Source organism: Urtica dioica, chromosome 7, assembly GCF_054948205.1.
Source record: "Urtica dioica subsp. dioica isolate 48M chromosome 7, U.dioica_male_clone48M_v1_H2, whole genome shotgun sequence".
In the NCBI taxonomy this organism is placed as follows: domain Eukaryota; kingdom Viridiplantae; phylum Streptophyta; class Magnoliopsida; order Rosales; family Urticaceae; genus Urtica; species Urtica dioica.
This window is the reverse complement of record NC_142762.1, coordinates 34,240,605-34,299,692: the sequence shown is the minus strand read 5'-3', so window position 1 is coordinate 34,299,692 and position 59,088 is coordinate 34,240,605. Positions and strand designations below refer to the sequence as shown.

General features: G+C 37.0%; 9 protein-coding genes across 10 annotated transcripts; 5 read left to right on the top strand and 4 right to left on the bottom strand.

Annotated features, from left to right (window-relative positions):
* Positions 1-3,618: 3,618 nt before the first annotated feature.
* LOC149391005 (endonuclease V family protein) lies at positions 3,619-7,142 on the top strand. Of its 2 annotated transcripts, XM_089619488.1 has the most exons (9): positions 3,619-3,831; positions 3,954-4,206; positions 4,366-4,428; positions 4,613-4,652; positions 5,106-5,170; positions 5,573-5,689; positions 6,238-6,366; positions 6,551-6,643; positions 6,734-7,142. In XM_089619488.1, exons 1-8 carry the CDS (start codon positions 3,692-3,694, stop codon positions 6,593-6,595), a joined length of 852 nt encoding a protein of 283 aa, XP_089475614.1. In that variant the 5' UTR covers positions 3,619-3,691; the 3' UTR covers positions 6,596-6,643; positions 6,734-7,142. The 2 variants fall into 2 exon arrangements, with proteins under 2 accessions (XP_089475614.1, XP_089475613.1); XM_089619487.1 differs by having other exon boundaries at positions 6,551-7,142.
* On the bottom strand, positions 6,915-9,250 carry LOC149391004 (O-Glycosyl hydrolases family 17 protein). Its single transcript, XM_089619486.1, has 2 exons — positions 8,512-9,250; positions 6,915-8,340 (listed from the first exon to the last, which is right to left on the bottom strand). Exons 1-2 carry the CDS (start codon positions 8,841-8,843, stop codon positions 7,179-7,181), a joined length of 1,494 nt encoding a protein of 497 aa, XP_089475612.1. The 5' UTR covers positions 8,844-9,250; the 3' UTR covers positions 6,915-7,178.
* A 1,490-nt stretch (positions 9,251-10,740) lies between these two features.
* Positions 10,741-12,880, top strand: LOC149391003 (uncharacterized). The gene is made up of 5 exons (XM_089619911.1): positions 10,741-10,920; positions 10,963-11,748; positions 11,848-12,340; positions 12,638-12,795; positions 12,860-12,880. The coding sequence occupies exons 1-5, from the start codon at positions 10,741-10,743 to the stop codon at positions 12,878-12,880; spliced, it is 1,638 nt and encodes a 545-aa protein (XP_089476037.1).
* Positions 12,881-13,986: 1,106 nt separating this feature from the next.
* On the top strand, positions 13,987-14,436 carry LOC149391002 (uncharacterized). Its single transcript, XM_089619910.1, has one exon. The coding sequence runs from the start codon at positions 13,987-13,989 to the stop codon at positions 14,434-14,436; it is 450 nt and encodes a 149-aa protein (XP_089476036.1).
* A 177-nt stretch (positions 14,437-14,613) lies between these two features.
* LOC149391001 (uncharacterized) lies at positions 14,614-15,902 on the top strand. Its single transcript, XM_089619909.1, has 4 exons — positions 14,614-14,715; positions 14,806-14,914; positions 15,011-15,105; positions 15,822-15,902. The coding sequence occupies exons 1-4, from the start codon at positions 14,614-14,616 to the stop codon at positions 15,900-15,902; spliced, it is 387 nt and encodes a 128-aa protein (XP_089476035.1).
* Positions 15,903-23,329: 7,427 nt separating this feature from the next.
* LOC149391000 (uncharacterized) lies at positions 23,330-26,152 on the bottom strand. The gene is made up of 4 exons (XM_089618528.1): positions 26,068-26,152; positions 25,636-25,748; positions 24,808-25,022; positions 23,330-23,869 (listed from the first exon to the last, which is right to left on the bottom strand). Exons 2-4 carry the CDS (start codon positions 25,723-25,725, stop codon positions 23,581-23,583), a joined length of 594 nt encoding a protein of 197 aa, XP_089474654.1. The 5' UTR covers positions 25,726-25,748; positions 26,068-26,152; the 3' UTR covers positions 23,330-23,580.
* A 3,086-nt stretch (positions 26,153-29,238) lies between these two features.
* Positions 29,239-31,115, bottom strand: LOC149390999 (uncharacterized). The gene is made up of 4 exons (XM_089621035.1): positions 31,055-31,115; positions 30,694-30,831; positions 30,262-30,476; positions 29,239-29,740 (listed from the first exon to the last, which is right to left on the bottom strand). Exons 2-4 carry the CDS (start codon positions 30,781-30,783, stop codon positions 29,470-29,472), a joined length of 576 nt encoding a protein of 191 aa, XP_089477161.1. The 5' UTR covers positions 30,784-30,831; positions 31,055-31,115; the 3' UTR covers positions 29,239-29,469.
* Positions 31,116-34,664: 3,549 nt separating this feature from the next.
* On the bottom strand, positions 34,665-43,607 carry SKB1 (SHK1 binding protein 1). Its single transcript, XM_089620529.1, has 23 exons — positions 43,311-43,607; positions 42,354-42,471; positions 40,896-41,005; positions 40,329-40,418; positions 40,160-40,243; positions 39,749-39,828; positions 39,540-39,615; positions 39,354-39,440; positions 38,638-38,722; positions 38,293-38,384; positions 38,154-38,189; positions 37,954-38,022; positions 37,747-37,815; positions 37,557-37,610; positions 37,389-37,463; positions 37,158-37,250; positions 36,945-37,048; positions 36,602-36,650; positions 36,399-36,485; positions 35,872-35,977; positions 35,590-35,677; positions 35,253-35,346; positions 34,665-35,063 (listed from the first exon to the last, which is right to left on the bottom strand). The coding sequence occupies exons 1-23, from the start codon at positions 43,446-43,448 to the stop codon at positions 34,980-34,982; spliced, it is 1,968 nt and encodes a 655-aa protein (XP_089476655.1). The 5' UTR covers positions 43,449-43,607; the 3' UTR covers positions 34,665-34,979.
* A 2,562-nt stretch (positions 43,608-46,169) lies between these two features.
* Positions 46,170-48,187, top strand: LOC149390997 (uncharacterized). The gene is made up of 4 exons (XM_089619908.1): positions 46,170-46,569; positions 46,676-47,294; positions 47,609-47,701; positions 47,779-48,187. The coding sequence occupies exons 1-4, from the start codon at positions 46,170-46,172 to the stop codon at positions 48,185-48,187; spliced, it is 1,521 nt and encodes a 506-aa protein (XP_089476034.1).
* The last annotated feature ends 10,901 nt before the right edge of the window (positions 48,188-59,088 follow it).

The window sequence follows — 59,088 nt, the reverse complement described above, 5'->3', positions numbered from 1 at the left end:
GTTAATGCTACAGAACATGAATAATTATTATAAATATTGTTTATTACATATGATTAAGTATTAATTTGAAATAGTAAAATTATTACATTATTTTTCAAAGCCAATCATTTCATTAAGAACGAGTTTTGATAGATATTTTTATGTTTTATAATCATTTCAAATATATATATATTTACCGCGTTTGGCGTAACTTTGTTTTTAAAAAAAGTGATTTTAAAATAGCTGTACAAAAAACTGTTTTGTGTATGGTAAACTATTGTAAAATAGTTGTAGCTGTTAGCAAAAGCTGATTTAATGTTTGGTAAAATACATTTTAATATTTATAAGTAATAATTATTTATATAAAATGTAATTAATAATAATATGATAATTTTTGGTATATAAAAAATATATCAAAGTGGGTGTCTATAGATTGTAAAAAATAAATTATAACTTTTGGTGATTTCAAAAAAATTATTTGATTAAAAGCATATAAAGATAATTAGAATTAAAAGTTAGTGTAAGAGAAAAAAAAAAGTTAAGAGAGAGAAACTAAAAACTAAAGCTACGTACAAAAGCTTCAAATTGTAGCTTTTAATTTTTAAGTTAAAATATAAACGCCAGTTCAATTTTAATTTTTTTCACAAAAATACAAAACAAATAACAAAAATTAATGTCAAAGCACATTATATATATATATATATATATATATAAAGCAAAACCCCTAATTCACTATTCATAATACAGTAACCAGATTTTTTCTTAAAATTTCCAAAAATACATAATTAAGTTTTAAAATGACATAAATAACCATATAACAAAATTCCAAAAACAACTTTAAAAAACGAAAATTCCAAAAACAACTCTAAAAAACGAAAAATTCTAAAAATAACTCTAAAAATGAAAATTTTTGTGAGATCATAATCAAGATGTTGGTTAATCATAATTTTTGTGTTGCTAAAAAAAAATTGTGTTCATAATTGCAACTTACTATTTTTTATTTTTTTTATATCTGAGTTATTATTTAATTAAAATGGTTTAAATATATATTAAAATGTGGTAAACAATACTAATTTTTATGTATGACACGTGATAATCAACAATTACAAACCGTTCACATTATTATCTAAATTAAAATTTATCAAGCCTCCCGGGCAACGCCGGGGTCTATTTCTTGTATATATATAAATAAAAATTTTTAAAAAAAAAGCCAAAACCACAAAAAAGACATTACCTAGACTCTTGAGTTTCAAAGAGCGAAGCCAGGGCGTGAATGAGGACGGGATTAGGGTTTTCCGGCGAGGTAGTTATCTTCTCGATGATCCTATGGGCCCTTGCAACCAGTTCGTCGTCCTCGTTCTTCGCCTCGTCTTCATCTTCGTCGTCCTCTTCTTCGTCATCCTCCTCCTCCGGCTCCTCCCCCGGCACCAGCTCCTCCTCTGGCGGCGGCGGAAGGAAATCTTCCTCGGCTCGCGCTGGCTCGTCCTCCATGGTGGCCACACGCACCGAAATTAAATTGCGATTCGCTAATCAAAGAATTGTCTTGCTAGGGCTTGATATCGCTAAAAGCTTCAAATTGTAGTTTTTAAGCTTCAAAAGTTTTTGGCTATTTACGCTTATGTTTAAGTGGCTTATATCGCTAAATTTTGTAATATGAGACAATAAAGAGAAGCAACACGAAAAATATCAAAGAAAACAAAAGAAATGTGAAGAATTTCGATTAAAAAAAATGACCAATTCCCCAATACGAGTTTTAAAAAAAAGTTACAATGATAATCATTGACGAATTTGACCAAATACTAAATATTAGGGACCTCTTTTTATTCTCTAGAAAATATTAACCTTCGTCTTCGTGATATTTAGTGTTTGGTCAAATTCATCAATGATTTTCATTGCAACTTCACATTTCTTTTGTTTTCTTTGATCTTTTACGTGTTGCATCTCTTTATTGTCTCATTTTACAAAATTTAGCGATATAAGTCACTTAAACATAAGCGTAAATAGCCAAAAACTTTTGTAAATATTTCGTAAATAGCCAAAAACTTTTGTAAATATTTCGTAAATAACCATATTTACTCTTACTTTTTTTATTATTTTGATATCGTAAATAGATTTACATGGCTATTTAGAAAAAATTAACGAAACGTTGGCTATTTCAAAATTTCTAACGTTTCATATTACTAGATAGCCACTGGACCCTATTTTTATGTCTCTATGGCCATTTTAATGTCTACTATAGTAAGTTGGGCATTATTGTTGTGTAAGACTTCGTCCCCATGAATTGGATCTTACATATAAATCAACGACTTTAGGCCCAATGACGCATTGACTAATTTGGGCATCAGAGACTCGGAGACTAGTCCTTATTAGTGGATTCTTGTTTGGGTTTCTCAAAGACCACATCAAAAAACGCGTGATGAGGACTTAATCCAGGGCAAAACCATGTTCCAGGGAGTAACAGACGAGATCCACTGATGGATCACCTCATATAGGGCAAGATCGGACGACGATGACAAGCCTCTCGGTCCAAACGAAGTACAGTTCTTACGGAGCACAAAGCTGAAACGCGTGGACGAATCAAGGCGTCATGATGCCAAAATTCGTAGAAGGCGTGTATCTTTGAGGCACTTATAAATAGGATTTCATTTGTCGACAAATGGATAGTTTATTCTCCATTCCAAGCATACAAGTTCATAAGCTTTCAATCTTGCTCGCCAATTGCAAAAATATTATATCCTTTTTTTTATATTTATATACATTTTAATTTCCACATTTTTATATAAAAGACAATTTCACGTGTTCTTGATTGTTCGTATCTTATTTCTCAATCCTGTTATTTATTCGTACTCATCTCCAGGAGAGACCTAACTTTTCATATTTTAAATTCATGTCATCATCTTTAGAGAATGGTGGTAGATGGGCATACGAAAAATTAGCTTAGGTCCACTATCGAGGATAAACAAATAACTAGACTATTTTTGCTAATGTGATTGTTGTGTCGTATCTATTTGAGTAATTATTGACTTGTTTACTCGAATGCTTATTGTTATGTGCTTATTTATTCATTTGTGGTCCTCGCGACCTGTTACAATATTATTCGATGGTTGATCACTTTTTTTTTGTCTTACAAGTAATTAAAAGCTGACTTGCGAGCGAAGTGGTGTGCAAGTTCCGCCTAAGAATAAAGTTAAATTATTCGGCCCGTGACACTAGAACATGGCGGTGCCAAATAATATTAAAGTTGTAAAAGTGACCGACTCACCGAAAGAAAAACAAAAACAAAACAAAACAAGCAAACAATATTTGGGATATTAAAGTTGAAAAGTGGTATGAAAAGTAATTTCTTACTTGGAAAATCACACGTGGTAGGCGCAACCCGCACTAGAGCATCTTTAATAGTAAGCAAATACCATATTTGCTTAACTTAAACACATAAACAATTTAAGCTACAACTAATATAAGCAAATTTGCTCTCTATTAGTAAGCTAAATCACTCTCATAATTTAACTTTATCTTACATGTCAATAATTAATATTTTATTATTATTTTCTATTCAATTTCCACTTATTAAATAAAAAAAATAAAAAATAGATCCATTTAATTTGCTAAGTTAGTTAGTTTAGTTAAGTAAAGTAGCTTAATTAAGCTAATAGGTAAAATAAAAAAATAATGCTAATGTAACTTTTGATCAAAGTCGAATACTTTCGGTATCATGGATAACCCGAACCCGGACTCGGACAACTCCTCGGGGGCCGGGAAATCTCCGTCGCCGCCGCTAACTACGCCTAAACAACCACCATTGTCATCATCATCATCATCTTCTTCCACACAGCAACACGAGGCCTGGAAAGAGTAATTCACGACAGCACCCAGAATTGCACTCGTTTCAGACCGAGATCACCATAACACCATCGACAAGCGCAAAATTAGGGTTTTCATCAAGTTCGGTAACTCTTACGTTTTTATTTTTTCAGAGCCCAGGACTCACTGAAGAAGAGTTTGATCACGGAGGACGATTTCGAATGGAAGCCAGCGATCGGCGAGAGTGGGTTCGAGGCCCTGAAGTACGTCGGAGGCGTCGATATCAGCTTCTCGGAGGAGGACGAAACGTTGGCTTGTGGAACCATCGTCGTGTTGGAGCTTCACAGTCTCCAAGTGGTGTACGAGGATTTCTCAGTCGTCAAGCTTCGCGTGCCTTACATCCCTGGCTTCCTTGCCTTCAGAGAGGTATTAGGTATTTTTTTTTCTTTGCAGAATCAGTTTTGTGATGTTTTGATGATGGAATTTTCATATGCTACTCGATCAACGTTCGCTTGGCTCTCAAGTCTTCTCGTGATAGTGAGATTTTTTTTCGTTTTTTTTTTTTCTGGTTTCCATTTCTTGTAGGCACCGGTACTATTGGAGCTTTTGGAGAGAATGAAAAACAATGGCAGCCCTTTTTACCCACAGGTGAGTAAATCCTACAATGTGGCTTAAGGAAATTCATGATTCTCGGTTAATGGGTCGAATTAAAGTGAGAGACCGACGATTTGAATGTCTGTATTGAATCATGTCCTTGAAGCTGTCTTCTTTCGTTGGGGGTTTTCGATAGAAAATGAGATGAAGATGGTTTATAGTTTTTCCATGATTGCAGGTGCTAATGGTTGACGGAAATGGATTGCTTCATCCTCGAGGTGCGTGAGTTGTGCGAATGATGTAAATTTTATGCGCAGTTCTTTGTTTTGATTCGTACATAGATAGCCTAAATGAACATTTTGTCTCCTCGAAACATTATACAAGATCTGCTAGAAGGGGAAAAAAGAAGAAATGGTATTGAACATCATGTAAAATCTGCTAAAACGGAAAGAAGAAGAAAAAACAAAGGAGAAATTGTACGGAGTTTTTATTTTTATTTTTTTGGGTGTGTGTGTGTGTGTGAAAGGTGATTGATTAGGTGTAACGAGGCATGACCTGAAATTCATCTGAAACAAGTTTGCTGTTGAGTTTGAGCTTGGACTAACGTTGAATTAAATAAGGACATTCAACACTTAACTGAATATATTGTCTTGTCTGTCATTTGTGCGTTTCATGAAGGTGATTTTTGTGGCATTTATTTGTGGTCTTAAAGCTTTTTCGTGTTTGTTTAGGTTTTGGCTTAGCTTGTCATTTAGGGGTGATGGCAAATCTCCCCACTATTGGAATCGGAAAGAATGTGGGTCTTGACTCTATTATGATTATGTTATCAATAGCTGGGTGTTCATTTTCTTCAACGTGTTTGTAGGCTTTGTTTAAAAGACTTTTTTTTCTTGCTATTCTAAACAAATTAAAGGAAGAAGATGGGTTCTTAGTGATTATTGAAAGTATTTCACCCTCCTTTTTTACATTATGAAGTAGTAAACAAAAGTATTATCATACAAGGCCTAAGCTTTGTTGTTTCATTTTCTGTCTTAGTACAATTGAGTTACACCATAAGATTAACTTGGTACTGCAAAAGAACAGAAAATTGTAACTAGTCAGCCTTAGCGTTTTTTTGGAGTTTATATTTGTTGGTTACTATTACTTTGACGCCATGTGTGAGTTAATTATCCAAAGTTCTTTCTGTTGTATCAACCAGTTACATCACGTGGATGGCCTTACTTTATCTGGAGTGAAGGAACTTCTTAAAGCTCGAGACCTATACAATGAAGATTTCACTAAATTGACCGGAGATTCTGGGCAAGTTTGGGGAGCGGTGAGATTTTGAATATTCGACAAATGACTGACTAGTCCAACAAACCATAATGGAACATACAATACTTTCAACCTAAAAGCTTGCCAGAAAATGTTTCTTAAATACTGCAGTCTATACTTTTTAAAACACTATGATACCATACAATCTAACATATTTCAGCTACTGGTAGTTGTTTTCTCATGGGTCTCTCTGTGATTAGAGTCATAGTATATTAGTTGTTCCACGAACTCTTTTTTTCTTTGATACAATACTTTCAACCTAAAAGCTTCCCAGAAAATGTTTCTTAAATACTGCAATTTATACTTTTTAAAACACGATGATACCATACAATCTCACATATTTCAGTTACTGGTAGTTGTTTTTTCATGGGTCTTTCTGTGATTAAAGTCATAGTATATTAGTTGTTCCACGAACTCTTTTTTTCTTTTCATCTCTTCCATATGACATGCATGTATTCTGTGGTCCTAGTCATTTTTTTTCTGTTCCGGTTTTTATTTCCATTTTCCAACGTGAAGATCTTAATCCCTTATCCTGGCTGTTGTTGCTAGGCGATGAGATCCACCGAGGGTTCGTCTAAGCCGATTTTCATATCAATTGGTCACCGTATATCTCTTGACACAGCCATAGCATTTGTGAAAAGGACATGCAAGTACCGTGTGCCCGAGCCTATCCGACAGGTGAAATAAAGAGCAGAGAATTCTCGATAGCCATAACTCGAATATGCCTATTTCAGCACTGCTTGGTTCCCATAGCAATTAACTATTGATCTTTCTCATTGTGGTTGATTTTTTTCTTCTGTGTTTTAGGAGGGGAAACCATATTAACTCATTTGTTGCCCTTTTTCTTGACATGAAAACGCAGGCCGATATAAGATCGAGAGACTATCTTCGGAAGCATCGACTGTGAGTCATTGTGTTGTTGATGAATGATGATAAAATTCTACAGACAAACCTGGTGGATTCACTCTTCTTTCTCAGTGTTTCAATCTCAGTGGCTTGGCTGACACTGTTAGTAATAGAAGAGTCTATGTTTGTCTGTTGCTAGTTTCCACAGAAAATCAAGCGAGCTTGACAATTCAGATTCAGACTCCAAACGCAGTATGAAATTGGAAGACAACTATTAGAAAGAAAGCAACAATAATATCTCTCCAGGCAAGCACAACTTTTAGACAGTGATTTTTTTTTTCAAGGCAGCAAAATGTCTAGACAATACGCAATGTGTTCAATTATTGAAGCAAAAAAATAGATTCTTGTTTACGTGAGACGAGTGCTGACAATGAAAAATAACGTTGAATCAAATACGTGTTATTGTGTATTCTTTTATGCTTGAACACTGCATGAGTAAATATGAGCAGATTGACTATTTTTTTTCCCCTTGATATCTGAACTGCACTGAACTCAACCCCAAACTACTATATATTACACACCATCATATTTATAAAAAAAAAAAAGAATTATACAAGCAAAAAGCTTGAAAAGGGAAATCATAATTACAAAACCATAAAGAGAATTACCAATAGAGAGAGAAGAACTAAACCAGCGGGCTTCTTCTCGAGAAGCCCAACTCCTCCGGCATTACTACTTCCTCTTCCTCCTTTTCTGCTGATCGAAGGCGACGAAGGAACGTTGATCATGATCTTAAACTTGCAGTCCCCGACGGAGGGGTCTTGGTCCGTGATCACCGAAAGGTTGTTTGGGAACCCGCACGCGGTATCGAGCTGATCGAATATCTGATAATAGCTGTTGAAAGCGTACGAGACGTTCCCTCTTGCGTCCAAGTTCGAGCAAGAAGTCCCGTACCCGAGGCTCGTGCAGTCTCCGTTCTCGCAGGCGTAGGTCACGCTCGGCCCGAGCTGCGGGTCGTCCATCCCGGCCGACCCAGACAGAACGCACCATCTCTGAGCCAGATAGCCCAACCCGCTCGCGGGAACCAACCCGTTCGCGCCGCCGCCGGTTCCGAGGCTGAGCGCGTACTTGGGCGTCCCGTCGAAATAGAACATACCCCAGTGGCGCTCGAAGTTCCCGGGCTGAACGCTCTTGGCGTCCTCGTCGATGAGGCCGAAAAGGTAAACGTCCATGGCCCCGGGCCTCATGGGGGTCCCGGTGCCCGCGTTGAATCGGGTCATGAAGCCCTGGTTGAAGCGCTGAGCCAGCTGCAGAGTGGCGCTCGCGTCCCCGTCGGTGGGCCAGCCGATCTCGCCCACCACCACGGAGACGTTCCCGAAGCCGTTCTTCTGCAGAGCCCAGACGAGGGTGTCGTGGTTGGCGTCGAAGACGTTCTGGTAGACCCGACCCCCGTCGTCTATCGGAGAAGAGAACCCGTCGAAGAAGGCGAAATCGAGAGGGAAGTTGGGGTCGGAGTGGAGGCTGATGAAAGGGTAGATGTTGACCGTGAAGGGGGAGCCGTTGTCGCTCAGGAACTTGACGATGGCCAGCATCAGGTCCTTGATGTCCGACCGGAAGTCCCCGGTCGAAGGCAAGCTGCTCGAGCTTCCGTACACGTCCGCGTTCAAAGGACACGTCACCTTCACCTTCGACCCCAGCCCGGCCGCCGAGATCGCCGATTGTATGTTTTGGAGCGCCGGGAAAGTCGTCCTAAGGTAGCTCCCGTTGTACGCCGACAAGAACGGCTCGTTCCCCACCGCAACATACCTTCGAGCGCACACACAACAATGTCTTCATTTTTTTATACAAGACATGTTTTCTTGGTGTTCTTTGAGTCAATATTCAACTTAGAAAGGCACTGTGGCCTCGAAGAAAAGAGAAAGAGAAACAGTAGTTTGTCGAGAGAGAGAGAGAGTGTGTTAGCAGTCTTTTGTTTACCTTATATCGACACCATTTGAGACGTAGGAGGTCAGGTTTTTGGAGACCCAATTCTGAGCGGCTTTGGGGCTATTAGCGAGGCTGTTAAGCAAGTCGTTTGGGATACCAACCATGACCTGAATCCCAGAGTTTGAGAGGGCGTTGAAAATGGCAGAGTCAGCGTCAAAGAGCTTGACTTTTTGAATCCCATTGTCCCTGAGCATCCTCACGACCACGGTGGGAGGCACGGGGTGCGTTGACTGTGTACCCCAGTTGACCCCGATTCCCACGGCACTCAGCACCAACATGGGAACAAAACCACCAACAAAAGCTGTGTTCTTTAACAACCCCATAAACCCCCTTTTTTACCTGGAAAAAATTATCTAGCTTTTTTGGTTGTGTGCGCGAGTATATATGATATAATTATATAAGAAAGAGATCTGAATCCAGAACTTAAAAATTAAATTTCCAACAGAGATGAGACTAGTTGCTTTACTTTACACAAATATTATAGCAAGTACAGGTTTGTTGATGAAAAATGATCTGAGAGAGCTTGGGATATGTACAAGTTGGTGTCGTATTATTCTCTGTGTGTGTGTGTGTGTGTGTGTGAGAGAGAGAGAGAGAGAGAGAGAGAGAGAGACAGAGTTAAGTACGATCGAGACATGCTATAAGGAGAAAGCTATGCCGTGGAAAGCATTGACTCGTCGCTTTAAATTTAAAACCATAAAAGAAAAGACATGAGTCATGACCAAGGACATCGTTTCTCTAAATTGTGTTTCTCTATTTTGACTATTGTTCCTTTTATGTGTGCCTTAAATTAGATCCTATGTTTAATATCTGATTAAATAAATAAATATGTATATTAAAAAAAAATTACAGCACATAGCAAAAAAGTAAACGTTTCTTCAAACACAATCTGCCGAGAAATATAAAGCGTGCTTTTGGTCGCAATTTAAGCGGAGATATATTCGAGAAATTCCCTTTTGTTAGGATTTCCTTGTCTTGTTCATTAAACTACTATGTACTGTTTATATTAAATTTTAGAAGTTTTAGAACAAGTAAAAACCAATGATACAAAAAAAAAAAAAAAAAAAAACAAAAATCAAGGAAAACCAGAAGAAAGGGAGAGTGAATTATAAATAAATATAGTGGAATAAGCAAGTAGGCTTCTGTGGTAGGTAACACAATTATGGGTGCTAGATATGGTCGACATCATATATTAAACGCTATGTTTATTTGTACCAAAATTAATTAAAATGCAAGAAATTAATAAGAAGAGTCTTGAATCGGGTGTTTACTTAAGACTTACGATTTCTTAGAGAACTATGCTAACTTATGCAGCTGTGCTATTTGGAAAGTTGTCTGTATTCTTTCTATTTATGTTCTTTTAAGTAGATATGCTATGTTCTTTTTTAATAATGACTATAAAGGCTGGTTACAAAGCTATTAAATTAGGCGCCGCCGTGGACTGCGCATTATATAGACGATGTTTTAGGATTTGAGAAAAATAACAATTGACACCGAAGTATTTTAGAATGTCATATACTACACCGAATTCATCTACAACTCACTTTCTGATCCAAAAAAATAAATAAATCATCTACGAAATAGATTTATTGGAAAGGAGAGACGAATGCCAAGGGAAGATAATTCGTACAAGTCCTACTAAATTCTTAACGAATCACTTAACTCTTACAAGACTTTGGGACAATAGATCTGGATTAAAGAAAATGTTCATGTCGGATTGGTGGGATCAATCTTCATTTTGCCATACATCAGACAAAAAATTTGTGCAATCTGAAATTTTAGACAATAACTTTTAGCTACATATTGACGGTGGGTGTAAAGTCTTTGAGCCTTTATATTATGCATTGCATTTGTTGGATACTGAAAGTGGTTCAACTATAGGCTTACTATATAACGTGTTTGAGTCGATGAAAAATAAGTTGGAAAGTCCCAAAAAGGTAATGCGTAGTGGATATTGCGATTAATGGATGGAAAAAAAACTACTTTGTCATCAATTACATCAAACATGTACTAATTGCACTTATTTATAGTTTATTTCTCGCAACTCGCTACCTAAATCTAAAGCTTCAATATAACTTGGCAGTAGATGAAACATGCGCGTGTTTCACCCGTAACACAAGTTATTGTGATTTTAGTATATCTGTTATAGTCGGAATTCTAATAACACCGAACAGACTAAATAAAATACCGATCAAAGGTATTTTAAACATGATAAACGCAATGAAGTGGTATCGAAAGTTAAGACCAAACTCAATTGGGTCGTGGAAACAGATGTGCGAAATCTTTATGGATCACTTCGTCGGATCTCGGGCAGGAAAGACGCCCAAGGAGCGATTATTTTCTATTCGGCAGCGGTCGGATGAATCGTTGAAAGATTACATCAATCGTTATTCCGAACAGGCAATATTGGTGGACGACCTTAATGAAGATTTTAAACAATAGAGCATTACATCAGGACTACGTACTGATTCGGCGTTCTGGTGGTCTCTGCAAAAAACAGGTCTGAAAGATTACAACGAATTTCTCGTAAAGGCTCAAAAATATATTAATGCCGAAGAAGCCAAATTTGCGGCGGAATTTGGGAAGTCAAAAGGTTCCACAAACAATGAATACAAAGGTGATCATTCCGGGAGGGATAATCAGCTAAGGCACGATCGAAACATTGACACGAAGCGAATGGACGATGGCAGACACTCAAAGACAAATCGGAACCAAATCCCAAGCAAGCCTTTCGCGAGTCAATATAGTAGCTATCAGCCACTAACTATGGGAATTGATCAGGTCTACGCATTGACCGAACATCAAGAAGAATTCCCGAAGCCTGCAAGGATAAAGAAAGACATTGCGAAAAGAGATCGCACTAAGTATTGCGCTTTCCATCGGGATATCGGTCACAACACTTCCGATTGCTTCAATTTGAAGGAGGCTATAGAAGCCTTGATTAGAAGAGGAAGGTTGCAAAAATACCGAAAACAAGATCCTGGGCAAAACGGAGAAAAAGATGAAAAACCATACAACGAGATTGCCATAATTGCAGGAGGACCACATATAGCCGACACGTCCCGAAGGGCACAAAAAAGCTACATCAGGGAAGCAGACGCATATTCCTCCTGGGTAATGTACACATCAAATGCCATACCAGGCAAATTACCTAAAATTGAAAAGGAAGAAATTAAGATTTCTGACGAAGATGGAAAATGGGTTCAGTTCCCACACAACGATCCGATTGTAATCAAAGCAACGATCGGAAATCATGTGGTCGGCAGAATACTAATAGATAACGGTAGCTCGGTCGACATTTTGTATGGGGATACCTTTTAAAAAAAGGGTTTAAAAACCAATCTGCTCGCTCCATCTCCAACACAACTTTACAGTTTCACCGGAGACGCCGTCATACCAAACGGCGTAATCTCGCTTCCACTTACTATTGGAGAAAATGAAAATATAGCAACGATCAGCGCTAGCTGGGTTGTGGTGCCTGGTTCATCGGCTTTTAATGCAGTAATCGGAAGGCCAACCTTGCAAGAGCTTAGTGCCATAACATCCGTAAAATTCTTAACCTGCAAATTCCTGACGAAGCATGGCGTTGGAGTGGCGAGGGGAGATCAAAAGGTAGCTAGAAGTTGCTATTCGGACTATTTAAAAAACAGTCAGGATAAATGTGGACATCCGGTTATGATGATTCGAACCGATAAAAATGACTTAGACCCACAATTACCGAATAAGAATTATGTCGGTCCTGGTGACGACGTGGAGTCGGTCATCCCAGACGGTGCTCAACCCGAGAAGAGTCTGCAAATTGGCAAATTCTTAAACAAAGGTATTAAAACTGAACTGATCTCCCTTTTAGCAAAAAATTTAGATGTGTTTGCTTGGAAACAGTCAGATATGGTAGGGATAGACCACAGCCATGCTTGCCATACACTAAATATTGATCCAAAAGCAAGGCCAATTAGGCAAGAAAGAAGGCCAATGAATGATGATAGATACACAGCATTAAAAGAAGAAGTTGATAAACTTATTTCAAATGGGTCAATTAGAGAAACTAAATATCCTATTTGGCTTTCCAATCCCGTGTTAGTTAAAAAATCAAACGGGAAATAGAGAACTTGTGTAGATTTCACTGATTTAAATAAAGGCATGTCCAAAAGATTCACAATACCCAGAATAGACCAGTTGGTCGACGCTACGGCGGGACATGAACTTTTAAGCTTTATGGACGCTTATTCGGGATACAATCAAATCCCAATGTATGGTCCAGATGAAGACTACACTGTATTTTTAACCGATAGGGGTCTATATTGTTATACCGTAATGTCATTCGGTCTAAAAAATGCAGGAGCTACTTATCAAAGAATAGTCAATTTAATGTTTGCCGACCAACTGGGAAAAACAATGGGAGCATATATAGATGATTTACTAGTAAAAACTGAAAATGCAGCCAACCATATTGCGGACTTAAAAGAAGCATTCGACATTCTAAGAAATTTTCGTATAAAACTTAATCCGCTAAAATGCACCTTCGGCGTTTCTGCATGGAAATTTCTCGGATATATAGTTAATGAAAGGGGAATTGAAGCCTATTCGGCCAAAATCCGAGCTCTCGTGGACATGAAGCCACCAAGAAGCATTAAAGAAATTCAGAAGTTGACCGGATCCATCACGGCGCTAGGAAGATTTATCTCTCGAGCTACGGATAAAAGCGTTAAATTTTTTGATCGCCTCAGAGGCTCAAAAAATTTCGAATGGACCGAAGAATGCAACGAAGACTTCAAAAAATTGAAAGAATACCTTGCATGGACGCCTCAACTGGTGAAAGTCCAACAAGGGGAACCACTCGACATTTACTTGGCAGTGTCCAAGCATGCTGTAAGTTCAGCCTTAATAAAGAATGAGGGAACAGTACAATTGCCGGTATACTACATAAGCCAACGCATGGAGGATGCAGAGACAAGATACCCGGAGTTGGAAAAATTAGCTTTAGCCTTAGTTGCAGCTTCCCGAAAACTTCGGCATTATTTCATGGCACATCCAATAAAAGTACTTACCAATTTCCCCCTTCACCAAGTGCTCCAAAAGCCGGATACTTCAGGTCGATTAATGAAATGGTCGATAGAACTCACCCAATACGATGTCAGTTATGAACCAAGACCGGCAATCAAAGGGCAGCCAGTTGCCGACTTCTTAGCAGAATTCACATACCGACCAATAGAAACTCCCACCTGGGAATTATATGTCGACGGTGCAATGGCACGGGGATTGTCTTGTCAGCCAAAGATGGTTTTCAAGTAAGAATTTCACTATGTTTTGAATTTAAAGCTTCAAATAACGAGGCTGAATATGAAGCTGTTATACATGGGCTAGAACTAGCAAAATTTTGCAGAGTTAAAAAAAATAATAGTCTACTCGGACTCTCAACTGGTAACTAACCAAATCACAAATGAATTTCAGGTAAGAGGGGCGAGCATGATTACGTATGCCACCAAAGCACGAGCACTGGCCGAATGTTTTGAGAATGTGGAATTCAAACAAATTCGAAGAGAAAAAAACACTGAAGCCGATGATCTAGCAAAATTGGGAGCAAGTTCAGCCAATGATACTCTGGAACAGCGAATCATATATATCACTCTTCCAAGCATCAATAGCGTCGATGTCAACATGGTTGAAGAACATGGGTCTTGGATGGCGCCAATCATTCAATTTCTCAAATTTAATACTCTTCCATCAGACAAAGCTGAAGCCAAAAATCTGAAATACAAGTCTGCTCGATATATCTTGCAAGGAGACTCACTATACAAAAGAGGATTTTTCACTCCCCTCATGAAATATGTCGATGACGACGATGCCAAATATGTGATGAAAGAAGTACATGAAGGGATATGTGAAAACCATAATGGTGGTATGGCTCTAGCTTAGAAAATATTGAGACAAGGTATTTACTGGCCTACTGTAAAGGCTGATGCTAAGAAGTATGTTCGCGAATGCGAAACGTGACAAAAATTTGCTAATATACCAAGAAAGCCACCTACTAACCTCATCAACATTGTCTGCTCAGTACCATTTGCAGAGTGGGGAATCGACTTAATCGGACCAATGCCGATGGGGAAAGGAAGCTGTAAATACGCAGTCGTAGCCATCGACTATTTCACCAAATGGGTGGAAGTCGAACCCCTCGCATGTATCACCGAAAATAAGGTAGAATCTTTTGTATGGAAAAATATTATCACCTGATTCGGAATTCCCAAGAAAATAATTTCTAATCACGGGACTCAATTTGATTGCAAGCCATTCAAATCATTCTGCGAGAAATATGGGATGAACAAAGCGTTTTCTACGCCGATCAGACCACAGGCTAATGGATTAGTAGAAGCTGTGAATAAATCAATCAAGCACGGTTTGAAAACAAGGCTTGGAGACTTCAAAGGCGCATGGGTAGACAAATTGCCAGGAGTTTTGTGGGGATACATAACTTCGAAACATTCTTCCACAGGAGAAACTCCCTTCTCGATAGCATTCAGTACTGAAGCAATGATCCCAGTAGACATCGGCATAAATACTCCTGCTTGGGAAAATTATGCCGAAGAGGTAAATCACATTAACCTTAGAGCTAATCTCGATTTCTTAGAAGAAAAAAAGGGAAAAAGCCAAAGAACACAACTTGTCTAATCAAGCTAGGATCGCGCGCTGTTTTAACAGGTCTGTCCGATCAAGGGTATTCAAAGTAGGCGATAAAGTGCGGAAGAAGATATTTACGCACACAAAAAACCCAACAGATGGGGTGCTCGGCCCAAATTGGGAAGGCCCATACACGGTCATCTCAACGCTCGACAACGACGCGTATAGGCTAAGTCGGGGTGGAAAGGAAGACAAACATACTTGGAATGCCGAGCACCTCATCATTTTCTTCCCATAATTTGTGTTATTTCAATCAAGGTCTATGACCAAGTTTATTGTAAAGACTTATTTTAAGTTAAAAGCCATTAGGCTAATTTGTGTATGTAGGCGACGTGTCAAACATAATTTTAATTCAATCAAGGCTTACAGCCAAGTCATTCGAAGTTGCCAAGATAGGCAGACCTCGCATGATTATACCTATTTCAAATTATTCAGTATCCTTGAAATGAATATCCCACTGAAATTATTAGTTGCAGAATGGGATATTTCTCTTTAAAAGTTCATCTTTTAAAAATAAAAGAAAAAGAACTTTGTCAGTTTTACTAAACAAAAAATACGATAAAAGGCTGTTAAAGTCCGAGCCACAGACATTTGTCTTAAAAATAAAAAAAAATAAAAAAATTCAGGTACAAGAGGCTGTTAAAGTCCGAGCCACGGACGTTTGTTCCAAAATGATAAGGAATAACAAAAAAGGAGTCGAAAGATAAACTTAATCATTTTTCTCAGCCGGTTGCTCCTCATTTTTTTTTTTCCGAAGAAAGCACAGGTTTTTCAACTTGAAGAGGTAGCGGGTCAGACGAATGAGAATTGGTCTCTTGGTTTGTCCCTTGGGATGTCTCGGCATCACATAGGTCAGATACATCCAAACTTGGATTTTTGGCCTTCAAGCGCTCCACAGTCTCCACCCGACCAAGATAATAGTACTTGCCAACCTCCTCCTGAAACTCTTTGGATGCTTTAAAAGAATCAACGGCTTCATCAATTTTCTTCTGCATAGCAACCTTCGCGTCTTTCCACAAGCCCCTCATCTTGGCCCTCGCGTCTTCGGCCATCTTAACTCTGTCTTCGGCCGCCCTAATTTTACCCTCCGCATCCTCGGCATTCTTCTCCAATATTTTGACTTTGGACAAAAGATCCCCATGGCTAGCCTGAACTTTCTTTAAGTCCTCGGACAACTTCTCTCGGTCCAAGAGGCCATTGATAAGTTTCGATGATAAATAAGAGAAATCGGCAACAGCCTGTTTTATAACATTTATTAGTCTCTTAATAACTTAATTAAAATTAAAACAAAACAAGGTGTTTACCAAAGAAAGGCAGTCGGTAAGGCGAGCTGCTCGGGAAACTTTACTAAGAGAATCTATGTTAGCCGGATCTTTCATAGTCGGCGCCTTCATCATAAAATTAAAGACCGAAGTCAAATGGTCTGGAGCTGTAACTTCCGGCATTTCTGTTTCTTTAACCGAAGGGGATTGGACTTGAGGAGAGTCAGTCATCGGAACTTCGCAACCTTTCTTCGACCTTTTTAGTTAAGTCTCACTGCTCGGACCTGCGCATGCACTTCTCTTGTTCGACCGCATGCTCGGAGGCTTGAAACCTTTTGGCAAAGCGAAATTAGCCGGCAACACAGGAGTCTTACCCATATCTACAAAATATAAAAAAAAAGGTCAACATCGAGTAAGAGTTCATCATGAAACTACAAAGAAATTACCATATGAACAAGGATTGGCAAGATGAAAAGCCCAGTAATATCTAGAAATAGTATCTTCCGACCATAATGTAAGAAACGATCGAGAAGAAGCCGGCAGATCCATGATACAATCTACTTCACCTAAATCAGACCTTGAATACAGTCGTTCAAAAGTCAAGTATGTGGTAGGAATGGGATATCTAGTATGTGGTAAATCGGACAACCGAACAAAAAAGAATTTCTCTTTCCATTTCTTGCAACTACTCGACAGGTCTGGAATCAACTGAAATTTCCTATTTATGGTGGTCAAGTTGTAGCAACCATTACAGCCGGGATTCAGTTTGAACTTGTAAAAGTGTTTTATAACGGCTGGTGAAGGATCCCGACCCAAGTATTTTCTCCACAGTATGATAACACATATTATAATCCTATATACGTTCGGATTTAATTGTGTCGGAGCCAAATTAGAACCCCACAAAACCTTTTCTATAAAAGGGTGAAGAGGAAGGCCGAGCAACACTCTCAAAATAGACGGGTTAAATGCTACTAGTCTTCGCGGGAGGGGAATGTTGAAATTCATTTTCTTGAAGGGCTATTAACTCTATTTTCGGATCAATTGATACTTTCTTTCTAAAGCTGATCAAATTTTTCTTGGAAGCAACAGAAGAAAGCCATTTGGATGAAAAGTCTGAGGGTTTCCTTTCTAAAAATTCCTCGGTAAAGGATTCAGAAGTCTGATCGGCTATATCAACATTTTCGGAAAATGAGACGTGTTGAGACTTGATAGGGTTAGGGATTCGATCTCCTTTATCTACTGAAGAGTCCGAAAAATCCGAAGAACTAGAATCCCCACTGGATATTTGAATTTTTTCCCGAATATTAGACGAAACAACTTCCCCTCGGCTTAGTTCATTAATATCCAAAGCCGTGGATCCCAGAAAGGAATCAGGATCAGATGACATGGTCTGTCTTACAGGATTCGAGAGGACGAGTTAACCCTTTTAATGCACTCCGAACTTTCCCCTAAAGCAATCGACTTTTCAAATAAACAATATACATATAGTAACTTACCGAATGATGAAATGCCGAATGCTTCCAGACAAAACGTCAACTGCTTCAGAGAGAAAATCCTTAAGATATTTCGTGCCTTTTTAAGAAATTATGAAAAGTAAACCAACGTGATTTCAAATTTACTTATATATACATAACTATCACGAAATACGAATCGACACAGAATTCGAATCGACGCAAATGAAGCGTCTTGAGGAAGCATCAAAAATCAACGGTGAGAATCACTTGATGATTCAATAAATTAATTGATCCAACGATCAATTTCAAACCAACAATTCACCAAAGGAATTTTTTAAATAAGGTGATAAGAGCGCCAACATATTATGCGCATTTTTGAAATTCAAAACTTAGAAACTTTACAGTTTCCGCGTTCACATCAAAATCGATACTTCCGAATAAATAAAGTTTCTCAATCATTCAAGAACGCTAAGAAACTGGGGGGCAGTGTTATAGTCGGAATTCTAATAACACCGAACAGACTAAATAAAATACCAATCAAAGGTATTTTAAACATGAGAAACGCACTGAAGCATAAGTTAAGCTTCAATGCCGATTAAGTCTAATAAAAGCTTTTCGACACAATAACAGACGTCAAGATAACGCTTACTTGGCTACGTAAGCACAAAAGAAACCGCAAAATAACTTAGTGGAAGTTATTTTGCAGTTACTAAATAACTGACATAGAACGTGGGTCTGATCAACCTACGAAGAGAAGATATAAAAGGATGAGAGCAGAAGACAAAGAAAAATGCATTCTATACACACAAACAAGATTCTTATTGAAAAACTTCTTGTATTGAGATTCGTCTAGTATAAGAAAAATCCGGTCTTTGTATTTAATTTGTTACAGGTTATACAATCATCGAGACAATTGTTGAATCTATTTTTAGACATCAACAATATCCAAATAATTTGTGCGACCAAATTGGAAATGAACGTGTATCGTTTTGCGATGCGAGGAGCATGTATAGTACAAAAGTGCTATTGCGGGAAGAATGGAGATGGCTACTACTAAGAACTAAATCTTTAAAGTGGAGTCATAATTGATACTTTAGTAGCATCTTATTTTGCTAATGTTCGTCTTTCATAGTTAAAGTTGAATAGTGGACCATGTTCGGGGTCCCCACTTTGTGAAAGTTGGTGATGAGAGTGTTGTTGCTAACCACCTCTTTATCAGCTTGCGAGATTAGTTAGAGCACATTTGCGTTACACTTGTCAACACATAGATACAAAACCGTCTTGTTTATAAGAGATTTGAAGAACTTATTTTTTTATAGCTACAACATGAAGATGTAATCGAGAGACTTGGAAACGGACATTGCTGAAAGAAAATATCATTTGGAAATAACTCAAATGTCTGTTGGATACTAGTATTCTGCTCCACGAGCCTCGCAAGCTTGAATTGAAGACATTGTGAAGACCTATTATTGAGTGATGAAGCTGGTCTAACTTCGCATGGATCATCAAATGACAAGAGTCGTGATGGTCGTGGGTTTAGATGTGATGGTGGTGGGCTTGGTATTAGTGGTGATGTTGGTGGTGGCAAAGGGGGTAGCAAAACCGGCAGCGAATGATTGCCTTACGATCCTTGGATTATGGAAGAAAGCTATCAAGTCAAAATAGATCTCGATCACGGATCACACCGCAAAGATATAGATGGTCGTTGTGGGGGCATAACTCAGCCCAAAGAACATTGGGCCACGCGACCCAATTTCCAAAGAAAATTCAATTAAATAAATCAGTTATTTAATCCTCGTCAGAATAATCAAACAACGAAATTAGTTGGGCCCGGCCCAAATGATCTGGCAAATCCAACTCACTTCCGCAGCAAGCCTTGACGAAGTCGAAGTCAGAAAGATCTCGCCTGAAGATTCGGAAAGTTGACGAATTCCCCCGAGCCGTTTCAAATAAGGAAGCAATGTGGTGACAAACGAGGCAATGAATGAGGAAGTCGACTGCACGTGTCTCCAAGATCTCGTACTTCGTCCCAGTATAAATCTCTTCGACCCGAGGAGATTTGGAGACCTTTTTTCCCTTTGAATCTCGAAATATATAGCTTTCTGTTTTCATGAGTTCGTTGATTGACTTCGCTGATAGTTGAACTCATTCTCATTTGTACTTGCTTCCAATCAATAAATAAACAGTTCGCTTTCTCTTCTTGCTCACTCGATAAATTCAATTAATTATGTTACTTGTTTCTTAAATGACGTTTTTTCCGAGATCCATATAAATAAATCAAAGCAAACACATATATTTATTTATTTATTGTTTTATTCGTGATTGTTGAGGCTCAAAAACGACATCAACAGTCATTATGAATTCAATTTTATTTTTAACAAATTATATATACATATATTGGCAATATAATATACAAATTTCTATGTAACTTAGCCACTAAAATTTGTGAACTGCTAAATAGTCAATTTTTTTTAATTATATGTAAATAACTATTAGGATCATGTGTCATCATTTGAAAAATTTGAGCACTCAACATACACTCATTTGTGTATTGCGTAAATTTTGGTATTTACATAAAATTTTGCCACATTAATAAAAAAAAGGCATGACTATCTACTTACAATTAACGAAAGGTTAACTATATAGCAATTCTATTTTATTTATAAGAATATGTATCTAGCGAACCCTACAATATATAGTATGTACACATGCATGACGATTGATAGTGGAACACAAAGGAGGAATGAGTTTGTATATGTCCATTTAATTGGAAACTACGAGTGAATGTTCGTTTACTTGTCTTTTTCTCCATTATCCTAATCCAATAAGACTTCAACCAGTTTAAATGCATAGAGGCTCAGGCCAATGCTTTGGTGTGCGTGTAGATCGATATTGTACTAAACAATTTATAGTATATGTACTGGGATGTCCCGTCAAGCTGCTTGGGATGATCAGGCTGACTAGGACATGGATGTCCAAAACTATAGTTCACATGGTAACAATACTGCGAGTTTTGAGAACATCAATCGAGTTTATTTAAATTTCTATTGATGGCATATTTGTAGTGTATTAAATTTATTATTTCTGTCTTTTTAAATATTTATAGTTCGACTCTATATGTGGAACATATTTATTTGATCTATAGTATTTGAGCAATGCTATTCGGCACGGCTCACGATATCTGACGATCCACTCAGAAGTTGACACGTGGATGTTTAATACTTTTGGGTGGCCACGTGTCAACTTCTGAGTGGATCATCAGAAGTCGTGAGCCGTGCAAAAAATCATTCCCGATAGTATTTTGACTTTGTTTTAAGAAAAAATATTTTATTATAAAATTTTTCTCAATGCGGTTTTTCATCAACATGTCAACTTTTTTTTTTTTTTTTTTGTGAAAACAACATATTTTTGTTGATAATTTCTTTAATTTTTTATAATATTTTGTATGATCTTTTATCAACATATAAACTTTCTACAAATAAAGATTCGACACCGCATTTTCAATTATAAATCTACTAATAAATTAATAAAGAGTATCTACTCATGGTTTCTTCTTAGGTCATTGCCTAGGACCTCATAATTTATGGGGAAACAAAGGTCCAATTTTATGACATTAAAAAGCTATCAAATTCAACGTAAAGACCCTATGTCAACTTTTGAAGGTCTTATTTCAAATATAATTTTTTTTAAAAGGCCCAATATTTGGCCATAGTAACATGTACTTTTTAAAAAATATATATATATATATATATATAAACGATTTCATTATTGAGCTGCCTCAGGGCTTATAGAGTTATAGTGTCCCTTACATGAGCAGGGCCAGAATCCGAGGAACAAACCACATAATTTAGGTTACTAGGGACCCAATTGAATACACATAAATCAAGGGACATCACTGCGTTCTGAATATGATCAAAGAGAGGCAATAAACTTTAATTCGGACAGCCTCGATTTGAGCTTAAAATGTCTGTCACCCTCCACAACTAAGCGCCTGGTGTTCCAGGATTTGGCAACCAGAATCGCCAAATACACTCTCGTTAATTCTGCCTCCATCGTCCGAGCCATATTAACGTGTACTACAAATGATGACAATCACTTATACCTTAACGTGGTACTACCAAACATGCCCTAACTTTTACAGGTAATTACGAGCTTTTTATTTTTTATTTTGTCAAATAACCATAAGCATATCCCTAGTCCCATTTTTTTTTTTTTTTGTAAGTCTGCTTGTGTGTGCCTCTAAAGAATAATAGGGAATTGGAATTAAAAAATGCTTGCTTGTGAAAGAAAGAAAGAGCTGTAATTTTTCACAAATTTGGGGAATCAAATAGAAAAATCAGGTTCTATATTTCCTTTTCTTTTTGTAAAAGTTTATTTTAGGATTATTTTTTCTTAAAGAGAGTTGTGATTCTTTTGTATTTTGTGTGTTAGTTAGCTTTATGAGCTGTTAGAACATAGAAATAACTATTTGTTTATCAAGAGAATTGTAATACTTTGATTTTAATAAAAATGATTGAAGATTATATTTTTAAATTTTTGTTTTCTGCTAGTCTTTTTTTTAAAAGGCCTAATTTTTTATTTTCAGCCAAGGGCTCGGTACATAATAGTCGGCCCTAGACGTAGGAAAACATGAAAGTCGGTTACACGCATGGTTCTATTCTATCACATTACTTCTCGGTGATTTACTTGATAGCCTTTACACATATTGTTATAATATAAATATAATATAGAGAAATGTTTCAGTATCATATGTCAATAAAAGTGGTCCTACAAAATTACAAACAAGTCCAAAAGGGATTGATGCCTTTGAAGCTTCTTTTATTAATTGCTAAAAGAAATTTTAAACAAAATATGATTAATAACCATTACATTCGAGTTTTTTTCCCCAGATTCTTATCTCAAAAGTGTCAAATTGGACCAAAATAAATTTAATGGTTAGCAAAAGACCATTGAACTATAATAATTTTTATTATTTAAGAACTTAATTTGAGTGCCACTAACTCTTTCTTGTGAAATCTCCTCTTTGATAAGAGCGTGCATTCAAACCCAAATATAGCGAGATGTCTTTATTATTTTTTATTTTTTTTTATTTTTTTTTTAATGTTCAATGCAATGAAAAATTGTATTAAAAAAAAAAAAAAAAAAAAAAAAAGAAGAAATAAGAAAACCATATTCTTGATCATCAAGTTATATTCTTCCAACTTTTTACACTTTCGGGATCAAAACCAAATTGAGCGTGTTATTAGTCGTATATTAATAACTTTCTCAAAAAGAAATCCACAGCTGATCGAAGCTTGATTGAGAAACCCAAGATCTTCATTCAAATACTGAGAATATAAAGACGTGAACATTTTTCAAGTGAATGGTACGAGTATACCATACTATAGAGGCTATATCCATGAAGAAGTTGGTATTAAATAGTTCCAAATCCACAATATAAATGCTTCAAATCCATCATATATATTATAAATCTCATGTCAAAGGCTTGAGAGCATGCCAATATTTTTTTTTTTGAAATGCGAGACGATAAAGACAGAAATTTCATGTGCCCATTCTATATCTACCTAAGAGTGGTGGGTATTAAATAGTTCTAAAGCATGTAAAATACTTAATTTACACTTACGAGAGAGAGAGAGAGAGAGAGAGAGAGAGGTTCTTTTCATTTTGTATTAATAGGCGGCAGTGGTGACTCCTCCAGCGGAGTTGACGAGACCAAACTCTCCCTTGGGATCGCTCTCGACCTCTTCGAAGAAGTCTTGGCGGGCGTTGCTGGCGAGCATGAGAGCAACGAGCCAGAAGAGCGAGGCGTCGAGGGCCACGAAAGCGCCTCCTCCGAGCAGACCCGTCTTTGCAGTCGGACACTTCGTTTTGAGGTCACTGTGGACGTTGTTCGTCATGTTTAGGTGCTCCGAGACTGTCGGCCACAGCAACAGCACCGCTGCTAGTCCCGCCGTGAACCTGCCGCGTATACACATACGCATTACATATGTGTGGGCGTTTCAGCACAAAAAGGAAAGAAGAGTAAAAGCGTAAAAAGCTACAGATCATGGCTTATATTCAAGCTCTCGAAACTCTAACACGTTTGGTTTGGGCAAGACATGAAGTGTTAAAAGCTCTCGAAACTAGTTAACTAAGCTTTCCCAAAATAATCAATTATAGACATAAATACCAAATGCTCACGTTAAAAAAGCTTTACAGCTAGTCCCGCCGTGACTCGCTGTGTATAAAAGTATATGTGTATTGCAATACAAAAGCATAGAAGAGACATCACCTATTACTTTTGTTTTTTAGGTTACCAAAACAAGAAGAAGATCACAGGTTCAAGCTCTCGAAACAGATCTTGTTGGTTCGGGCAAGATATGAGGTGTAAAAATTATAACTCTAGCTTGTTTACTTTCAAGTAATTACCTAAGCTCTCCAAAGTAACCATATCAGTATCAGAGACGTAAATGCCAAATGCCCGCATTCTAAAACAAGTACAGATGGTCGTAAAGAAGTAATGTTATATCCATATAGCCTCAAGTAAACACATATGTTCACATTCAAACAAGGGTCCATTAGGTAAATAGCCACATTTATAGTTTGATATTGCTAAATAGCCAACGTTTCATAAATTTTAGGTAAATAGTCACTTTCATATATTTACAGACATAAATCTTAGGTAAATAGCCACATCCATTCATTAGGCCATGTCATCTTTATGGCTATTTACCTAAGATTTACGAAACGTTGGCTATATAGCAATTTCAAACATTTTCGTTGGCTATTTACCTAATTTTTTGTTCAAACAAAGCCAAGAGAGCATTATCATTCCCTCAATCTTTCACTTAAAAAATCAACCGAAAACTTTCAGAGTCAACGCGAGTAAAATACGGTCAAGAGGAAAGCAGACTTACAGAGCAATGATGGAGAAAACGGCGAAGCTTCCGTTTTGAAACAAAGCAGAGCGAGGGACGGCCTTTCCTTTGTAGGGATAGCCCAAAGAGACAATCCCAACAACCGAGGACACGGCGAGAAATATGACCGACAAATACCCGAAAGCAACGGTCGGTTCCGAATCATATTTGCAGGTCACGACGTCCTTCCCCGCCATCGGAATTCCCGCTGCCGGCTGCCACAAAGAAAAAAAAAAGCCGAATAATTCGAACCGTCAACGAATCAATCAACACGATTAAGCGTTTCTAGTTATAGCGGCAGTGAGTAATATTAAAATCATACATGTTTTCAGTTAGACTGATGATATGTTTTTTGGCTGCAAAACAACACTAGCTAAACAAACTCTTTGGGAGACCAAACTGCGATTTTCCAAACTAAGTTGAACCATGAAAAAAAATCTTTAAAAAAAAAACCCTAACTGAACTACCTTTTGGGGAATCCGAGAGTGAAAATCATCTAATGGTTCTCATAACCAGAGAGACATTGGGGATAGAGCATGACTCAATAATAAATCTAGGGTATGACTACAAAGGGGAAAGGGGAAAGGGGAAGGAAAAAAACACCCAAAAAATAAACAATTAGTTTGATTCTCATTTATGGTCAATTTCAAGCGGAACTTTAGCTGGTATCATAGTCTAGCTTCACTAACAAGTAACTACAGATCAAGTCTACATAAAAAAATAAAAATAAAATAAAAAGCATTAGTTGAAGAATTTTTTTACAGGAGAAGAGCACAAAAAATAGATCAGATATTGAAGGAAGGAAAAGAAACATGACAACTTTTTTACCTTCTTATTCTCAGCGACAACCCCAAAAATAAAGGACAATACACCAAAAAACGCCACAATCAACGCCATGGTTCTCATAGACGCAGCCATTGTCTCACCTTCACACCAATTACCTACGAATAAGAGAGAAAATTAAATTCTTTTACATACCAACGAAAGAAAAGAACAAATAAAAAACCACATACAAGCAGAGCTAATTGTTACTAATTAAGAACAAAAAAATTCATGGAGTTTATTGAATCTATGACAACGAGAAGAATTAGAGAGCACGGTAATATAAATTCAACTTTTTTCGGCATTGTTTCTCACGACGAATCACATAAGAGACAAAAAAAAAAAAAAATTAGTTTCCACTGCAGCAAAGCTGCCTTCAAAAAAAAAAAAGACTAGTTTCCATTGAAATAAACAGAGCTCGTTAAGAACTGGTTTTACCTCAATAGCTGGAAGATGAGAGACAGAAAGTCTAGAGAGAGAGTGAGAGAGTCGTTGACGCAGAGAGTTAATGGAAGTCGTTTGAATCTTGATAAGAGTAAGAAATATAATATTCAACGTTTTATAAATACATGTGAATGTGATATATAAAAAAAGTATTCCGATTTCCGAGTATTATTATTATTTTAATTTTTTTTAAATATTTGTATTTCAACTCCAAGTACTATCTCTTTGCAATTTAAATAACGATATTTATTATTGTGTGATTTAATTTTAATTATCACGTCATAATCATATACATAAATTAAAGGCGTACCTATCCAATGCTTTGATTAGGTATGGCCACGATGGTTTATCAATTCCGTTACCCGTATCCGTTTATTTTAACGGAGTGGGTATTAAATAATAAATATACCTAAGGGGTAACGGGTGCCAAAATTATGCATCTGTTACCCATTGACCTGTTACACTAAATTTTTTTACTTAGAAAATAAAATGAAAAAAGTCACATAAATTAAAATAAACATCTTGGCTCATTTGTCACCAATTTCATAATATTTTCTCATTTTCCATCAAAAGACTAATTTGGCAAAAAATGTCACCGATATGTCAACAATGTTGACATCTAATAATGAAGGGCAAAAATAGATATCAACATTGTTGACATAGATGATGACATTTTTTGCCAAATTAATCTTTTGGTGAAAAGTGGGAAAATATAATGAAATTAGTGGCAAATGAGACAATTTACTATATATATAACTACACAATATAATACATAAACAAAAATGTATAGATAACGTAACAAATATACATACAAATATTAATCACATAGTATAAAGATATACATATGTATCAACACATATTGAAATAACCTTACAATAATATTTATATTTAATTATATTTTTAATTTTTTTAAATCTTAATGGATTGAATTAATGACGCGGAATGAGATATTCGCTACCCATACTCGTATCCATTAAATTGATAATGAGTGCTACATGTAACTCGTTAATTCATTTTAAACGGGTATTATATGACCCGTTAAGACCGAGTAATGAACAACATAATAGATAAATAAAAAAATTATTGGCAAAAAATTAAAATAAAAAGGATACTCTTATTTCTTCTTACTTATCTTTGCATTCCAATAGCCATTATGTGTTGTACTAATATAAATTTAAATAATTAGGACTACTACAAATGAAGACCTCATTAAGCATGTATACAAATTTAACAAAAGTCAATAAATTAAGTTTAGGTTCGAGACTCGGGAGATAATAAAATTAAGTTCAAAATATAATACTATACCTCATAAAATGAAGATAAATTTGTGCGGCAAAAGAAGTTTCGGGACTATCTTTAAAGCTGTGTTCCCAGGGAACTATTGTTGTCAAGAAGCTATATTGGTGAAAACGCAAAGGTAGAGATAGTTCATAGCCAAGATAGAGACTCCAAAGAAAGTCAAGCACACGAATATTTATGGCTTTGAGCCTCTTTTGTGAAGCATGGGAGAAGAGGATGAAAGAGAGAGAATAGGTTATAATTTAGAATGAGAGTAAAGATATATATATGTAACATGAGAATGATTTCCTCAAAGGTGTATTAGAAGTGAGAAAAAGAAAAGGGAAATGGCATCAACTAGTAGTAATTTTGATAATATGAATAAAAATAGTAGCAATTATGTTTTTGGATACTTTTACTAGTAAATGTACATATGAAAATATACAATTGTCACACAAACATAGTTGCTACTATTTTTGTCCAAATTATCAAAATTGCTACTATTTGAGACCATTTCCCAAAAGAAAAACATTTTCTACAAATTGGTTAGAAACATTGAGACCTTAATGGGCCATTGATGTGAAATACACATTTAAAAATGAGATTATTCCTATACTATGACATCCTCAATACTTTTGGACCAAAATCTAATATATCAAAATTAATCTAAAAGTATGACATCTTTATATTCGTTGGTACAAAACTACTCAAAATAAAATATCATTTTTATTTTATATTTCATTTGTCTTGATTATTTACATGATCGTCAATAATCTACTTGATTTATTGACATTGTCGACATTACGATTTTTTTTTAAACTTGGAAAATGTGGAAATATATATATTCAAGCAAACCAAACGAAAACAACTACAAATTCGAAATCAATCTTGTTTTGAGCATCTCTTTATTTACTGGCGATGATTTATTTTTATTTGTCGTGACTTTAACTTTAAGGTTGAGTTTTGGTGTTTCTTTATCATTTTGTGAGAAGAAGAAGAAGAAGAAGAAATCATGACGGAGAAGAAGAGGAATTAATGTGAAAGCTTTTGTGGAAAAAAACGGAAGCTTTTGAATTCAATTTTGTTTTATAAAAAAAATATGTAAATTAGGTCACATTATTGAGCTTTCACATTTTGATCATTTTTTTCCCTTCATTTAATACATGTAATGCGTATATCAAAGTATAAACTTCTACATTTGACTTGGAAAACCTAGCAAATTTAGACAAAGAGTTTAAAGCTATGTTTGTTGTTATCTTCAATATAAAAAAAAAAAATGGCCCACCAACTTGGCTATGAATATCAGTTCATTTCGGTTACTTCAATTTGCAATATTACAGCTAAGAAATTCAGAAACCAGCCACGCTTAAAGTGGTAGCGCACGACACTTTGTTTGACATAGATTTCTCTTTTTTATATGTTGACGTTACGGACTAGAGATAAAACCCAAATAAAAGTCGTCTGGATTTTTACAGCACTAACTTAAAGTCTTAAATTCGATTACCAATTCTGCGTGTTCTTTTTCGAAAACATTACTATCAATCATCAAAACAACATCAGTAAAAAGTCTTGATCTCTGCCCCTTCAATGCAGGTTGAAGACCCATTCGTGGTTATCGGATCGAGTTTGGTTGGATTTTTCCATCGCCATTCTTCGGGTTTTTTAACGAGCTTTTTGTGTGCTCTATTAGTGCTTGTAATTCTTCTCGTTGTCGGAAGTTTGCACATATCGTACTTTTACCGGAATTTAATGTTAGATTCACCTCGACTTAGGTCTTGGTAATCCATGTACTAAGGTGTTTCTCCGATATTGATGGATTTTTTTACCCAATTTTAATGAAAAATCCGTACTATTCAAAAAAAATAATACCATAATAATGGACTCAAATTTAAAATAAATATAAAATCACAAATCAAAACCACCAACAAACAACACAATCAAACTAAAAGTACAAAGCCCCAAGGCCCATATCCACTTAATGAACAAAGCAAGCATGCTAACATGACTGAAATCCAAACATTTAATCAATAAAAAAAAAGGAAAAAAAAAAAATCAAACTTTATGTACATACTACAATACAAGTGTCTTTGGATAGGCATATCTAAAAATTTAGACTAATTAATAGATATCAATGGGCGAGGAAGCATGGGCTGTAATAGGGTTAGACTCGGAGTCATTGAGAAAGTCTTCCCTGACGTTGACCGAGAGCATGAGAAGGACGAGCCAAAAGAGAGTCGAGTCAAGCGACACAAAAGCAGCGCCGCCGAGCAAGCCAGTCTTTGCCGTTTCGCACTTTGTGGCTGTGCTTGGTAACACATTGTTGTTCATGTGATATTGCTCTTGTATTGTTGGCCACAATGTCAATGTTGCCCCTAACCCGCTTGCGAATCTATACCCCAATACAAAACAATTTCATCAAATATGATCATATTAATTTATTTGACTAAGATTTACTATATTTCTGATTTTACTCTATCACACTTAAAACTTTGGTTAACCTTAAATGATTTTTAAGTCTAATAGCTTTAACTTTCAACTAATTAAAACAAAAGTTTCAAAATAGAAGAATATGAAGAAAAAAAAAATAAAACTACTAGTATCTTTAGAATTGATGTCATTGGCAAATATCAATTTACATGAAAATTTTAATGTAACAAGCCACATCAGGTTATTTCTTTGAAAGAGAAGATACTTTAAAAAAAAACATAATTATAAGATTTAATGTATGGAGGGATCTCATGATACTTGAAAAAATCATGAAACATTATTCTTTCCCCTTTTTTTTACTACGATGAGTACGATCTAATAACATTTCAACGAAATTATAAAATAAAATAAAAAAATAAAAAAAAAAATCCAAATGTTAATTAAGTAGACATATAGCCTAATATTGTGTAGTGTAGTACTTACAAAGCAATGGTGAAGAAAGAAATGAAATGTTTATTCATGAAGAAGACCGAGCGTGGGACTTGTGTTCCTTTGTAAGGGTAGAAGATAGAGAAATATCCCACAGCCGAAGAAGCAATAAGAAACACAAACGACACATATCCCAAAACAATCGTAGGGTGTGAAGGGTAATTACACGTCACCACGCCATTTCCTTCCGTTGGAGTCCCAGCACCAGGCTGCATTAAAAAAAATATAGAATTAATACCTTGATTATAAATATCAAATTTTAATAAATCACAAATAATTAGGGAAAAAGTAAAGGTAAAAATTATACTTTTTCAGTTTGTCAAGAAAAAAATATGACGTATATTTGAAAGTATAGTCAAAATAAAAATATAGAAAAAAAAAAAGATTTATACAAAATTTAATTAAGAGGATCAAATTGATTTGTACCTTTTTATTCTCAGCAATAATCCCAAAGATGAAGGAAGCGATGCCAAGAACAGACATAAGAAGAGCCAATTGCTTTGCCGTGAAAGCCATTACTATTTAGAAAATGAAGAAGGTCTAAAAAAAAATAATCTCCAACCCCTGTAATAATTTTGTTTTCACCAGAAATTCAATGATAATTAGGGTTAGTCATGCATGTGCAAAGAAAAAAATACGCTACCAAAATCAACGCAAAATAAAAAATACGAACACCATTAGATTAATTAAACGTTAAAATTTATGTCACGTGTAAGAAAGAACTTGAAAACACCCACATAAAAAAAATTATCTTGAGAAGAAAAACAAAATGCTATAAGCTTTTTACCTTGTTTCTCTGCAGGAATGAGTCTGCAAAAAACAAAGAGGGTGATTGTGTTTTTGTTCGGTGGAAATAAATATGTAAGCGAAAGAAATGATAAATTATTGGGATTATTTATAATGGACGTGTTAAATGAATTTGGAGATTTTGTTGGGAAAGATTCAAAATTCTGACTAGAAATTCAAGAATCTGTTACATGACACCAAATGATTGGCTGTAAGTTTGTTTTAAATAGCATGTGCGATTCCTAGATTCCAATTATATCGACGACTTTTATTATACGCAATATTTAGGCATAATGGTAAAATCGTAATCATTAATAGGTGTAATGGGCAACAATAAAAACTACTGTAATTGGTTATTAAATGTCACGATTTTTTCTTATCTTCAATTTAATGCACGGTTAATCAATATCTACACTGTTTTGTTTACCAATCCATCAAAATATGGAATTCATATAACATTAAGATTTATTTTTAGTATTGTTAACATTAGACATCCGGGAGAGTCGCAACCGTTATAATCCACACGACATATAGAATATTATCATTTGTTCACAGAGCATACCTGTTAAATGATATATGGAGAATAAGATCGCTAAACATCGACCAAGCTATCTCTAATGTCCAATTTACTTCCTCAACAATACCATTTTGCAGCAAAGTTGCAAGTGCTTATAACATTACCAAACTAATAATAATAATAATAATTGTTAAGCCGTTTTTTGGATTTAACATTTGAGGACACGTGGTGTGCCTGGAATAGTCACGTGCCTAGTATTGGATCGGCCCAAGTTACTTTTCGAGAGTCCAAAGGGCTCAAGGAAGTTCGGGACAAAACCCAAAGCGCCCAAGAGCTTCAGAGGATCTTAGAATCGTAAAGAGAGAAATAATGCTTTGCCTTCTTCTTCGTCGGGAATGCGTTCTTCGTCTTTGATTCCTGGCCTGGAGGTCGAGCCTGCCTGGGGGTCGAGCTCGCCTGGGGGGTCGAGCTCGCCTGGAGGTCGAGCCTGACCTGGAGGTCGACTCTGGCTGGAGGTCAAGCCTGCTTGCAGGTCGAACTCGCCTAGGGGGTCGAGCTCGCCCTGGAGGTCGACCCTGGCTGGAGGTCGAGCCTGCCTGGAGGTTGAGCTCGCCTGGGGGTCGAGCTCGCGCTGGAGGTCGAGCTCGCCTGGAGGTCGATCCTGGCTGGAGATCGAGCCTGCGTGGAGGTCGAGCTCGCCCGGAGGTCGATCCTGCCTGAAGGATGAGCTCGCCTGGGGGGTCGAGCTCGCCTGGAGGTCGACCTTGCTGGAGGTCGAGCCTGCGTGGAGGTCGAGCTCGCCCGGAGGTCGACCCTGCCTGGAGGTTGAGCCTGCGTGGAGGTCGAGCTCGCCCGGAGGTCGATCCTGCCTGGAGGTTGAGCCTGCGTGGAGGTCGAGCTCGCCCGGAGGTCGATCCTGCCTGGAGGTTGAGCTCGCCTGGAGGTCGAGCCTGGCTTGGAGGTCGACCCTGGCTGGAGGTCGAGCTCGCTTGGGGGTGGAGCTCGCCTGGATGTCGAGCTCGTCTGGGGGGTGTGACCATGCTCCTCGTGAGCTGCCTACGTACCCGCTTTGCGGGATCAGGTCATGACGTAGTTCAGGGCGAGCGTGTTTACTATGTGAGTGGATTCTTGGATTTTTGTGTTTTGGATCTCAAATATTGTTTGTGGGAAAAAATCTAGAGAGAAAAGTGGTGGAGAAATATTTGGTATGGATTTGGCTAGTTTTTTTTTTTCTTTTTCCTTCTTTTTTTTTTCTTTTCTTTTTTCTTCCGTCCCGCCCCCCCCCCCCCCCCCCCCCCCCCCCCCCCCTTCTTTGTTCTGATGGTGTAGTATTTATAGGCTACAAGATTTCATTCCCCTTTCCTTTGAGACCTCTTTATTATTATTTTTCATATATTCTTTTCTAAGCAATCATCATGAGGAAGCTTGTGATATTGGGTTTGCCTTTGTGCAGCGTTGTTCAATGTCTTGTAGGGGCAGGTAAGTGGGATATGTGAGGAGTATGAGTATATAAGAATTTTGTGTAAAAAGGAATTGATTTTATGGGGCCTAAACCAATTAAACACGTGGGGTGTAAGAGATTTGGTGAAGCTTACGTATCCCATTTGAAGCATTTTTTTTATCAACTTATATCTGGACCATATAACAACAATAATTGTTAATGCGTTTTTTCGATTAACATTCACAAGAGGGTCACGTTTCGAGAGAGTAGTGAAGGCTTGGGGCGAACCCGAAAGTCACTATCTCGAGAGGGTCCTTGGGTCACGTTTCGAGAGAGTAGTGAAGGCTTGGGGCGAACCCGAAAGTCACTATCTTGAGAGGGTCCTCGCGTCACGTTTCCATGAAATGTGTGGAGGAATATTCCTCTTATAAAGAGAAGAACATGAAAATTGGTTTCTCAAGCTCTTGTACGCTTTTAAAGATGGAATATAATTTGGCTTGATTAGCCTTGATTTGTGAGAGAGTAAATATTTATTCTCTCATTCTAGAGAGAATGGAAGTAAATTATTCCTCTTTATTTTTGTGTGATATTGTATGCGTGGAGTGGCATTGATTCTCTTTAGTTTTGGTCTCAAGTGTTCTTGTGGGAGAAGAATAAAAAAAGAGAAGTGGGAGAGAGAGAGAGAGAGAGAGAGAGAGAGAGAGAGAGAGTTTCTCTAAGTTGGAGAGAAGTCTCTTTTCTTTATAGGAGCCAAATGATTTGGTGGAAGATACTTGGTCGGGTGGTGGAGACGGCCGGGTAGTCTTGGTCGAGTGAAGACGGCCGGGTGGTTTTCTTTTTGACCGATCGGGTGATCATTTTCTCTGGCCAGCTGGGTGGTCTTCTATTTTGATCGGTTGAGTGGTCATTTTCTTTCGGTCAGTCGAGTGATCATTTTCTTTGGCCGACCCGGTGGTCATGTTTATGGTTTTGCCTTGAAGATTTGTCAAGAAGTCTAGTTTGAAAACATGCTTTGAGAGTTTCTTTTGAGAGCTCGTTTGAGAGACATCTTATGAGTCTTGATTCGGAACTTGGCTCCTGAGTTTGTGAACTTGATTTTATGTCGTTGTAAGGAATTGTTAATTCGATTTGTGGTCTCGAAAGATATCTTTTTAGATATGATATCGATTCGTTGCGTGGACTCTCAAGTCGTCTCGCGGACTTAGAAGAGCACTTGCCGACGTGCTCTCGAGATATGACTTGTCGACGTGGTCTCAAGACATAACTCGTGGATTGTCGCGTTGACGTGGTCTTGAATCATTTTGCGAACCTCATTCCGAAAGTTTGACCGAAAATTTGACCGAGAGTTTGTTTGTGGGCTTGAGCTTTGTGCATGGACTGAATGTTTCATTTTTTCTCTCAAGGTGTTACTTTTACCTTGTGAAAATAACAACATGAAATAAGATAATAAGTTTTTCATTTATTTAAAACAATTGGCTAGATGCTATATTAAATTTATTGGTAAAAAATTGTATAAGAATTTAAATACTTGACAAACGACTGATTACGATAATTCTTGTTTTTAATGACTCGTATGATATTTTGAGCGGTTGAAAAGTTTTGCAAGATCCTTTGCACGAGTCTCAATAGTGAATTTATCGTGAAAAATATTACTTTGCTTTGGATTTTGATTCTTTCTTTCATCCTACTGATTCTCAGTAATTAATTCGTTGTAAATAAATATTACTTTGCATTGGCTTTTGATCCTTTCTTTCATTCCACTGATTCGTAGCTCAAAGAACGAACTGTATGGCAAACAAAATTACAACAAAACAGCCTCGGGACGCTGAACCCACTGACATGGCTTTTGGCGTTCTTTCTTTTTTTCCAGTGCAGACTTCAACATTTTTCTCCGCCCGAGCTAGTTTACTACATTCACCTTTGTTTGCGGATATAAATCCTCAAAAAAAAGATTTCATTCGATTAACTCTATAAGCCAACCCAGTACGATCGTCCGTTAGCATTGTGAATAGGCGAAGCCAGCGGTGAATCGACACCCCATTCGTACCAGACCTGAATCATATTCAACCAAAAAATAGAAACGAAATCTTATCAATGCATATACAAATGAGGACGAGATAATGAATTTAAAGCATTAAGATATGAAATAATAAATTAAAAGGAAACCAATGGAAATTGGAACAGCTTCACGATACAGAACCTATAGATTTATGTAGTTTGAGACCCAATGGGGACTTTTACCTTAGTAAGGCCGCAGCAACGCCAGAAATGCACGTCAAGATCAGAGCCAGGGTTTACACAGATTGGTGTCCTTAGTGGGAAAAAAATTGCAAACCTGGTCACGATACAAAACAGAGCGAAAAGTTTTTCAGTCGGTTTCCTATGACTGTAAATAACGCAATGAACACCAATTGACCAAACTCTGTTGCCATGCAAAATTCTATTCTCAAACTTACTTAATAATTCATAAACAGACCAAGAGTAAACGACAGTTTCTGTCCGATTTAAGGCAACTAATATGATATTAGAGCATAAATTGACAATGCTCATGAGCAGTTACGGAATTCGAATACATTACCAACTGAACATGTCCGGTGTGGCTGTTGAGGGCTCAATGCCTAGATGAATATCTTTGTATAATGTAGCATCAAAATAGCCAGCGAAACCTACAGATGCAGAGGCAATACATATCATATATTTCAGAACATGAGGCGTGTTTCATATCTCTGCTCAACAGAATTACATAGAATTCGAACTGGTATCCCAGGTTATTATGCTTGTTAAAGCAAACATAAACACAGCCTCAATGTTATCCTTAGGAAAGTGTTTGATTCAGATATTTATTGATGCAACCACATACCATGAACCATGGCTGACCCGGTGTCGGGGGGTATTTCAAAACGCAGCTTTACATACCGCCGATTGCTTTTCTCAGCAGAGCGGTTTGGATGTGTAAACGTGAATACCTATGAACAAAAACATGATCTCTAAGAAAAGATTGAAGTTGAAACAATGGTTTGATATGGCATTATGCAATTCCTGTAGAGCTACTCCAACAAATTAGCCACTGCGGATGTGTAAAATCCTGACAACTATATTTTTGTAACAAAAATTTAGGTAACTAGCCAGCTTAGACGTTTGGGATTGCTATATAGCCAACATTTGGTAAATAGCCACAAGCATTACTTGGCATTACTGGTTTGCCCTTGCATTGAATTAAAAGGGTGGGGTTTTTACGTCAATTTAAGCGTGTAAATACGTGGATGTGGCTATTTACCAAATATTTACCAAACGTTGGCTAAATAGCAATCTCAAAGTGTAAATATGGCTATATACCTAAAAGAGCCTTTTTTAAATATAATCCGAGTTCAGGAAGTGAGAACTCACGGGTTGAGTAGGGGCAAGCCTTGCAATGCTATGCAACTTAACAACATAAGCTGTTTCAAAGTGGACAACATCTTTATGGGCCTTAACCTGGAACATAATCAAAACAATCTGATTAAGAGCTTGAACAGACTATAAGGCAGTATACAACAGAAACTTCTAAGCATGTTGCATGAAATAGAATAGACACAAGGACTGTGACATACATCATTGTACAGTTTTGAGGCAGTCACTGGCTGGATGAAACTTGTGTACCTGAATTGAGAGCATGGCAAAAAAAAGTCGCAGATTTAATATTAACAAAATATCAGGTTTTCATAAGAAAATACATTGTTGATTGCTCAAGTTAAAAGTGGTGATAAAAAAAAAGTGTGAAAAACGCTTTTGGTACAAAATATGCCAAGAGGTTAAAACCAACTCACGGCAATCTTTGCACGAACACATGCAATGACATAAGACACATTTGAATTTGGACCACTCTTATATTTATTTTTAAGGAATTAAATATCATGAATATGTAAGTAACTTTATAATATAAGCTGGACATACTCCGATGGTATTGAGATTCCGTCTTCCTTCAGAAATCTTTCGGCTCCATCAAGACATTCAGGAGACAGCTCATTGTCGCCAAAAGAACCCAACAGTTCACTGACCTAATAATAAGTAGGACACGATAACAAATAGAATGTAACCAGAAATACCCCCGGGAAAAAAAAAGTAGATAAATGTTCTTATTCAGAAAAAGAATAGTAATATTATTACCAAAATGTCAGCTTTCTCAGGAGCATTCCAATGACGCATATCACAGGAAATTATGGTAACAGTGTTTTCCCACCCCTCTAGTTTAACCAAGCTCTGATTCCAAAACATAGGATTATCTCAGTCAAGCAATGAAGATGGAACAAGCCATCTAAAATTGTTAGAAATATGCTGAGCATCTATTTGGGAAGGACAGTTGCAAAGACTCGCAACTTTGAGAATTTTGCAACTTACATGAAGGGTAACAACTGCATTTGGATTTTTCTCAACAGCATAAACTTTAAGCTTACGCCCAGTTTCTTCAGCTGCCTATAAAGAACATGCGGAAAGAAAAATCAGACCATTTTGTAAGACTAAAATAAAATTTTATTACACATAGCACAGAAATAAAGGAAGTAAAACCTGTAATGATGCTCTCACAAGGGGACCACGTCCTGCTCCAACAACCATTAATACCTAGCACAGATCGCCAAAAAATTAAAATTAAAATTAAAAAATAAGCAGCACGGTCCTAAACTAGAGGGAGGGAAAAGGAAAAAATGGATTTATTTCAGATGAGAATAGATGATATCAAAGCAAGTGAAAAGCTTACTGTTGTTACAGACAATGCATCTTTATCGGGAACCCTGTCCAGTAAGGCTTTAGCAACCGCCCTTTGGTACTACAGATTAATATATTCATATTATGAGCATATGTGTATGAACAATACAAAACTGTAGTCCAGAGAGTAAATTTAAGCTAGAAAACTTTCACCCTTAATTTCCATAAAAAAAAAAAAAAAAAAAAAGTACAATCATACCTGAAGGTACTTCATTGTATCTTTCTCAAATGTCTCGTAAGTTTGAGCCTCCAGATTATCCATGAGAGGCTGCATGAGAACGACAAAAGTAATTCAACTTGGAAAGAGAACTAGAGTGGAATGAAAAATGGAGCAGTACAAACTTGTGTCTCATACTTAAAAATTGATTAGGCATATATAGTGTCAAGAGTTTAATGCACCTGTAATGGTGATTGCAGAAAATCCCTGTATCCAAGCTGGAAAAGAAGAAATTACGAGTTAAAACAAATATCATGGCAGAATATTTTGATTTTGAACAACCCTTCTTATCTGTAAGCTGCAAAAGTAGTATAGGCCTACCTCAAAGCGTTCTTGCTCAGGAAGGGGTTCCATTTTTTGGTAGAGATAACCAACATAATCCAAATATGACCTCAAAGGATGCCTCTCCATACCTGACTCACAAGAAAGGATAATTGTAAACAACAATAATATGAAGAAAAGAAGCCACTGCGTGCTGACAGAAACTCGACGATGATCATTCTAGTAAAGAAAGTCGGACAACAATAGCGGATAGCAGGCTTTGAAAGATGTTCAAGTATAAAAATTGATTTTCTAAGCTGAATACTCCAAAAAATACTGTAGTTCCTCAAGGATAAGGAGCTAGAATTTTCTATTGGAAACTGCAGTTGAAGGGAAAAAACTCACGAGAATTGTTGTCATTACTGTGATTGGCAGCAGTATCTGTATCTCTCCTTTGAAGACTCTGTCCTAGTTTTCCAGACATGACGATCTAAAGATATGTCAGCAACAAAGATTAGTAGAGTAGCAGAATTTAAATATAAAAAAAAAATAGTAGAGTTGCAAAATAGCCATCAAGAAATTGAATGGTTTAAATATCTAATCTGTTAAGATAAGGAGCTCTGTTTAAATGACAAATGAAATGCATATGTGAGAAAGAGAGAACAAAATTTATGCAATTCTAATAAAATTTCGTCGACATGAATCACTTGAAAACTAAATGCTTTCATATGCAATGCCATGTCGCAATCCTACCTTGCCTTGAATGCAAAGCTCCACCGAAACCTAATCTCATCTCAGTTTTTAAAGAGATTAAGTTGTTTGGTTGGAGGCTAAGCTTCTCTTAACTTAAGGTCTCTTACATAGACCGAGGTTTACAACCTAATGGACCGGGCCCAAACACCATATATCTTGTTACATAATAAAACATTAATTACTTATTTAATTACTCTAAATTCGAAATACTAAAAAAGCATCATTAAAAATACCATACTAATTACAAGATTTAAAACCCTACTCAATAATTTAAAAGCCTTAATTTTCTAATTTAAAGCCCTAACTAGCTAAGAAAGTATCAGAAACTCGAAGGCATTAGAATGCGGGCAATATTTGTCAACAAATACCTGTACTGAGTGGTTGAAAAAATCAGTAACTAGCTTCTGGTGGCGCTTTGACAGGCATGGATAACCTCTTGTGTTTGTTAAAAATGTCTGGTAAATAAGTAATTACGGTTACAATCATAGTAATTTAAAAAATTAGTAAAACTTCCAAAATTGATGTTGGAACTTAGAAAAATAGGACAGAATTACATCAGTATTGATAATGGCTGCTCGAACAGACTCTCCAAACCAACGACCAAGAGAATTGGGTGAAGGCAATGAACTCCTTAGAATTACACAAGAAAATATTAAATGAGGATTAGAAATGCCAATTAAAGCATAAGTTCTTTCAAAAATAGGTACTCAAAAAGTTAAGTTAAACTTGAGAAGAAAAGGCCAGTTAAATATATTTAACTCACAGAATGTCAAGAGCAACCGATAAACGGCTGTGATGTTCACAAAGTAGCCGAAATGAGTTCCAAATCTCCCAGGAATCAATCTGCATGGGAAATAAGAAAAAAATTAAAAAATTATAAAAAATAGCATAAGTATGAAGGTTTTGGTAATAATAGCCAAAGTTACGTTGTCCAACAAAATTTTGACACACAATAAATTTTTTGACTGCATATAAGCAATTTATCAGTAAAAAAGTATTGATAGGGTAGAAAAACTATTGTCATCTGGTAATTCCGTAATTGAACATTTTTATAAACTTCGGCTAACCTTGACTGTTCTGTAAATCAATTAGTTTTAATTGCCTATATGGCCACAAAACCAATTTAGCAATTTGGAAAATTGATAGTGTAAAACGCTAATTACGAAATCACTACCGGAGTATGCTCACACACCGAACGATCCGAGTTCGCATCTATGGAGTCGTCATCTTTCGTAGACAATGGAATCCTAAGCCACAGCTTTAACAGTGAAAATATGAGAAGTGAGTACATCAAGCTTCAATATAATTTTATCAAACTGGAAATGAAATGACAAGAGTAATACCTTCATATTGTGTAGGTTCTCTAGAATCTGATTTACACACCTTGCATAATTGGCACAAGACTTTCCCTTTGGTGCTGGAAGAAGGCATGCCTGTAGATTGAGAACAAACCCATGGCTACTAAAAATCACATGCTTATAAATGCATCTATATTCTATACCGTGGACAATGAAATTCATGCATCTCCTTTAATCCTCTAATGCATATCGCATTGAAGTTTGGCAATATCAAGAATAGTGGCGAAAATTCAAAAACTTTCATTTTGTTCCATCATATTAAAGGCATGGTTGAGTGATAATTGAAAGACTTGGATTGTACTCTTGTACAGATATTGTCTTCAGCCAGAGCACCTAAATATTTGAGCTTAAATCTTAAGTTCACATCACAAGTTGCAACTCTAAGTTGAAAGTTTTTATGAAATCAAATGGTTACATTCAAGCTCAAGCTTCACATTCTTTCTACTTTATATAGTTGCTTGGAACTTCGCTCGATAGACAAGCGTAACTATATTGATCTAAGATACAAGAGAATAATCTACAGTGCCACATTAAAATGCACACAATACAAACCTGCAGGGAAAGATGCGAAGCCCATGCAATCTCTTGCTTCAGGGTGGTTTCAGAGTCCGAACGAAGAATCTCATCTTCTGAATCTAGGTCTATCCATGGGCTAATCTTTCCTAAATAAATACATAAAAATATAAAATAAAATAAAAACCCAGAGTCAGTATATATTCAAATTAAGCAAAAATGCTAATTAAGAGCAATAGCATGGTAAAACAAAGCTCCGTAAAAATCAAAATATGGTCACCCAGTTGGATGAATTTCCGTGAACTAAACATATGGTCACCAACGCTGAAACTGATAATCGATTGGAAAATGTCTAAATAAATATGCATTTTATCGACCAGATTACAAAACAGTGTAAAACATATACAGATGCAATCCAGATATTTGATACAAGTGGCATTGCAATGAAACAAACAAGCATTCCATTATGCAATGGTCTCAAGCAGAAGGTTCAAAGGTATGCATCTGCCATTAACCATAAACTTGATCCACTGAAGGAATTATATTTCGTACAAAAACAACGAGACTTTTCTGATCTGCATTGGTCAGTTTTTTTAGCTTATCTAACAATATCAACAGTTATCAGTGAGCACTCAACATTTACATAAAGTCCCTTAAAGAAGAAGAAAAAAAAGCAGGTCATATAAACTATAGAGATTAGGTGTCACAAATGATACTAAAATATGATGCAATTTCGATGATAAACCAAATCGCAGCTTTGTCGACCACGATCTCCATTCAATATTTCTTCTTTTCCTTTTGGTATTTTAAGATGTCATCAAAACTGATTGATGTTTATTTGGAGTATCCAGAGCCCCAATAAATGGGGCTTAGCTAATTTATCAACTTCAAGATTTTTGTTGACACTAACTATACATTTTGTATGGAGTCGAAGGGTCATAAACATAACCATAACAAGTCAATTGTGGGTTCACAAATTTAAAAAAAAATTCAAATTAAGACGAGGCCTCTTGCAATACACGAACTCAATAAGTGGCATTGATTTAGTTTGTTATGTTTTCACCTCTAAATAATTATCGTAATTTATGAACCGTGATTTTTTTGTCACCAGTAAAGGTAGAGGTCAATGTCTGAAGGATAGCGGGGTACAACAGATGAGAGAGTAGTACAAGTCACAGAATCATTGACGTAGACATTAATTAAAAAGAGCATCTTTTACAAACTCTTAATCATAGTCACTCAAGACCAGAATGAAATTAAATTATTTCCATTAAAAGCTCAACAGTATAGACAAATTATTCCACAACTTTTTTCAGGTTGCACACAAAAAACGTACATAAACATATTTACAATTACACAAATCTACAAACCTCATTTACTGTAACGAGTTTAAAGTATTGCTAGCTAGGAGACTAAGAATGTATCCACAAGATCCAATATTACATGACATCAAATGTCGGGGTGCTTAATATTAACTCGACTCCCAGAAGTTCGTACCTACAACGTGACTGCTCCACTGAGAGGGGCTTAAAACTAAGTCTGATCCAGCAAATGGAAGGACGCCATATTCGCCTTTCTCTTTGTGAATTAAGCTCGGTCGATAAGCTGGATCCATCTGCATCACGCAGAAAGAGACACACACACATATATATATCAGCATAAACATTTAAGAGAGTTTGACATCAATCAAGGTGCCTGATTAATCAAAAGGTTTGAGGCTTTCATACTATATGCTAGCATACACAATTACATCCCCAAATTTCCCAAGTTGTTAGATGATACACCAAGTACATAAAAGATTAGCTAGCAATTGTGCAACAATAGCCTATGTTAAGTTGGCAGTATCTTCATTTCTATAAGTTCAGTTACAGACAAACTCTGTACATTCAAGTATAACGAAAAAAGAAATCAACTTTTAAAGGTTAAACAGACAAAAAAAACATGAATGTAGTTAATAACCTTCAAGTAGAGCCGTATAATAGACTAAGTCCACTGGCTTCACTGTCAAAGGCTAATGACAAGCATTGCTATCGGTGAGCTTACTGACCATTCACACAAATGAAAAAAACAGCTGTTGAGCTGATATGTGACTGGCTAATTGGCCACCATACACAGTATTGATCAGATCAACCAAATGACTCTTACTATATCATATAAAAAAGAAACTCTTTTCGCATTCAAAATTCCACATTTACACAAAATGTAGTTAGAAGGCCTTGAATGAAGCCATAGATTGTAGAAGCTTCGTCATAATAGGCCTACATTAACAAACTCTGATCTAGGTGTGCTTACTGACCATTCACACAGGAATTGTCAGCTCCGAAGGAGCTGAAAAGGGTGTGATTGGCTAATTAGCCACCATAGAAATGCATAACGAGTACAAACAAAAACACAGAAGAAAGGAAACCACGATCGGTGGAACTTCGGTTTATACGAGAAATGAAGAAGACGAACCAGAGGTGCGACGACAAAGTCGAAACCACCACGAGAGAGGTTAGAGGTCAAAAGCTGAGGCATGTCGTCGCTGAACTCGGTCTCGACTCCGCAGTACCGAGACTCGCTCTTGTCGCCGGCTCTATCGCCTAACGGCATTTTCGCTACCACGCAGAGAGAGAGAGAGAGAGGGGTTAGGGTTTTGGTAGGGTTTTGATTGATGAGATGACAAAGTGAAATGTATACAAGCGTTTAAATATACAGCGACTCAACGAAAGAATACTAGGGCTCGGGGTTGGCGGGTCTTGTTGTCCCAAAAACTGAGAAAACTCTGGATTGAAAAATATCGCAGTCTAGCTAATTAAAATTGGGAAAATTACACTAAGAAAAATGTAAAATTTCTAAAAAAAATTATGGTTTTAATTTAAATCCTTTTAAAATTAGTCTTTTTTCTAATATTTGTGATTCTTAAAATGAATTATAGACGGTAAACAAAATTAAATGGCCTTAAACAGTAAATACATTTGTTAAAAATTTGTAAACATAAAGAACGATGATTATTTACTATTTGAAAAATATTATTTTTGCATTAAATTTTTGTGACACGTTATTATTATTACGGTTAGTTTTTTTTTTTTTTTTAAATACTATCACCTGCAATTTTCACATTAAAGTTTTGAAGAATATGTTAAAAATAATTAGAGAAAACAACCGCATAAATACTTAATATTTTCATGTATATATGTTGAAATAATTAATTCAGGTGTCCAAAATTGTAATCCACTGTTTTTTTTAATTGAGTTGTTTGAATTATTTTAATTTTAAAAAATGAATCGTAGATGATTTTGATCAATTTCTTCAGCTCCCAAACCCAATTTCGGTCCATCAATCGATTTCAAAATTGCATGTTCGAATTTTCATCATAATTTCTTAATTTTTAAATTTATGGTTTTTATGTTCGTGAATCAGTTTTTTCATGATTTCAAAATAATTAATCCATGTATCCAAAAAATTTATCCACTTTTTTCATGTGTTTGTGTGTAGTTGAGTTGTTTGGAGCCTTCAATTTTGTAGGTAACTCCGCATTCTGCATTTTTATATACTAATACGAATGTGGACTTGGATCTAAAATAAGGAAAACTTGTAGATTAAGTTAAATTGTTGATTTCCCTTCAGACAAGCCACAATCATCTTTGATTACTAGTACACATCAAACAAGTCATCCCTTTGATATATTAGGATTTAACATATTAATCTAGTTTTCCAAAATATTAATCTATTGATCCATAACACATAAACAAGCCACAACCATATATGATCACTAGTACACATCAAACAAGTCAATGTGAATACTCTCACGAGCGAAACAAGTCTTATTTTCAATGTTATACATCGCTCGCATACCAGATCTTCTTTTTCGTAGAAGTTTTGAGAAGTGTCTTGATGGTAGGACGTTGAATAGAACTCTCACGAACGAGAAGAACCGAAGGCCTCAAATAAGTCAATTACACACAAAATAGTGGATTAAAATTTCGGACACCTTATTTAATTATTTTGAAATTATGGAAAACTAGTCCGTGAACGTGAACACGAACATGAAAGCCAACCAACTAAAATTTATCTTGATTAACCTAGTTCGATAGCGACGACGACGGATGAGAACGAAGAATGATGATGATGGGCAACAGAGATTGACAGCGACGGTGACAACATCGAATTCGACTACAATGAAGACGACGAGCGTGATGACATTAAGGCACAGGTTTTTTAGCATCGCGTTTTTTGTGTGTTTGGCATTTTAGATTAGAGTGAAATAGTGAAGTCGGTATTGGAGGGTGAATGAAAATGTATTTTTGGTGATTTTTAAGATTTTTAGATGGATTATCTTAACTTTGAAAAATTTGACTGTTTTGCTAAGCACAAATTTTAAAGAGAAATTGCCCCATTTGCCACAAATTTCATAATATTTTCTCACTTTCCACCAAAAAACTAATTTGGCCCAAAGTGCCACCGATATGTCAACAATGTTGACATCTATGTCAACAACGTTGACATCTAATAGTGAAGGGCAAACAACATTGTTGACATAGATGGTGGCATTTTGGATCAAATTAGTCTTTTGGTGGAAAGTGAGAAAATGTTATAAAATTGATGACAAATGAGGTAATTTCTCAATTTTAAAATAGCTAGATAGTCGGATGACTCGTAAATATAGAAAACTAAATCTACCAAATTTATACACGTGCAGTCACATATTTACTTATTTACTAGTTTTTCAGTCATACCATGCATGACATCTATACATCTTTATCTGCCCATTTTTCAAAAATTTGGTATAAAAAGTAGATTATGAAGGGTTAAAAGATACTTTATGATAGGAAAAATAAAATAGTACGTGTTAAAGGATAATTATAAATAGAGTAAATATATATGTATTAAAGCATTTTCAGAAAAATTTGAATACTTTGAAAATACTATGTTTTATATAGTTCAATCAAATTAATAATATGTAACATCATATAGTTAAGGGTTAATGATGGCATAAATACTTAATGTTTGAACAAAACCATACTTATGTACCTAATTTTTTTTCGACGGCAATAATACCGAACGTTACGTTTTTTGGTTTCCGTCACTACCTCCCCCGTTAACTTTCAAAATGAACGGCCACGATTTGATTTTTGATATATTAACGTGGATTGTTATTTTTTTGTTATTATTTGATTGTATAATTAATTCAAAATAAAAGGAAATACAAAATGTATTAACAATAACCCTTAAACCTCAAACAAAATACCCAAAAAAATAAAAATCGTATATTCTCAAAACCAGGTTCGAAGAGAAATCTTCAATATTTCTAGATCACAATCGTGTTCGACAATGTCTGGAGATAGCGACAGAGATGATGATCAATTTTTGCTTGAGGAAGAAGAGTACCACGAGGACGGAGAAGGTAAGGAGGCTCCGAACATTCAACCTAGAGATTGGAGCTCCGTCGTGATAGATGTTTGTAACAGTGGAGTCGCTGGTGAGGAAGAGACTGATGGAGTAATGTTAGAGAGCGACCTCGACAGCTTGTGCAGTGATGACGACCAACAGACGAGGAAGAAAAGCAGAAGAGCGTTCAACCCACATTCAAACCTCGACGATTTCAAGTTTAGATTGGGTATGGAATTCCCTACTATTGTTCATCTCAGGGATGTGTTGAAGGAGGTGTTCATTAGAGACAATAGAGAGTTCAAGTACGTAGTGAATGACCGTACTAGATTAAGGGCCAAGTGTAAGGGAAAGGGTTGCAAATGGCTTATTTTATGCGAAGTTGCTGAACTCGGACACCAAGACGGTTCGAGTGAATACGCTGATCGACAAACATGAATGTGGAATAGTTTTCAACAACAAATTGGTCACAACCCCTTGGTTAAGGAAGAATTTTCTGGAGCATTTTCGGTTGAATCCTAACTTGGATTATAAGTGCTTCAAGGAGATGACTGCGGCGGCCAAATTTAGCAATGTTACTAGCAACGTATTCTACAAGGCAAGGAAAACAGCTAGAGAGATCTTAAAGGGTTCGGTGAAGGAACAACACGCAATATTGGATGACTATTGCAAACAGCTCCAAGCTACAAACTCAGGTACCATAGCTATTCTGAAAACTACTCTAGTGAATGGAAATAGAGTGTTTGAGAGGGTTTACATTTCCTTGAAAGCTTGTAAGGACGGGTTCAACAAGGGTTGTAGACCACTCTTAGGATTTGACGGGTGTTTTCTTAAGGGTTATTGCAAGGAAATGTTGCTTGCAGCTGTAGGTATAGACCCTAATAACTCACAATACCCAGTAGCTTTTGCTGTGGTGGAGAAGGAAAACACATCATCATGGAGATGGTTTATGAACTTGTTGAGTGAAGATCTGCAGATTGATAATCCTAGCAGATTCACTACGATTAGTGACAGACAGAAAGGCTTGGAGAAGGCCTTGGCTGAAATATTTCCAGGAGCTGAGATAAGGTTTTGTGTGAGACACTTGCACGCAAACTTCAAAATTAATCATGGTGGTTTATTGCTCAAACAAATGCTCTGGAGTTGTGCACGAGCCACTACACATGCTCAATTCACTCGGAGGATGAATGAGCTTAAAGAAGAGGATGACAAGGCACATGCTTGGCTACTAAAGAATGGACAAAATCACATTTTAGAGTTGATGTAAAATGTGATATGCTTATCAACAATTTGTGTGAGTCCTTCGACTCGTCCATTATGGCTGCAAGAGACAAGCCAATTGTGACCTTGCTTGAGAAGGTTAGATTTTGGCTCATGTGTAGATTTGCAAACAAAAGACTCGAGGTTCAGAAATGGCATTATCCAGTTGGTCATCGTGTACTCGAACTTATTGAGAAGTACAAGGGAGTTGCAAAGTACGTATTTATTTTTTCTTATTTCATTGTGTTTCTTCTTTTGTTTAATTTGTTCTTTTTGTGTTTTGTAATTACAGATATTGTCAATCAACTATAGTCGGTGATGGGAAGTTCCAAGTTTCATGTTCTGGAAATGAAACTTATGTTGTTGACTTGCGAGCCAAGACATGTTCATGCAGGTTATTTGACTTAAGTGGCATACCATGTCCGCACGCCTTGAATTGTATCTGGTCACACGGGCTTGACGTCATGGACTTCATCGACGATTGGTATAAAAAAAAGGCTTACGATGCTTGTTACAGTGGAATTATTGAGCCGATGACCACTCCAGATCAGTGGCCAGAGGTTGGCCTGAATCCAATCCTTCCACCACCAGATCAACCAATGCCTGGAAGGCCAAAGAAAAAGCGAAACCGGTCAAATGATGAGCCTCCACCTGGTTGGGGGCCATTCCCGGATCATACAACAAAATTTTCTAGGAGATGACAGCTGAATCACTGCACCAAGTGTAACCAGTCAGGTCATTCAAGGCGTACATGTTCTAACCCAACTGCACAAGAGGTACTTCTTGTTACAAACCCTTTATTGAAACATTTCAGACTCAATTCACTCATATTAGTTTTTTTCAATGCATACACAACAAGTCAAGAAGCGAGGTAGAACTGTGAAGGCTAACCCTGCCCCGGAGATAGTCAAGAGAGCCGAAAGAAGGAAAAGACAACAACTTAGGGACATGCAATCCCAGTCGTCTCAGCCACCTCAGTCATCCCAGGCGTCTCAGCCAAGTCAGCCACCTCAGCCATCCCAGGCATGTCAGCCAAGTCAGCCATCCCAGGTGTCTCAGCCAAGTCAGGTATCCCAGGCATATCAGCCAAGTCAGCCATCCCAGGCGTCTCAGCCAAGTCAGCCACCCATGCCATCATAGTCGTCTCAGCCAAGTCAGCCATCTCAACGTCTCACAGCATTCATGGCGTGGAAGAAAAAGTATCGACCAAATAGTCTCCAAAATTAGAATATAATCTGGAAGTATGTGTTTAGGTCTCTTTATAACTGTTTTGTGGTATGACCTGCGTAAAGTAACTGTTGCAGGCCGTCTCTTTTTGGAACCTATGAGTCTGTTAAAACTAATACTTGCAGGCCATCCTTTTTAGTGAAATATGTGGAATGTGAATGAGAATGTGAACCTATTATTTTGAGAAATGAGAATGTGAATGCGAACCTATTTTTTTTTAGAAATGAGAAATGTAAAATACTTGCACGCTATCATCTTATTTTGAGAAATGAGAAATGTGAATGAGAATGTGAACCTATTTTTTTGCACCCATCTTTTCATTGACAAAACAAACTCATACAATTTTCATTGACAAAACAAAGTCTTACAATTTTCATTGACAAAACAAAGTCTTACAATTTTCATTGACAAAACAAAGGGATACAACTCAGAACTGATAAAAACACATCAACAAACACAACAACGAACACAACAACAACAAACACAACAATTACAAAGACACCATGAAACCAATTACAAAAACAACAACAAATACAACAACAAACAACCTGCATCCACAACTGTTGCTTCTCGCTGACCCTTTCACATTTGCAGTGAACATAATCACTTCGTCGTCATTGCCACCGACACCTTTGAGTTCTTCATCAACTCTGAATTTCTCAATTTCTACTTCCAAGTAATTAATTTTCTTGATAAGGCATGGAATCACCTGCTTTGATCTATTGCACATTTCTGGGTCTATCCACATAAAAAATTTGCAACCTTTTTCTTCCTGTACAACAAAATTAACAGATGCTAAAGGTATGACAAATCAACTCAAACCAAAATAAACTGAAAGTCCAGATCTACTGTATGAACTATTTCTAAGGTGTTGTATAAGAAAGTAGTAACACCTGTAAAGACACCACACGATAATAGTAAACGAACACACAGAATGGTAACCCAGTTCGGCCTTAAAAGCCTAATCTGGAGGGATGAGTATCCCGGTGAAAAGTGCAACTTCACTAACGGAAAATGAGTTTAATCGGAATACAATGAATGATAACCTTTCACTATTCCTAACTCCCAGTGAACCGTAGCTTGATGCTAGTCTAGCCTCCCCCTAGACTTGAGCTCCCCTCGCTTTTCACCCTTACAATCACTCAGTGTATTAGTGTGTTATTCTTCGCCCGGAAAAACAAAACTCACACAATGGAGAATACACAAAAACCTTTTTGGCACACTCAGGTTTTTCGGCGTGAAAGTGTGTAACCCTACCTAGGGTTTCGCATTGTCTTATATACGAGACAATCAAAACGAATGTCCTCTGATCCAAGACAGAGACAGATGGCACGCATCCAGCGAGCCCAGAAATAAAGCTGTCAGCGAGACCTCACCGCGAGCTGACAACTTTAACCAAGTGATGTTCTTTGAGATGTTAGAACCACCACGAGAGACAATTAGCAAGCCTGAATCAAAAAGGGTCAACTTCTTATAACAACAATCTCCCCCTTTGGCTTTGAGCAGGTAAAACTCTTCCTTCAAAAATGAAACACTATGCCAACCTTCAAGGAGCACTCTCGCCACACACACAGCACAACAGAACATCTAACTGTGAAATCACTCTTGTCACAGTGACTGACAGAGGAGACAACAAAAAATATCCATAACCAAATAACCAAGTTTTAGAAGTGACTTTTTGACTCCCTTTTTTTCCAAGCAAAGACAAAAAGGAAGACAAACAACTAAAAAGTATCTGAGCCACGCAAAAAATCTTGAAAATATAAAAGGTTTAGGTACTTGGGAGAGGTGTAGTAGAGGAGGCGTTGGGGAGTATACGAGCTAGAGCATCTTCAAGGGCCATCTTGCGCTCAGTAGAGGTAGCAATCGCTGTCTCCAGATACTTGATCTCATCAACAAGGGAAAGAGCCATCAGTTTCCTGACGTCAGCTGACATGGGAGGAACAGTAGGAGCATCATCATCATTGAAGCGAGCGTGAGGTAGGTTGGACTGGGGAGGCTTCTTGATGTCTGCCACATGATGCTTTTGAAAAAGTTTGTAGCTGAAGGAGATCTTCCCTGGAGTCGAGCTGCAAGCTTTCATCTCTTCTGGTGACAGAATATCCGGTTGTTGACGTAAAATGATCTCAGTGATCATGGCAGGATAAAGGATGTGAAGCTTTATAGCTTCAGAGCCAGCATGCTTGATGATTTGGGAGTAGAAGAGTTTCCCAACGTCAACTGAACGACATGTGCCAATCATGAAGAGAAATTGAGCTAGAGCGAGAGAAACACCTGTGGAGTGAGCAGTAGGAATCCAGTTCTTGACTCCAATTTTGTGAAGAACAGAGTACTTAGAACTGAGAAGAGAGGCACGGTACAGCCCAGACTCAGGCCACCATCTCTTGTCTTTCCCTCCAGAGAGTTCAGAAATCAGCTCAATTCTTGAAGGCCCTTGATCGTCAGAAGTGGGAGCATTTGAACCCATGAACTCATGGATGACCTTGGGAGAGAAGTCAATGATTTTGTTCTTGATCACCACCTTTTGAAAATGAGGGGAAGTGGCATCATCAACTTGATCAGGAAGATTGACAATGAACTCCCTCAGAAGCTGAGCGTGGTAGGAGCCCACTGAGGTTACTGTGGAGAGAAGCCCGGTGCTCTTGAGAAGTTCAATGACATCAGCGCATTCCATGGCTTCATCAGAGAGCACATGTTCAGGAGCAATACTCCGAAGAATGACGTACTTCCATCGGCTGGCATTCTGAAGGGTGTGAAAAGATATTCCTGTGATTGGAACATCAGGAACATCCTGTCTAGACGACTTCTTCTTCTTGTCGCGAGACCTTGCTTCCTCCGCAGCTTCTTCATCTTCGACGATGTTAGTGACATGGTCTCTGACATCCTCCACCACAATCTTCTCCTGAGGATTAATGGCATTCGCTTCAGTGGTCTCCACTCTTCTCTTCTTCCTCCTAGCAGATTTCTTGACTTTCTCCGCAATGGAGGACTTCTCAGCAGCCTTCTTGGAGGTCCTCTTAGTCTTCTTTCTGGGCATGTCTCCTGGGGGAACCACATCTGAGTCTGGTTGAAGACCCTCATCTGAGTCTGCGGTTCTCTCCTACAACGTCCTCATCCGACCTAGAACCTTGACCCTTAAGTTCTCTGGTCATCTCAGCCAGCGTGGGATTGTCCACTTCATCAGTCTCCTGAGCTTGAGGATTAGGGGGATCAGATTTATCAGCGAATCTGGGAGAACTAGGGTTGTCCGTGGAGGTGTTCTCGACATTTCCTTCTCCTGAATTTCTTAGAGTCATCATGGCCTCTACTGTGGGGCTCATGGTTTCCCTCTCAGAACCGATAGGCTCAGAGGAACCATCCACATGCATGCTTTCTTGGTTAGAAACTGAGGAAGGAACAGGGTGGGGGAAAACTGTCACTGATACCTGAGGAAAAGGAGGAAGAAGACCACGAAGGTCAGTAGCCAGCCCTAGACGAAGAGTCTCCGGCCTCACCATCGACTCTGACGGGCTGAGGTTTTCTGATTCTTACACCATACTTGTTCACTTGAAAGCTCTCCGTCTTGGACGAAGAGAGACCCTTGGTCTTTCCTTTCACCGTGGACTTGGAGGCTTTCACTGTACCTCTTCTCGTGGACACCATGATTATGAAGAAAACAGAGTTTTTCAAGAACTGATTTTCAGCAAAAAGCTTTGAACTTTATAACACTCGAAAAACTTCTAACTTTTGCCTCAAGAAAATCCATACAAATCTTGTGGTTTATCCATAAAATGCACGTCTTATTTGAAACCTTCACGAGACATAATGGGTGCAAGTAGGGACTAAGGCGGGAATTTAAACTATGGGGGCTAATATGCAAAATTAAAAAAAAAGTTGAGAGGAGGCTGATTTATAAATATTTAGGGTAAAAAAAATTAAAAACTAGCAAAAAGTGCAAAAAAAAAATTTGAGAAGGGGTGCAATGCCCCACACATGAAGAAAAAATTACAAGCTCCAAAGGCAATTTGTAGTTTCATATTCGAAAAGTGCATTTTGTGGCTCATACCAAGATGACTAGCGCAGAATATCATATCACCATGGTAGCGAGCCATAATATTGCTACCAGAACTGGACAAGGATGAGACTCTTTCATTGGTGTGTTTGTTTGACAGACACATAGCAATAGCTTTATTTTGCCGATGAAAAACAAGAACTTTTGAATTGGAGTATCATTTGTCTCTCATTTTCTAGAGTGGAGTATCTCTAGGGCAAATTAGGCTATTAAGGTGACTATTGGATGTGACTAGTCGCATTGCTGGTCCCATAGCTAGGTATTTTTTTTATTATATAAAGTCAGATTCTTCTGTCTTTCTCATTCGCGTCCCTCTTCGTTCTCTCTCTAACTCGACAAAACCCCCCAAAATCGACCACCCACAAATAGCCTTCGCTATTTTCTCAGACCACCCCCACCAAAACCCCATCTCTCTCTCTCTCTCTCTCTCTGAAAACACCAGCACAGTGTCGCCGAAATCCCTTCGCCACTGATCCAAAATCCATCACGCAACCTCGACCACCACAGATCTCGAACCACTTCCACTGCTCCTCTAACCACGAAGCTCCTTATCTATCGCTCCTCAAATTCTCTTCCAAAAAAAAGGTTTATCTCTCTCTCTCACTCATCTCGCTCTCTGGTTCTTTGAAGAAGACGCGGCATGTGGAGAGAATCGTGGAGCTCTAATACTATGAAAAACTTATGAAGAGGATGAAAGAATAGAGTAGAGTGGAAGTGTTTGGGAACTTTGTTTTTTCAAGAATGTCAGCCAAGTCAGGTATCCCAGGCATATCAGCCAAGTCAGCCATCCCAGGCGTCTCAGCCAAGTCAGCCACCCATGCCATCACAGTCGTCTCAGCCAAGTCAGCCATCTCAACGTCTCACAGCATTCATGGCGTGGAAGAAAAAGTATCGACCAAATAGTCTCCAAAATTAGAATATAATCTGGAAGTATGTGTTTAGGTCTCTTTATAACTGTTTTGTGGTATGACCTGCGTAAAGTAACTGTTGCAGGCCGTCTCTTTTTGGAACCTATGAGTCTGTTAAAACTAATACTTGCAGGCCATCTTTTTTAGTGAAATATGTGGAATGTGAATGAGAATGTGAACCTATTATTTTGAGAAATGAGAATGTGAATGCGAACCTATTTTTTTTTAGAAATGAGAAATGTAAAATACTTGCACGCTATCATCTTATTTTGAGAAATGAGAAATGTGAATGAGAATGTGAACCTATTTTTTTGCACCCATCTTTTCATTGACAAAACAAACTCATACAATTTTCATTGACAAAACAAAGTCTTACAATTTTCATTGACAAAACAAAGTCTTACAGTTTTCATTGACAAAACAAAGGGATACAACTCAGAACTGATAAAAACACATCAACAAACACAACAACGAACACAACAACAACCACAACAACAAACACAACAATTACAAAGACACCATGAAACCAATTACAAAAACAACAACAAATACAACAACAAACAACCTGTATCCACAACTGTTGCTTCTCGCTGACCCTTTCACATTTGCAGTGAACATAATCACTTCGTCGTCATTGCCACCGACACCTTTGAGTTCTTCATCAACTCTGAATTTCTCAATTTCTACTTCCAAGTAATTAATTTTCTTGATAAGGCATGGAATTACCTGCTTTGATCTATTGCACATTTCTGGGTCTATCCACATAAAAAATTTGCAACCTTTGTCTTCCTGTACAACAAAATTAACAGATGCTAAAGGTATGACAAATCAACTCAAACCAAAATAAACTGAAAGTCCAGATCTACTGTATGAACTATTTCTAAGGTGTTGTATAAGAAAGTAGTAACACCTGTAAAGACACCACACGATAATAGTAAACGAACACACAGAATGGTAACCCAGTTCGGCCTTAAAAGCCTAATCTGGAGGGATGAGTATCCCGGTGAAAAGTGCAACTTCACTAACGGAAAATGAGTTTAATCGGAATACAATGAATGATAACCTTTCACTATTCCTAACTCCCAGTGAACCGTAGCTTGATGCTAGTCTAGGCTCCCCCTAGACTTTAGCTCCCCTCGCTTTTCACCCTTACAATCACTCAGTGTATTAGTGTGTTATTCTTCGCCCGGAAAAACAAAACTCACACAATGGAGAATACACAAAAACCTTTTTGGCACACTCAGGTTTTTCGGCGTGAAAGTGTGTAACCCTACCTAGGGTTTCGCATTGTCTTATATACGAGACAATCAAAACGAATGTCCTCTGATCCAAGACAGAGACAGATGGCACGCATCCAGCGAGCCCAGAAATAAAGCTGTCAGCGAGACCTCACCGCGAGCTGACAACTTTAACCAAGTGATGTTCTTTGAGATGTTAGAACCACCACGAGAGACAATTAGCAAGCCTGAATCAAAAGGGCCAACTTCTTATAACAACAATCTCCCCCTTTGGCTTTGAGCAGGTAAAACTCTTCCTTCAAAAACGAAACACTATGCCAACCTTCAAGGAGCACTCTCGCCACACACACAGCACAACAGAACATCTAACTGTGAAATCACTCTTGTCACAGTGACTGACAGAGGAGACAACAAAAAATATCCATAACCAAATAACCAAGTTTTAGAAGTGACTTTTTGACTCCCTTTTTTTCCAAGCAAAGACAAAAAGGAAGACAAACAACTAAAAAGTATCTGAGCCACGCAAAAAATCTTGAAAATATAAAAAGTTTAGGTACTTGGGAGAGGTGTAGTAGAGGAGGCGTTGGGGAGTATACGAGCTAGAGCATCTTCAAGGGCCATCTTGCGCTCAGTATAGGTGGAAGAAAATCGTATTGGACACATTTCACACAATTTTTTTTCTTCGACAAACCCACAAAACTCCAAGCTCATCATCATCACTTTTTTTGGCCGCCGGAGCCAATCTCCAAGCTCATCGTAAGATGAAGGGAGTTTATTTTTTAATAAAATGAAAAGTAAACAGAGATATTTTTTTTATAAAATTAAAAATAAATAAAAGATCCTATTAAAAGTATTATGACCATTTCATATATTTTTTTTAATTATAAATCAATTAAAAATTATGAAAAGGGTTATATTTGATTCAATATATTAGTATAAATATGCTATAAATAGTAATCGGAAGAGATGTACATGTGATATTTTTAAAAACTGTGAGAATAATCGCAATATTTCAATTAAATGCATGTGATACATATGCTATTTTTCCTAATAACAAAGTCTTTTGGTAGCAAAAACAAAAATATAACAAATAGTATTTTAATATATTTGAGAGAGAGATTGAGTTGCAACATCCCAATGTTAGGCAAACAATTATGTTATTTAATAAAAGCTAAAAAAAAGTACACGACAGAGAAAGAAAAAAAAAGGGAACATATTTATTTTTGCCGTCGAAAAAAAATTGTGGTATGTGCATGAAATCGAAAAATTAATATATTTATGTCGCTAATAACCCTAAATAAAAAAAAAAAATTTAGCACGTGGCATAAAGATAGAGTGACGAAACGTTTCTCCTAATGGTTCCATTCTTTTAAGGTAAGTAAGTAGATTTACATACAATTTAATAATTAGCTTAGACAGTTTTTCAGTTTTACATAATTGTAATATAATACAATTTTGCGGTGTCGCCGAACTCGAGGAACTTGAAGATGTAGAACACGTGGGCCCATAAGAAAAGCGGGCCTCTCAGGGGAGCCCCTAGCGGGAGGCAAAAGACAGCGTTGTGAGGGGACGATACCGGGGGGGGGAGGGAGGATGAGGTTGTGAAGGGCGGTGACGAGGCGGATGAGCGACGGTGGGATCGCCGAAGAGAGGTAGCGGAGGAGGGTGAGGTTCATGTAGGCGAGTGTATGAGGTGGGTCCCACTCGAAGTTGAGAATGGCCATAAGTCGTTTAGACTTGGTGTTGGAAGTGACGGCCGGAAGTCGTTGTGCTCGGCGACGGAAGAAACAAAGAAAGAGGGTGGAGAGGACGAGGTTGAGAGAAAAGGACAAGAGAGAGAGAGAGAGAGAGAGAGAGAGAGAGAGAGAGTGTGTGAAAAAGAAGGTGAAAAAAGAGAGTGAAAAAAATAGAAACACCAAAAATTATATTCTGATTTTGTTCACAAAAAGTAAATACAACTTGAAAAAAATTTAAATTAGAAAAAGTGAGTCACAAATTAAATAACCATTCACTTTATTTGAGTTGATAATTTGAATGGAAAAAACAGAATACACTTTTCAAGTGGAATAGCAAAATGCACTTAGGGTCTGTTTGTTTGATAACTTGAAAATTGTTTTTTACTATTCTAAGTGGAATAGTAAAATAAAAAAATTAAATTAAGTGTTTGTTTGATAACTGTCATAATTAGGGATGACATTATTATCCGATACCCGTTAACCCGCCCGTTGCCCGATTTAAACGGGTCGGGTAATACCAGTTTGAAACGGGTTAACAAGTTAACGAGTAATACCTGTTAACATTTAAACGGGTACGGATACCTATATAGCTTTACACGACCCGCTAACCCGTTAACCCGGCCCGTTATAAAATTTTTAATTTTTTATTAGGTACATTTCTACTAAATTATTTGTTTTATAACTATGAATTTTAACTTGCATAGTGTTTCCACTTTATATTATATTTTGACTCTAAATTGTAGTTTATAATTTATATTTAGATTTATTGAGTGGTTATTTTTTTTTTTTTTTTTTTGTGAACCGGGTCAATGGGTAACGGGTATTGAAATTTTACACCCGCTACCTAGCAGTATTATTGGTTACCCGACCCATTTGAAGAAATGGGTTAAAGGGTATTTTTTTAAACGGGTTGAGTACCGGTTGAGGTGCACCCGTTCATACCCGTATCCGTTGCAATTCCTAGTCATAATACAACTAAAAAAAATTCAACTGTACTCTGTTTTAACGAAGGAAATCAAAAAACAATTTTTAGGTGTTTTTCAATTTTTCCACTCAACTTTATAACTTTTTTTTTTAATTTTTATTTTTACTTTCTGCACATGACATCTCATTCTCTCATCTCAACATCATTCCACCTTCCTCACTTTCGACTATCGAATTTCTTTTCATTCTCCAAAAAACTCAAGGTTTACAGCTCTGGGGAGAAAATTTTAATCTTTTATATTTCAACAACTGGAATTTTGTTTCACAAATCGTAAATTGGGTCGTGATCCTCTCGTTGAGTATCAATTCCCACTCTTTTTAGTGACAATTGTCGTTCCGACTCTGGCGACAAACGTGATGTTTTCCAGTGACTTTGTGACCAATTATCAAAACGAAAAGTACGACAATGATATTCGCAGCAAATGTTTTCAATTAGTATATATCTCGACACCTAATGCTTCAATAGATTATTACACTGCAACTGCAAAAAACTTAATACAAAAAAAATTGAAATCCCCGTAACAATTGTAAAAAATTATTAAATTACAATTATAAAAAATTGAAAACAGAAAACAAAAACAAGTTTGAGTGAACTCTCTCTTTATTTATTTTTTTCTCTCTTGACTTTTTTAGTTTTCCTCTCATTTCCCATCTAACTTTGGTTTTTTTTTTAAATTTATTTATTTATATTTTCGAGTTCCGGAAATATATATATTATATAAATATATAATGTCGTGTAAGTGTAATTTTAACTAAGGATAATTTACAAGATTACCCCCTGAACTCGTGCTTGATTAACAAAGTGCACCTTGTACTCGGATTTTCAACAAAAAATACTCTGAACTCAAGTTGATGTTGACTTTTGCCCCTTCTGTTAAACTTTTTCAGTTACCGTCCAATTGAGGTGCACGTTTCACTCACGTGAGCTGAGTATGGAGGGTATAAAGGTATATTTGGCTATATAATTGTATTTCATTTATTAAATAACTCGAAAATATTAATTATATTATAATTATATTCGAAATTATATCCTAAAGATTAAAACCCGCCCAAAAAAGTCTGAAAAATAAAACCCCAAATCGCAAATTTTTAGGGTTTCTTCGATAAAGGATAATTTCGGCGTGGATTCCTCCAGGTTGTTCGATGCGAAGCACTGGTGGTGGAACGAAGTCCCTGGCCAAGAAAAAGATGTCTCCGGCCAAGAATAAGATGAAAAGAAAGTCCCCGAAAAAGAGAGCTCAGTCTCCGACGAAGAAAAGGGATTCCAAAAGTAGCGCAACAACCCATAAGTTACCAAAATACGGTGAGAAAGTGTTATTAAATAAGAAATGCAGTAGGGACCACTGTGTACGGTGGACCTGAGATTGTTATTGCGAAGCCTTAAATTCGAAACACTTGGGACCACATTTGATGTGTTTGTCTGATGTTAGTGGGTTTGTAGGTTTGAAGCTTCAATTT

Excerpts from the sequence above, each read along its gene's own strand:
- LOC149391002 (XM_089619910.1), top strand. The coding sequence starts at position 13,987 with ATGATTACGTATGCCACCAAAGCACGAGCACTGGCCGAATGTTTTGAG.
- LOC149391004 (XM_089619486.1), bottom strand. The coding sequence starts at position 8,843 with ATGGGGTTGTTAAAGAACACAGCTTTTGTTGGTGGTTTTGTTCCCATG. Across the intron at positions 8,341-8,511 it reads TCAAATGGTGTCGATATAAG|GTATGTTGCGGTGGGGAACG; the intron begins GTAAACAAAAGA and ends GTGCGCTCGAAG.
- LOC149390999 (XM_089621035.1), bottom strand. The coding sequence starts at position 30,783 with ATGGCTTTCACGGCAAAGCAATTGGCTCTTCTTATGTCTGTTCTTGGC. Across the intron at positions 30,477-30,693 it reads TTATTGCTGAGAATAAAAAG|CCTGGTGCTGGGACTCCAAC; the intron begins GTACAAATCAAT and ends TTTTTAATGCAG. Across the intron at positions 29,741-30,261 it reads TCTTTCTTCACCATTGCTTT|ATTCGCAAGCGGGTTAGGGG; the intron begins GTAAGTACTACA and ends ATTGGGGTATAG.
- LOC149391005 (XM_089619488.1), top strand. The coding sequence starts at position 3,692 with ATGGATAACCCGAACCCGGACTCGGACAACTCCTCGGGGGCCGGGAAA. Across the intron at positions 3,832-3,953 it reads CAACACGAGGCCTGGAAAGA|AGCCCAGGACTCACTGAAGA; the intron begins GTAATTCACGAC and ends TTATTTTTTCAG. Across the intron at positions 4,653-5,105 it reads TGGATTGCTTCATCCTCGAG|GTTTTGGCTTAGCTTGTCAT; the intron begins GTGCGTGAGTTG and ends GTGTTTGTTTAG.
- LOC149391001 (XM_089619909.1), top strand. The coding sequence starts at position 14,614 with ATGCCGATGGGGAAAGGAAGCTGTAAATACGCAGTCGTAGCCATCGAC. Across the intron at positions 14,716-14,805 it reads CATGTATCACCGAAAATAAG|CCATTCAAATCATTCTGCGA; the intron begins GTAGAATCTTTT and ends TTTGATTGCAAG. Across the intron at positions 15,106-15,821 it reads GGGAAAATTATGCCGAAGAG|GTACAAGAGGCTGTTAAAGT; the intron begins GTAAATCACATT and ends AAAAAAATTCAG.
- SKB1 (XM_089620529.1), bottom strand. The coding sequence starts at position 43,448 with ATGCCGTTAGGCGATAGAGCCGGCGACAAGAGCGAGTCTCGGTACTGC. Across the intron at positions 40,244-40,328 it reads AGAACCTACACAATATGAAG|CTGTGGCTTAGGATTCCATT; the intron begins GTATTACTCTTG and ends TCACTGTTAAAG. Across the intron at positions 37,251-37,388 it reads ATGCAGTTGTTACCCTTCAT|AGCTTGGTTAAACTAGAGGG; the intron begins GTAAGTTGCAAA and ends TTTTGGAATCAG.
- LOC149390997 (XM_089619908.1), top strand. The coding sequence starts at position 46,170 with ATGTCTGGAGATAGCGACAGAGATGATGATCAATTTTTGCTTGAGGAA. Across the intron at positions 46,570-46,675 it reads TACTAGATTAAGGGCCAAGT|TTTTCAACAACAAATTGGTC; the intron begins GTAAGGGAAAGG and ends AATGTGGAATAG. Across the intron at positions 47,702-47,778 it reads AAGTACAAGGGAGTTGCAAA|ATATTGTCAATCAACTATAG; the intron begins GTACGTATTTAT and ends TTGTAATTACAG.
- LOC149391003 (XM_089619911.1), top strand. The coding sequence starts at position 10,741 with ATGAAGTGGTATCGAAAGTTAAGACCAAACTCAATTGGGTCGTGGAAA. Across the intron at positions 10,921-10,962 it reads TCAATCGTTATTCCGAACAG|AGCATTACATCAGGACTACG; the intron begins GCAATATTGGTG and ends TTTAAACAATAG. Across the intron at positions 11,749-11,847 it reads TCCCACACAACGATCCGATT|GGTTTAAAAACCAATCTGCT; the intron begins GTAATCAAAGCA and ends TTTTAAAAAAAG.
- LOC149391000 (XM_089618528.1), bottom strand. The coding sequence starts at position 25,725 with ATGGCTGCGTCTATGAGAACCATGGCGTTGATTGTGGCGTTTTTTGGT. Across the intron at positions 25,023-25,635 it reads TTGTCGCTGAGAATAAGAAG|CCGGCAGCGGGAATTCCGAT; the intron begins GTAAAAAAGTTG and ends TCTTTGTGGCAG. Across the intron at positions 23,870-24,807 it reads GTTTTCTCCATCATTGCTCT|GTTCACGGCGGGACTAGCAG; the intron begins GTAAGTCTGCTT and ends TATACGCGGCAG.